Source organism: Mya arenaria, chromosome 1, assembly GCF_026914265.1.
Source record: "Mya arenaria isolate MELC-2E11 chromosome 1, ASM2691426v1".
NCBI lineage: Eukaryota > Metazoa > Mollusca > Bivalvia > Myida > Myidae > Mya > Mya arenaria.
In genome coordinates, this window is record NC_069122.1 from 15,424,789 (window position 1) to 15,496,877 (window position 72,089).

Here is a 72,089-nt window from a genome sequence, read left to right on the forward strand (position 1 = left end):
AACTTAAATATAAAAATCTGCGATCTAATTTTTTGTCAGCAGTCTTATTTAACTGGTTTCCATGCATTTTCGCTAAAATTGGCTCGCTCCAAGACAAAAAAGTTGTCAAAACGTTCAATCTGTGAGAGTGCAGCTTTAATGGGACTCAATGCAGGTTTACATTGGATAGATTCAATATTTTTGAATATGTTTGATGCATTATTATGTTAAACTTATTTGACTTGAATTACCAAATAAAAAGCATGGCATGTGTACAGATAAACATATAAGCGATATTTAGTCGCTTTTTAACGGTGAATTTTGTGGCCACATAGCTATTAATCGAAATGCTTAAATTGTTTTTGCAACTTGTTTTAAACATAAGGTATTCGATACACAAACGAGCTTGCTATTTTATCGAATCATTGGCAATAATTCTGAATTCGTATCAATGGTGACCCGATATATATATATTCTCACTTCGCTTGTAAAAACATGTTGTTTTGTTGATTTTATCATATACTGTAGTGATCACACTTTAATGTGTTGTTCTTTGATATATTCGGATATTTTTTTTACATTTTTTTTATTTTTTTTATTATAATTCAATATTATTTTATACAGTAAGCCACATACTAGTATGTAACACTCAACATGAACCCAACCAGCGAGCACCCTCCTTTAATCGTCAAAGTTTAATTTTTATTTCAAAATATGAGAAAAAAGGAAGAAAATACGCCCAAAATGCACCATTTTCTACTAGAAATGGATAATTTGTTCATGAAAGAATACCCCAAACCCTTGAAATCATAATAATGTCGGTTCTAAGGCATTAGCGTGAGTCAAAAGTGTACGCCCAATTAGTTACGCCACCTCTTACGTCAAATCCTGGATCTGCCCCTGATTTCTGGTTTAAGTTTGACTTATTTTTTCTCTACACTTTTCTCTACGCCACTCGTGAAGTATAAGTTTGTGTGCTCACTCGTTAAATATATTACGATCTTACACTGGAACAAACAATAATCCTCTATATTTTAGCAAGTGAGGGAAACGTTATATGGAAAAAAGTTCGTGAATGTTCTATACCTAAAAAGTGCGATATGCGAAAAAAATATAAACGAAGTTCAGTAAGTACTGAATTCAATATTTGAATTATCGTCCTTTTCCTAGTAAATGTGAGTGTTTTTATTTGAAATGCCGTGATATTTTACTTCAAAAGTTTGATATCTTGTCAACAGAAATCAAGTACAGTATATTTTTTCTTTTAATATCGTTCAAGAAGAATAGATTAAATGTTATAGTATCAACGCGTTTGTATATATGCTCTATCAATCCGTGAATGTTTTGCGGTATAGCACGCGGGTGATCTCGGTCATCTTGTTCTTGGTTGTTGGCGTCACCTGAGCGTCGAAATGACATTTTCAAACGTGCCAGAACGACGGAGAAAGGGCGCCGATTCGACATTATCATACATACCAGGAACATGCGTCCATGGTTAAATTGAAATTATCTTAGCATATCTTATATATCTACAGATTTGTGTAATTTTAACTATGGCCAGTATTTAAAAAGAACACTATAGGAATTCAAGGAAAAAAATCATATGAACTTGTTGCTATTTTTGACACGGACATATCAATTTAAGTTTATCGAAGTTATAGCGACTATTTATAGGGACTAGACACCTGATGGTCCCAAAATCGGGAAATACAGTATTTCCTCAGAACAAGACTAGATTTATCAAAGTTAGCTAGTATGAAAATGCATCATTTTACATGATTAAAAGAATAAACACAACAATCACGTCGCTCTCTTACCTGTTTTAAAATAGTGTAAAATGGATTCCGAGTTTAAAAAAAGGGTGGAAGGGTTTTTCGCACACCTTGCAAGACATCTGATCGTTCATATACTGTCAACAAGCGTTTTAGTAAGTCGTTGTCAATTTCAGCGGAGTAAACCTTTTTCGAAAGTTTCAATCGATCAATTTCCATTCGGAGCTCCTCGGCCATTTTTTTTCAAAAATAACCTCGGATGTATATGGACGGTTTACATACTTAAAAAGTGGTACGTTTAAGTCCGCTGCAAATAGATCGCGTAGTAATCTTATTTAGTAGTTAAAATTTATGACTTAACTCTTGGGAATCGTAATAATGTTTGCAATAATACACTTCACTGGCAATCAATTTAAACTGAGACCAATGAATACAACTCTTAAACACTACATTTAATTAATGCTTTTATTCAAAAAAATACGGACTACTTCAACAGATGTACCGGCATACATCCGAGGTTGTTTTTGAAAAAAAAAGCCGAGGAGTTCCGAATGGATCAATTTCATTACCGATGTTGATCTGTCGGTTCTATGTCGACGTTGATTTGCAGAAATCCGCTTTCTTGAAATTTCCGTTCTTCCACGGGAAGCCATGAAGTGTGTAATATTAAGCAAATTAGAGTCACGTGATTGTTACATATCAATATACCAATGCTGTTTTTAAACTAACTGGGATTTTCAGTGGTAGCCAACCTCTCGGAAAAATGCGCAAAACAGCGATAGATGCATTCGTCGTAAGCGATGTGATACATTAGTCAGATCCAATGCGTTGTACACAATCACTTTTTTATTAAGTTTTGACAATTTTTTTTTTGCTGTTGTTTCAGCTGGCGTCTAGTCTCTTTAAGAAATAAATAACCGAAATACAGTTAGCGGAGAAAGTCTGTTTTTTTCTTTAAGAATTAATTTGCCTATTTAAGCTTAAAGATAATACAGATATGGCCCAATAAAGGAAAATGTAAATTTGAACGTTTATTAAAAAATATGCAATGTCCTGCATGCAACACGGGATATATAAGCAGATCAATTAACAGCATATAAGCAATGCAAAACAACTAACTATAACTTACTAGATGCAAAAATATAAGAAAGTTTAGTTTAGTTTAGTTTGACATAATTAAGTAGCGATATTGATAGAATTTCAAATACCTTGACATGTTGAACTTTTTTCTTCAATTATTTCAGCTTAATGTAAATTTGTGACAGTATATATAATAAACTTATTAATATAAATCACAAAACGAAAATGGCATCATAAAACAAGACATAAAAAGGGTTTAGAATTGTACCATTAACAACATGTCCATGTATAACTTGCGTATATTTTTTTTATAACAGTGTTTCATAATTATTTTTCAAAAGTTCTATGGTGAATAGCTTGACACGTGTGATTTTAAATGCATGATTTACTATAGGAAAACTTCAAATACTTCAAATAACAGTAGTTATATAACGGTATATAATATGGACAATGAACTTGTCGCCAACGTGAGATCTAACAGCGAGCCGCTTTAATGGTCATCTGTCAGATTGTTACCAGTAAAACATGGCACTATCTTGATAACGAGGGGTCGCTTGTAAGGTTAAAGTCAACACAAGCGCCCTAATCTGTGGGCTTAAACAAACGAAATGAATTCATCACGAACAGTAAATGTGGTATGGCTTGGCATGGTGATAAATTTCCTCTACTGATAAAAGCGGTAACAATTTAGCAGATGTGAAGAATTGTGTACAAAGGTCATGTGCATATCAACTGTTTCAGTACTTTTACGGTGTTACTTCTATAACGTTTATACGTTTTAACTCCAATTTTAGACTGTTAATGCTGTGAAGTTATTTTCCGAACATTATTTAAAACATGTCTCAGAAACAGGGATACAGAGCTGTTAACTTAAATGACAGCGAGCTAAATGTAAGTAAACCAAACTTGTATTTTAAGAACTTTAAACCAATGAATTTTATTCTTAGAAAGATGATTGTAGATTTTAATAAATTGATTGATTGACTGTTGAATGATTGATTGATTGATCGTTTTTTATATTTGTTGGATGGTTGGTTGGTTGGTTGGATGCTTGATTGATTGACTGATTGATTGAGTTACTGAATGATTAATTGATTTATTGATTGACCTTTTATGTGTTCGTTTGTGGGATGGTAGGCAAGTTGGTTGGTTTGTTGGTTGGTTGGTTGGATGATTAATTGATTGGTTGACTGCTGATTTATTGGTTGATTTATTGATTGATCGGTTTGTAGGATGGTTGGTTGGTTGGATTATTGATTGATTGATTGACTGATTGATGGATGATTAAACCGAAATTTATGTTTGTTTTACATGTGTTTGTATTGATTTTGAATAAGAGTATCACTTTAAGAAATATGGTTGTTTCATCGGCTAGTTTGAAATATTCACGAGATAACTTGTTATGTGTTTAGAAAAATAAAACTTTCATATAATTATATGGGAAATGACACTTACTTAAATACTTAATATGACATCCTGATTAATTGCCCAAATCTATTAACCTTATTTCGTATACCACACTATGTATAAGGTGCATATAATAGCTGCAATATTATGAGTGAGTTAACGTTTAAAGCTGCGCTCTCACAGATTGAACGTTTTGAAAACTTTTTTATTTTTTGTCTTGGAACGAGCAAACTTTTGCGATAATCCATGGAAACCAGTGGTATAAGACTGCTGACAAAACATAGATCGCAGAATATGCAAATCTGCTATCTGATCTTTTTGTAGCAAACTTTTATCATTGGTTTGCAGATATTTACGCAAAAATTTGCTCTTTCCAAGACAAAAAATATAAAAAGTTGTAAAAACGATAAATCTGTGAGAGTGCAGCTTTAAGGCCAAACTATTTCTATAACCATTTCCTTTCCCTTCTACATCAGACCGCCAGGGCCCGCATTAAGTAATGGTGAAAGGTTGTTAGTTTGCATCGCATTTATAACCACTTATTCCGTGAAACCCCGTTGGCTCGAAGTCCTAGGGACCGGCTAAATAACTTCGAGCCTCGGAAATTTCGAACCAAGCGGGAATGTGTACATTCAGGAATAGAAATCGGTCCTTTACATCCAGATTACGCCAACGAGGAGTTGGAGCCAAGCGAGTTCGAGCCAACGGGGGCTCGACTGTACTAACAATCTTTTACTTTTTAGCTTTTAGGTGGTATGGAGTAAAAAGGGGACGGGCGAGGGGGGAGGGCGCAAATTACTTCTCAATTTTACATGTATTTTTTTCTTCTTTTTAGCGCATAACAGTGAATCAAAGCATGGTTATGCAATCTAAGAACTTTGGCTTTTTTTTATCTTATGTTAAGGGTTTGAAGCTGAACGGTTTTTGGTGTAAAAACGAGCTAAACTGTTTTGTTTACATTTACAACGCATTGTGAGTACACCGGATGTGGTCACTTAATCGATACGAAGTGGTTACTAGTGTTGGGAATCAGACAGAAAAATAACTATCGATAATCAGTTTATGAATCCGATCAATGATCGATTATTAATCGATTTAATCATTATTTAATTATCATTGGTCAACAGATTCAGTACATGCATCATTTTTAAGAACCAATGTTTCCTTACAATATTGTGTGTACATGTATTTGTATAAATTACATTATTTATTCAGAACGCAACTATCCTTTAAGTTTATAAGTTACTATTACAGAACATCAGATCACAGACTCTATTTTTTTGTCTTACATTTAGTATTGTATACATGTTTAAAAAAATCACAGAGAAAGATATCAATTTATTTTAAATAATTAGTCAGTTAATAATACATCAAGCAGTTAAAAATAACATTTTTTTAGAGAAAACTGAGAAAACTCAATTCTTACATGCCATTGGTAAAAAGTAAACGGTTACATGTTTAAAACTCATTTTAAACCACAAACATGAGAAGTTGTGAACCAATCCTTTTAGCAGTTAAATTACAAAGAAATTTTGTAATAGGGTACTGTATTGACCTACTGACTTGAGAAGAATTAGACTAGATCAATTAACATATTACCACCTCAACATTTAAACATTAACTAGCATTAACCAGAAACAAAACATATTTTCATTACATTTATTTTACTGGTAACAAAGTAGCGGTTACGTACCTTGTTTCTATAATCGATTGTTCAAATTTCACTATCGATTGTCGCCGACGTAGACCTTTCCGATCAGTTGTCGATTATAATCGATCATCGGTACAAGACTAGTGGTTACGTTCATTTTTTCTTATTTTTATATAAGAAATGTATATTTTTCCAAACGTTGTTTAATGTTTAGTACACATGAGGAACTTTTTCCCATATATAGTGGTATGGATCGTGAAACTCTATCAGTGCATCAGTGTTATTTCGCGTGCAAATTGGTCTGTTGACTATTAAATATAATGCCAGTCAATTGTTACCACGCCCCCCCCCCCCCCCATGTCCGGGGGTGTACCGGGGATAGCCGGGGAAAAGGGCCGTGTTTTTATTTTCCATGTGCCCGCGCAGTTAACCGTCAGTTCGGCCCTGCAGGGCGGGGCTTTTATCCGGGTTTTGCTGGACCGAAATTCAGAGTCCCGGCTATTCCCCGGACCCTGTGGGGGGCGTGGTTACAATTGACTGGTGCATAAAGGAAATTTATCTATTGGCTTCTAACCCTATTGAGGACGTAGTAGTGTGCTCGTTTCGCTTACTGTGGGGTGTTATGAAAACGATGAGTGTACTTTATACATTAATTATTTCCGTAAAAACCAGAATATTATCATCCCCTGAAAGATTCGAAGCTCCAAGCAGCTTGTTTTTACCAAAAGGCTGCTGAAATTCCCCCCCCCCACCCCCCACCCCCCATCCCCGTACATCGTCCATTTAAATCGTGCGCTTTTTGTTCAATTTAATACAATTTGAAATATAAACCATTCATATAGGAAAATCTAATATGTGTACAAAAAATAAAATTATTTGTTAAAAATAAAGATTTCTGACATTGCAAACCGTCCATATAAATCCAAGGTTGGTTTCGATAGAAAATTGTCAAAGTATTCCGAATGCGAATTGTAGGATTTGAGGCTGGTCAATATTTGCTGGTCTTATTTCTTTCGTGAAACTTGCGCACTGTGATCCGGTGTATTTCGCCTCGCTGTTTGTAGTTAAATAAATAAAGAGGGTTACCCGCTTTGCTTCAGTACACATTTAGGTTTATATAAATTGTCAGTTGGTTAGCAGTTTTTTGTGAGGAATACACTAATTGGATTATATAAAAAGATATGCAAACTATTTGTTTATAGGTATGTAAATCATGTTACCCAAACTTTACATTGTATTTGTTGGTGTCAGTCTCAAAACTAGTTGAATATTTTATCAAAATCATGCAACATGGAGTCACGAGACACAATAAATTAGTATTAAGTCACTTGCGTTAGCAATTCGTTTAATATATGGATGTTTGAAATTTATTTAAGGCAAAGCAGTTTCATTGATATTTTCATGTACTCTCCATGATATGATGATACACAGGTTTAAAATAAACAGAACATACTTCGACCACAACTGATTTGCATCATATACTAGCATTCTCCACCATAAACACAAGCGTTAAGACAAGACATAGATAATAAGCATTAAATGAGCATGAGTTGATAAATATGGCGTAACAACAACAACAACAACAAAAACAACAGCAATAACAACATCACATCAATAGCAAAAGAACATGAGTTGATAAATATGACATAACAGACATAAAATAACAGTAACAACAACAACAACAGCAACTACAACAACGACGGCAACAACAACATTATATATTGATCATGGAATGAGCATGATATGATAAAAATTACCTAACAAAACAACAAAATTATATGATATGTATCATGTCTAGAGTCTTTTTCCCAAAATGGACAGAAAAAACCCTGATGTATTAAATATGCGTAAGTAAATTACATTGAAATACAACAACATAAATATTGCATAAAACATTAAAAGCATCTTTTATATTTGTTCCAAGATTGTTAGGTAAAAACGTTTAAAATTCAGCAATTGAATCTTCATTTTTAAGCACCATTTATATAACGAACTTTTGCCCTTGGGGTATTTTTCCGTCCGAGAGCAATTGTATTCTTTTTGGATAATTTACCCCAGTGGGTATTTGCTATTATGTGCATATATTTTCCTGTTGGGTCAATCTCTTCATAAAACGGGGTAGTATTCTTGTTAATATTTCTGAAGATAAGAAATATTAAGTGCATTGTTTTGATAATATCCAAATGACCATACACCATAAATGTATAGCTCCAAAACATAACCTAGAAATACGTTTATTAAAGCTGCACTCTCACAGATTGAAGGTCTAGACAACTTTTTTTATTTTTTGTCTTGGAACGAGCAATTATTTTGCAAAAATCCATGGAAACCAGTTATATAAGACTGCTGACAAAAATTAGATCGCAGATTTATATATTAAAGTTCAAAAAATGATGTTTTATGCATTTTTTTTCTAAACCGTTAGTAACAGTTTAAGCAATAAAACATTGATTTTCGAACGGAAATATGAAAATCTACGATCTGATCTTTTTTCAGCAATCTTATATCATTGTTTTGCAGATATTTACTCAAAATGTTGCTCTTTCCAAGACAAAATATTAAAAAGTTGTCAAAATGGTAAATCTGTGAGAGTGCAGCTTTAAAATTAATTATGCTCAACAAGACATGTCTATGTATTTGACCAAGGTGTCTAAGGTTTTTCTAATGTGTGTCTATTACTTGTAATGCATTGATTGGTTCATCCGACAGTGTGTGTTTATAGAGTTTGAAGGGTATAATCCAGTATAAATAGGCATTATGACGATGTGTACACAACCAATGGTATATGTTTATGCAAATAACGTAGTCAATTGTCAGTCGATCTCAGGTGCGGTTCCAGGATTCGACGTTAGAGGGGGCGTAACTTAGGGGCCTACCATTTTTACTTGCGCCCCTCCCTCAGAAACGAAATTTATTTGGTTTAAAGTGTTAACAATTTCTAGTCCGAAATGGTGATCTTTGGGTGTATTTTATTACCTTTCTTCTCCTATATTGCAATAGAAAGTAAACCTGGACGATTTTAGGGGAGGGGGGCGGATGCGCCCCCCCCCTCCGAATCCGCTAGTGGACCTGATTATAAACTTCACAATACTAACTAGCATTTAGATTTGTTTTAAGATGCATAAAGGTAGTAGACAAGTGGTATTAAACACATCAACTCCGTTTATTGCATAAAATATATGGATGCTTTTAAATACCACATTTATCAACCGAACGACTTCCAAGTTTTATAGATATTGTTGACATAAAGCGATCGTGAAGCTTATTCGAGTTTAGATATATCGTTAGTATTTAATACAGAAGTCTTTATTGTTCGAAACTTAAGTTTGTCTCACGGGATGGCAGTATTTTCCAAAACTGTGGTCCATTGAGTTTGGTAAATCATCAGTCATCCATTATTATTGATTTAAATCTGGGGATTCGGTAAATTTAAACAGATGCTTTAGTTGACATACTTTAATGGTCAACATTATCTTTTGTCCATTGAGTAGGCAGTTTCTCAAATCAGCAGACAACCGTGATTATTGATTTAAATCCGATTATTAGGTAAATTGAAACAGAGGCTTGACAGTGGTCAAAATTAAGTGGCCAGCATTATCTTTTGTCCACTTGGAAGGCAGTTTCTTAAATCAGCAGATAGCCGTTATTGATTTTAATCAGGTGAATAAGTATATATCAACAGTGGCTGGCCCAATCAGTTGGTAGTAACAAAATGTTATATAGAACACTAAAAAACTTAAAGATTGAAAGTACATTCTTACACAAAAAATTATTATGCGATTGCATCGCATGAAATCATTCATGTTTGGAAGTAAACATACTATCAATCTCTAAGCCATTATGTAATTTCAAACACTTATTTGGTTTAAGTGACATTATTATGCATTTATCAAGTAAATGGCCAGAGCGTCTGCCACGCTTCATGACAATTACATACAGATAACCTTTGTAACCATTTCTAGTACAGAGATAATATACGACAGATAAACTAAACCATGCATAACGCCCTATTAAGAGTGCACCAGGGAGTTAAAATATCTGTTCTTTGTTACGGTCACGGCACACTTTCATACAGAAAGTTAGAAAGTCTAGACAGATGCACATAATACATAAACTAATTTTACGGCTTAGCCAAGATAAAGTGGACACTTGTGTTGCACGAAGGTCAATTTTTAAAGTGGTTCAAATCGTTAAAATTCAATATGAGTTTGCAAGCTTAATGCTTCAAGCATTATGTTCTAAAACTGTTCTTTTGTAGCAGACCTGATAAAAAAGTTACAGACTGATATATACAAGTGGCCGTGTAGGCCGACGGACTATACATATTGAAGCATAACATGTTTTGTTTGGAAAGTAGATGCAACCTTCCTACCTTCTTTTTGCTCATAAAGTACTGGTAATGTGTAAACATTAAACATTTAAGCCAAAAAATTTGATTCTGAATCAAATGAAAATATTTATATGTGTAGGATTGCAAGAACCATCAAAAGCAGAAAAGAAGTCACACTTATATTTAGGAGAATCATTTAGATAACAGCTCAATATAATCAAATTTCCTTTTAGATCAAACATATAGGTGTCTTTTGTTAGCATACAAAGTCTTGAATGACTTACACTTCTTATTTTTTTTAAAGCTTGAATCACAAATTTAGGCTACAGAGGGGCTACGGACTATACAAACACAGTAATCATTCTGGAAACATAATTATCTGTTTGCATTATACAGCAAAAGTATCATCTTTTACCAACTGATCGTCCCCAGGCCCTATCATCCCTTGAACATTTACCTCAGCAAAATATGTAATTTATGACACTTTATTCCAAAACGTGGAAAAAACCCGCGAAATAACAGTCATTTCCTGACATGAACACTATTTTAAGTGCTTGTAGCACTACGTCTCCAACTTAAAAAATTGCTATTAACAGTCAAACTTGCAGAAACAAAAGAAGATGTAAAGAAATAGTAACAGAAGTTTTTTATCTTGCATTTATACTTGATACGAAGGGGCTACGGACTATACAGGCTAGGTTCCGCATGTGCTTAATTATGTGTTTACTTAATAATCAAAAGGTTAAAAGTTGAAGTAAATTGAAACATTAAATGTTCAAAAGTGTATAAAATCATGATATAGTATATTTACCTGTTGAAACAGTGCTTTCAGGGAAATGCACAGAACTTTTTCACAAATGAGCATTTCTCAGAAAATTATCTCATAAATTGACAGAACTGAGATACATATAAGCATCAAAGATTAACCAATGTTTGATTTAATTTGTGTTAATAATATTTTCATACCAATATATACTTATTTCTTTTTACATAAATATTAACATTAAATTAAGTTGTTTATTGAATACCAATCCTGACTTTTTGGTTTGATTTGATTGGGCTATCATCTGTCATTATCTGCTTTGTATCTTTGTGCCATAACAAGTATATGTTAAAAAATCTCTCGGCATCAATATAAGTGAAGTATTCCATTTATGTGCAAATTTCAAACTAATTAAACTGGTATTTCATTTTCTCAACAATAAGAGATGCATTCTCCATATAAAGAAAGCCACTGTAAATTCATTCAAATGGGGAAGATTCATGAAGGCTTTTTTGCCCCGCAAAAGTTTCAAAAAATAAATGCCAAAATGGTGCTTGATCTATATGTTAAACTAAATATAAACCTTAATTAATGCAAAGATTATTAATATTATCTCTTTCACCAAACAATCAAGACATACTTGATGAAAAATGGGTACATATTTTAACGAAACGGCAAAGTTGCAATGTATCACAGTTATGTTTTTTCTCGGAATCTCGGAGTAACCGCATCTGTAGCGTTTCGCATGGAATTTATTTGGTTTAAATATCTTTACATGTGGGAATTTCTACCAAATTCATTTTAGTCACAAATTCATTTAGAATGACTCAAATGGAATATCGTCATTGTTCACATTTTATACCAATTAATGATCAAGTCTTTGCAAATTGTTTGGTAAAATAGAACACACTACTATTTTATGCTAAAAATTGTGTTATTCTGTGCTTTAAAATAAATTTAAAAAAGCACTAGTGACTATAGTGCTTTTTTAAATTTATTTTCAAGCGCAGAATAACACATCTTTTAGCATGAAATAATGCATGACGTATCAATACGTATTATTGGTTTCTTATAATTATGCAAATTATACACATGTGAACAGCAATAAAAAGCAAACAACACACTAAGTGATTAAACTTGCATTGTTTAATGCTCATAATTTTATCACTTTTTAAAAAAATTGTTGCGCGATTGCAAGCTGTAATTCAGCCTCTGCCTACATACCCCTTTGATTTCATGCGAAACTTCCCGGTAAAACATTAACAAGCTAGATATCACACACACAGACATTTTAACCCTTAAGTACTTTGTACATAAAACAACCAAGTGCATTTGTAGTTCACGAATAAACATCGACTGTTGATTGATATTATGTTAGTACATATACATGACACAATCAACCTAACTGATGTTGAAGGTCCACATGCACAGTATGAAGTACAAAACATGGAACAGAATGAGAACGAATACAAAAAAGTCTTCTTTTAAATACTGACATCAAGTAGATAATTATGACATAAAAACAGTTTAGTCCATAGCCCCTTTAACTATCATTTATGTGTTTATACTTATGTCAAACAGATTATAACTGAACACAATTTTTTTTGTATAATATCAATATGAGGCTATTAAACAACATTGAAATTACATTGTAACACCATAATATTGCACTGAATGAATCTTAAACACAACTGATTGTAATCTGTTCTGTATTTACGGATTCAAACCTTCATTATGTACATATATTTAAGACAAGTTCTTATTTCTATTCTCCCTTAAACTATGTTTGCTTACATTTTACATACATGATTCTGTTTTATTAAAAGCTAGCTGTAATTATGATCTGACCTTTCAATTTAAAAATAATTTTGAGGGGGGGGGGGGCTACGGACTATACAGGGCTACGGACAAAATAGTTTTGACTGTTGATTCTTCATTCAGTATGCTAGCTGCTAAATATTTTTGTGATAGCTTGCTGCCATTGCCTTGGAGTATAAAACAGATTGTCATTGTAATACATAATCATGTCACAGTTGTAGGACATGTTGAAAAGTGGGGCTACGGACTATAAAAAAACACACGTCATTTTGGCAAAGTTATGAGAAACGAGTTGAGGACCTTTAGTAAAAATGTTTGTGATTTTCATGTGTTATAATATTCTATGTATTCATAATAGGTGTTCTATTATTCAATAAACAAAGTTTAGTAGTACTTTTTCATTGTAGAATAAATAAGGGTGAAAAAAGGAAAATGTATAACAAGTGTACACATTTACAATTTTCCACATATCTTCATCAATTATTGTACAATTTTCATTCCGTAAAAAGTAGTGTAAACAAGAATGGTGTCCTTAATTGGAAAACATTATTTTAACAATGTATCCAAGATTGCCTTTATGAGCTGTATGTTTAAAAAATGGCTATTTTTTGGTGCAACAGCATAACATCCAAAATATGGCCATTTCTGGGCCTTTCAAACGGTATATTTGGAAAACCATTGAGAAAACATATATAAAACTATATATTGCTGGAAAGGTCTTATCGAGTACTATCAAAATACACTAAAGTGTCAAAGATCTTATGTAAATGAAAGCCAAAACCAGCATATAACATTGGAAAAGTTAAATGTCCACTTTGTCTTGGCTAAGCCGTTTAATGCACCATTGTGTTGAACTGGTCTGACTTTGATTTAAACAAAAGAGCTTATGTTTTGTGCACTGGTGAAACAAATATGTTTTTTATTAATCGCTACCTGGCCACAAATTCCACAACATTTCGCTATTACTTTTTATATGTACACAAATCATATGCTTTTTGAGTTTCTATCATAAAAGCTGCAACCTCACGGATTGACCGTTTTGACATTTTCTTTCAAATCTGAGGATTTTTTATGCCATGAACATGTCTTACCTAAGGGATATTGAAAAAATTCCCTATTTTTATACTCGATGGATGGGATCAAAAAATAAGTTGTGCAGTTTGTGTAAATGTCCCGTGGGTCCCCACATCACCCCCACACCCACACTCCCACCCCCAAAGTGGGGCAAGCAATTGATGCATCAAACGTAACACAAAACTGAAAGTGTGGCAACTAGTCAGTCATTTTGAAATCTCACTGCCCATAGGCATTCAGACATATGGCAGAGAAAGCTTCATTTTTTCCGAAACACTTAATAACAATATTGAAAACTGAACGGTGTTGGGCTTGAATATTACCGAACATTTACTCGAATGAGAGGCGTTTATCCAATCAGTGTACTAAAAGGCTAACGCTGTACATATGATAAAAATAATAAGAGAATGCCAGCATGGAATGTTTTAGAGTATGTTTGAGGTATTTATTGTCATGCAATGATCTAGCATTTAAGCGCTGTCAACATTCTGACATGGCATTTAGTGTGGATGATATCTGGAGGTGTCCCTGAACAAGAACATTCATATAGTGGATGATTTCTGTCATTTAATGTTCAAGGACATTCCTATGGACGATTATTTCTGCAATTGTGTTGGCGTTTTTTGCTGGTTAATACACGAAAACCGAAACGCGAAAACACGACTGAATTGCAATTTGGCGCGTTTTCGCGTGGCAGGTTTTTGTGTTTTCGCGTGGCAGGTTTTCGTGTTTTCGCGTGGTAGGTTTTCGTGTTTTTGCATGGCAGGTTTTCGTGTCTTTACGCGGCACGTTTTCGTGGTTTCACGCAGTAGGTTATTGTTTTTTGCGTATCAGGTTTTTGTGGGTGTTTTTTGCGTTTTAGGGTTCTTGGTTTTGCGTGACAGATTTTAGTATTTACGCCTGCCAGGTTTACGTGTTTTCACGCGGTAGGTTTTCGTGTTTTCGCGCGGCTGGTTTTCGTGTTTTCACGCGGTAGGTTTTCGTGTTTTCACGCGGTAGGTTTTCGTGTTTTCACGCGGTAGGTTTACGTGTTTTCGCGCGGTAGGTTATCGTGTTTTCGCGCGGTAGGTTTTCGTGTTTTCACGCGGCAGGTTTACGTGTTTTCACGCAGTAGGTTTTCGTGCTTTCACGCGGTAGGTTTTCGTGTTTTCACGCGGCAGGTTTACGTGTTTGCTCATGGTAGGTTTTCGTGTTTTTGCGTACTAGATTTTTGTGTTTTCGCGTGGCAGGTTTTCGTGTTTTTGCGTATCAGGTTTTCGTGTTTTCGCGTGACAGGTTTTAGTTTCTTCGCGTGGCCGCTTTTTGTGTAACAGTTTTTAGTATGGTCGCGTGTCAGATTTTCGTGTGTTTTTGCGTATCAGGTTTTCGTGTCGTTTTTTTCGTACCAGGTTTTTGTGTTTATAAGGTGTTCGCCTTTTCGCAACGAATTCCAACCAACTCGCTCCTCACCAAGGCGACCCGGGTTCGATTCCCAGCCTGGCCGCATGTGAGTTTGTTAAGTGGTCACCAAACCGGACACGTGGTTTTTTTACCGGGTACTTCGGTATCACCCACAACACAATGCCACACTCTCGCGCAACATCGTGCCAACGAGAGTGACTTAGTTTAAGTTATCATAGTTTTATTCGCAATCGTTGTCAAATATATAATATAAACTAACAATCGATTCAAGTTATTCATTCAGTTATTTTCTTATGATTATTTAACCCTCTTTGTCGCCAATTGTTATTTTCATCATTTAAGGAGGAACTGTTTCCGTTTTATAAAGATATGATCCAGATATAAGCATGTAGTACGGTGAAAGGCGGAACTAATACTAGAAATGTATCCATTGTTCATATGTTCAAGAACCAGGCAATATATCATACAGCCTTTACATACAACATTTAAATATGCGCTATTATATGTGACAACATATCAGGCCAACAGCAAGTTCAGATCAAAATGCTTCAAGAACCAGATTTTTACCGTGTTTTTAGTGTTTCCTTTGTCTTCGTCTACACAGTAACTCCATTATCGGAACGGTAACAAGTGGGCGGAGCTGAACTGTTCAATAACTATCATGTGGATAAATAGCATCGCTAAATTCACTAATACGAAACAGAATTCAAACTCCACGTAAAGAACTCGTAAGTTACATTAAGATAAGCTTGAATGGCTTTAATCAATTACGGAAATTCAAATGGAAATAATCTAAAAGATATTCACTGACATAATTTTATTCATTGCCTTAATACTTATCATAATGTCAATAAAGTAAACTCTACCGAAACAGTGCTAAGTTGAACTTAAACAGTGCTTACTTATACTTGAACATTGCAAACTTGTACTGGAACAGTGTAATCTTCTACTTGAACAGTGCTAACCACTATTCGAACAGTGTTAACTTCTACTTGAACAGTGCTTACTTCTACTGGAACAGTGCTTACTTCTACTTGAACAGTGCTAGCTTCTACTGGAACAGTGCTAACCTAAACTGGAACAGTGCTAACTTCTACTGAAACACAGCTAACATCTACTGGAACAGAGCTAGCTTCTACTGGAACAGTGCTAACTTCTACTGGAACACAGCTAACATCTACTTGAACAGTGGTAACTTCTACTTGAACAGAGCTCACTACTACTGGAACACAGCTAGCATCTACTTGAACAGAGCTAGCTTCTACTGGAACAGTGCTAGCTTCTACTGGAACAGAGCCTGCTTTTAAGGAACAGTGCTAGCTTTTAAGAAAAAGTGCTAACTTCTACTGGAACACAGCTAACATCTACTGGAACAGTGCTTACTTCTACTTGAACAGAGCCCACACCTACTGGAACATAGCTAACTTCTACTTGAACAGAGCTGACATCTACTGGAACAAGGCTAGCTTCTACTGGAACAGTGCTAGCCTAAACTGGAACAGCGCTAACTTCTACTGAAACACAGCTTACATCTACTGGAGCAGAGCTAGCTTCTACTGGATCAGTGCTAACTTCTATTGGAACACAGCTAACATCTACTTGAACAGTGCTAACCTCTACTACTTGAACAGAGCTCACTTCTACTGGAACACAGCTAGCATCTACTTGAACAGAGCTAGCTTCTACTGGAACAGTGCTAGCTTCTACTGGAACAGAGCTAGCTTTTAAGGAACAGTGCTAAGTTTTACTGGAACAGTGCTAACTTCTACTGGAACACAGTTAACATCTACTGGAACAGTGCTTACTTCTACTTGAACAGAGCTTACATCTACTGGAACATAGCTAACTTCTACTTGAACAGAGCTGACATCTACTGGAACAGTGCTAGCTTCTACTGGAACAGAGCTTACTTCTACTGGAACAGAGCTAGCTTCGACTGGAACCGAGATAACATTTACTGGAACAGTGCTCACATCAACTAGAACATAGCTAACTTCTACTACTTGAACAGTGCTAACTTCAACTGGAACACAGCTGACTTTTACTGGAACAGTGCTAGCTTCTACAGGAACAAAGCTAACTTCTACTGGAACACAGCTAACATCTACTGAAATAGACTTAGCTTCTACTGGAACACAGCAAACTTCTATTAAAACAGTGCTAGCTTCTACTGGAATAGAGCTTACTTCTACTGGAACAGTGCTAGCTTCTACTAGAACAGAGCTTACTTCTACTCGGACAGAGCTAACTTCTACTGAAACAGTGCTGACTTCTACTGAAACATAGCTAACTTCTACTGGGACAGAGCTAATTTCAGCTGGAAAAGTACTGATTTCTACTTGAACAGTGCTAACTTCTACTGGAACAGTACTAGTTTCTAATTGAACTGTGTTAGCTTTTACTGGAACATTGCTAGCTTCTACTTGAACAGTGCTAGGGGTTCTACTTGAACATTGCTAGCTTTTACTGGAACAGTGCTGACTTGTACTTGAACAGTGCTAGCTTCTACTGGATTAGTGCTTACTTGTACTTGAACAGTGCTAGCTTCTACTTGAACAGTGCTGACTTCTACTGGAACAGTGCTAGCTTCTACTTGAACAGTACTAGCTTCTACTTGATCAGTGCTAACTTGTACTTGAACAGTGCTAGTTTCTACTGGAACAGAGCTAGCTTCTATTGGAACAGAGCTTGCTTCTACAGGAACAGTGCTAGCTTCTACAGGAACAGTGCTGACTTCTACTTGAACAGTGCTGACTTCTATTGGAACAGTGCTAGCTTCTACTGGAACAGTGCTGACTTCTATTGGAACAGTGCTGACTTCTACTGGAACAGTGCTGATTTCTCCTTGAACAGTGCTAACGTCTACTTGCACATTGATTATATCTAACATCTCCTAGAAATGTGCTTAAGATAAGTTGGGTCAATTATATAAGGTAAAACTATTTGAACTCAATTTCCTTGACTCAATGAGTTTGCCATTTCAAGTTGTGCAGGGGCTAATTCATTAAATGACATTGAGCTCCAATCATAAACCAAAACATAAGTATATGACTGTCGTATTCCACTTGACAATTTAGACGGAAGTAAACAATTATTGGTATGAAACTATAAAACCGGAGCAGGTTTGGTGGTATAAAGGGGCGTAGGCGCATAATCCCTGTTCGAATGTAGTCCTAGTCAGCCTGCTATTGAACTATGCACATAAGGTACGTTAAAAAAGCACCGTAACACGACATTTTAGCATGATGATTGCAATTATATTCCCGAACAAGCAAATCACGTCGAAATCGATAATAGTTTTCGAGGGGATGGGGTGAGGCTTCGTGTTTTCAAATTGTCGTATATTTTGCCCAGGATACGCACTTGTTTTATGTTAAAAGCCCGGATGAGATTAAAACTAAATCAACCGGTACTTAAGTATCGTTTACTATAATTGCACTAGATACATACTCATGAAATGAAGTGATATATACTATCAACGTAATATGTAAGTCGTGCTTAAGTACCTTTAAGGGTCTTCCACAGTGCAAAATTAGTAGTTAAGGCAAAATATTCAAACGCTTCAAAAGTTTATGTATTATTTAGAATTGAGAAACAATCATTTTCAAGAGTAAAACATACATCATTTGCAACATGATTTGGTGTTAAAAGAGGCTGAACAAGGTTTTATCAGATTTGTGACTCATACATCATATGTTTTTCTTTCCGGAAAAGTCTGTAGACAACAAAAATTATGTGTTTGTATAAAACTATCCTGACTATCTAATCTGGATTGAAATCAAGGCAATCACCAATCTAGAGCTGCAACGATTCACTGAAAACTCGATTCGATTCGATTCCGATATCAAACATGTCGATTCGATTGATTACGATTCGATTCATGTTTGACTTATTGCTGCTATTAAATATTAAGTTGTATGTTTAGACGTTGTTTGATCATTCAACTTATGAAAAAAACAGATCAACAAGGACAGTGTTTCATCGAGTTTGTTTTGAATTGACATATTTTTATGTTTACAAAGTTAAATAACAACAATAAAACATCACATACTTATAATGAAACTATCTGCTGATACAATTTAAATGAATAACAAAACATGACATGGTTTTGTCATTCATTCATTTTTTATTAACTGATGTGCCAACTCTCTTGATTTTAGCTTTCAAGCACACTTTAACTATTAACCAATCGCTCGCCGCGTAACAAAGTCGACATGTTTAGAATTCGGATACAACCGGTACGGGTCATTTTGTGGCTGGCATGCTTAATACTAGTATGCGGATCGAATCCAATTTTGAGTTTTAAGTATCGAATCGAATCGGTGATTCTAAACTGGTTTTTCGATGCATCGGAGCGAATCGTTGCACCTCTTATCATCACAAAGAAAAAACATATGTTGATTAGCTAGTTTTGAAAATTTTAACAAAAAACATATCCAATTTGCAGAAATACTTTTCCGAAAAATGCGAATACATACACTGTCTGAGGCAAAATCTGACAATTTTTTTTTTGTGTAATATTTGATCAAATACTAATTACACCTACATTTTTGTAAATAATTCATGTATTATGCTATATATGCTAAATAGTGAATATGTACCAATTGTTAAAACATCTTAAGTTCCATATAACAGGATTAAGCTAAGCTCATTTTTTTTATTTATTAATAATTTGCATAATATTTACTTGTTTAAGATTTTTCATTTTCAAGATAGGAATTATCGTTATGATAATCACAATAAATCATATTTCATTCATTAAAAATTCAAATAAATTATGTATTTTGGCGAATTAAAATAAGCTACTTAAGCCTGTTAAGCTTAAGAAGTTTCGAGAAATTCGGGCTAGCAAATGTGCTAAGTATTGAACTCCAAAGCTAAATTAAAAGTAGTGATCCCTCAAACAAACGTTTGTAGTGTGGACTGCCCTTAACTTTGTAGTGTGGACTGCCCTTAACTTGATAACATAAATTCAATCAATTTCCCCCAGCATGCTATGCACGAGCACAGCCAGGAAGTCGAGCGCTGTAGTAAGATTGGTTGATAAAGTGAATTTATTGAAATTTACTTTATGACTGGGGCGAACAGCAATCAATTCAAACAAAGTAAACACTGCCTTGAGTGGATACTCTTTGTGATAATAAAACTAAACTTGAACATTGTCGATGTTTTGAAATTAACATACTGTGAAATTGAACAAACTAGTTGAACTCGGGAATATTGTGTTAAATGTAAGTATTGTCTATAAGGTAAAATGACAATATATTTATCTGTTTACAATTTATGATATTTTCTTTAGGCCATGTAAAATTTATTTGATGTTCAGACATAATTATAAGGAATGAATTGACGACATTTTTATGTGTGTTCGCAATATATAATATCCTCCTTAGGTCGTGTAAAACTGATTCGACGTTTAGACAAATAAGGTATAGATAGGCGACATTTTTATGTGTGTTTGTAATATTTCATATCCTTCTTAAGCCTTGTAAAAAATATATGTTAAGATTTACCGCGCGTTTAAGGATGACATGAACCCTATGGAGCAAACTTTCCCCAAGTCTCGAGGTGGGGTAAATTTACCTCCGTGGGTGTTGTATTCCATAGAGACGAAATTCCTGGATCCCCCGGCCTACATAACAATGCATGCATGCTATCAACTCTCAAATTACATTTTATTTAACCCTTTTATACGCACTCCAATTTTAGCTGATAACTTCAAATAATAAACTTTAAACGCATACGTAATTCTCCTTTTTGTATTGATTGAAATCATGAAACCTTAACTCGTACATTTAAATGTTTTTCTGACTATCTTGCATTATTTGTTCGGATTATCTGATTATAATATATATATATAAACTCGCCTTCAATAAGTTCCACGCTTTATCATTAAAGCTGCACTCTCACAGATTGAACGTTTTGACAACTTTTTTTATTTTTTGTATTGGAACGAGCCAAGTTTTGTAAAAATCCATGGAAACCAGTTATACAAGACTGCTGACAAAAAATTTGATCGCAGATTTTTATATTATTTTCAAAAATTGATGTTTTAAGCATTTTTCTTAAACCGTTATTAACGGTTTAAGCCATAAAACATTTTCGAACGGAAATATGAAAATCTACGATCTGATTTTTTGTCAGCAATCTTATAACATTGGTTTACAGATATCTACGCAAAAATTGCTCTTTCCAAGACAAAAAATAAAAAGTTGTAAAAATGGTATATCTGTGAGAGTGCAGCTTTAAAGTGACACTCTTATTCCATATCAATGCATACACATATACGAGTATAACAAACATATATTTTGACTGATACACCTTTAACTACAAAATGTACTTTCTTATTCATGCATTTATGGAAAACATTTATTACTGATAACAAGATTGTAAGGGTGTATTTAATAGCCGAAACCGCAAAAAATATTGATTGATGGCTATGATCTCAAATGGTAGAAATACTGTGTTTTATGTACATTTCTTTCAAATTAAAATAGGTATTAGAGCCATTGTTTTCGCCATTTATTCATCCCTTTGGGAATAATTAAACAATACACTTAATTGTGGTAAGTCTTATGTGGGAGTAAAAGTGCAGATTTCAGATTTGGAGTTTAACATATCTCATTAATATTTTCCCGAATTTAATGCAACGTAATATCGCTTATATGTTCGTATATTTCTATCACATGTTATAGTAATATGTTCCTCATAATGCTTAATACACTTTTCAACACAAACTATTGGCATTGTATTCATAAAATCTTATTTTGCTCATCTGCCATATAAACTTGTCCAACCCCTGCCCCCTATGCACGTGGTTATACTTGCCCAACGAAACAAACTTATAATAATTATGTTGGGCTACATGCAGTGGCGGACCCAGCAAAGTGGGGGGCAATTTAAGATGATTACCCGTTTGTTTGGATTTGCTCATTGAAATTGTACCAGTGAAATAACGATGTCGTTAAAGACGTTGTTTACTCTGAACGCAGCTGTGAACAATATATCCATTGTTAACAGTTGATGGCAAAGAGTGTAAAAAAATAAGTACGCTCCATCGTATTGTCAGTTAAAGTTATTCCGACGAATTACAATGTACCAAATTAAAACCACTTCGATTACGGGATTTCTGATAAAATGCAGCATTCATCTTATTTCCAGACGTACTTTATTAAAGAACATTACAAATAAATGCAAATAACTTACCAGTTCCGACAAGATATAAAGCACATATCATTGATTGTCTGGCGTTTGTAGAGACAATCTATAAAGTAATGGCCGTTTCGCAAAATGTTTTATCCTAGAAGTACGTCACTTCCGGTAAGGGACGCAACTCTTCTGGGCCAATAAGTCTATTAATTGAAAGAGTGTTTAGCTAGGTTTTTTTTGGTTGTAGCAGACTTTTATGCGTTTTAGATTTCATTATAACCAAACCATTGTTTAACTATTTCAGAGTAACGGTGAAAAGATGACAATACCAGACGACATACCTGTGGACTCCAATACCGTCCCGCAAAACCGGAAGTCAGTATACTTAGATGACGCTCCACCTGTTGTCATGGCTACCAGCGCACCTGCTTCAACTTCCGGTGTGATTTATGGAGTAGGCGACACTCCGCCTTGGTACTTGTGCATATTGCTTGGATTTCAGGTAAATGGATTATAGACTGTTAGTTCGATTATTTGAACTTCGAAAAAAAGAAGAAAAAAACCTCGCTTTTTCATGGGCAATTTTAAGAGGCGAGGAACGAAGTCGCGATGGCCCTAATATCAAAACACATAAGCCAGACTTTTAATGGCCTAGTTTAATTCTTCTATAAGTGACCCTCCTAGGATGAACTTTATGAAGATTTAAAGATAAATGAAAACTATTTTTCAGCTAATGTACGCAAACAGAAATTTAACACGGATTTAATAACTTATGATTATGGTCGAAAGCTAGTTGACTTTTTACAACTTATCAATATCTTCATTTTGAATGGCCGTACGATTGGTGATTTCAAAGGCAAAACAACTTGCAAAGGTGTAAGCACGGTTGATTATTTTATTTGTACGCCTGATCTTTTTGCTAATGTTATTCAATTAAGCATAGATGAATTTTCTAACATTTTTTCAGATGTTCATAATCCTGTACATATGTTGTTAAAATTTCAGTGTAAATCTAGTTTTAAACATTCTTGTGATGATAAAGTTGCTGCAAAACTGTGGAATGCTAGCAAAAAAGATGATTTTATTAATAATATCAATTCAAATAAGATTGAGGATATACTTAAAGAGTGAAAATGAAAACGATACAAGTATAGATGCTGTGAACCATGTTGTTTCGAGTATTGGTCAAGTTTTTCTAGATTCTGCAATAAAACAAACGGATGTGAATCACGATTAAATAACTCTGATAAAAAGACAAACAATAAATCACGTTGTTGGTTTAATGCTGAATGTAAAACTGCAAGACGGAAATTTCATACAGCTAGGTTTATGTTTAAATTGAAGAAAAATGATGCAAATAAAGAAAATTTGAATGTACAAGGAAAACATTATAAGAAAGTTTTATTAGCAATTTTAACATTTATAGACGAGAAAAGGCTATTAGACTGAAGCAAATGAGTAAGGCTAAGCCAAAAGAATTTTGGAAAGTTTTGAAATCTAAACAGTCCAGTAATGTCAATGCATATTTAGAAGATATGTATAGTTATTTCAAAAATATTAACTCCAGACGTTAATTCTGATAATATTGATCTGAACGATGATAATATGGAGAATAATGATATTGACGAAAATAAGTTAAATATACCAATTACATATGATGAAATTGAAAAAGCGGTTGAACAATTAAAGAACAATAAGGCTTGTGATGAAGATAATATTTTAAATGAACATATCAAATATTCTTATTGTTGTTTCAAAGAAGTTTATATTAAACTATTTAACATAATTTTGATAAAGGTCTCGTACCACAAAACTGGACCGTTAATATTATACATCCAATTTATATAAATAAGGTGATACATCTGATCCTGTAAATTATAGACCAATCACTTTACTTAGTTGTTTTGGTAAATTGTTTACCTTAATACTGAATAACAGATTTTAAAAAATTGTCAAGAATCTTGATTTGTTAAGCGAATATCAATCAGGTTTTAGACAAGGATATCCAACAGTGGACAATGTGTTTGTCATAAATATGTTAATAGACCTTCTTCATAATTCAAAGAAGAAGTTATTTTGTGCATTTATAAATCTTAAAGGAGCATTTGATACCATACATAGAAGCTACTTGTGGCTTAAATTAGAAAAAAATGTGTATAGCAGGGAAATTTAAACAAATTGTAAAACATGTATGAACATGCTAAAAGTTGTGTACGTGTTAATGGTGTAAAATCAAACTATTTCCCTTGTACTATAGGTGTAAGGCAGGGCGAGAGCCTTTCTCCGTTGTTATTTTCTATGTTTGTGAACGAAATACATAGCTTCTTTGCAAATAGTGATATTGTAAATGGTACAATTGTGTATAAACATGATGATGATGTTCGTTTGATAGATTTTTTAAAAGTTATTTGTATTGCTCTATGCAGATGACACAGTCATATTGGCAGAATCATATACAGATCTGCAAAATGCTCTAAACATATATGAAAATTATTGTAAAAGATGGCAACTTACTGTTAACACCACTAAAACAAAAGTGCTTATTTTTTTCGAAGGGAAGACGTGTTGAACACGAATTCCTTCTATGCGATGATAAATGAGAAATAGTAAACGAATATAAATATTTAGGTGTGTTATTTAGTAGAAGTGGTTCGGTTTTCAAAGCAAAATAATATATCGCAAAGCAAGCCACTAAAGCTATGTTTGTTTTGTTGAAGAAAGCTAGATATCATTGTCTTCCAATTGAATTGCAAATTGATTTATTTCACAAAGTTGTCAAACCTATTTTGTTATATGGATGTGAATGTTGGGGTTATGGTAATATTACTATTCTCGAGAAAGTGCAACTGAAGTATTTGAAATATGTGTTAGGTGTCAAGAGCAGTGCACCAAACTGTATTGTATATGGCGAAACTGGTGTTAAATATTGACATTAATACTCGTTTGATTGACTTTTGGTCAAAATTAATTACCCCGCCGTTACCTAAACTTACTGTATCTTTATATAACATTGTCCTAAGTAGATTTATGTTTTCCGAAAATCCACGACAGTTCCATTTCCAGTGGATTCGTAATATTATGGAAATATTGATTAAATGCGGGCATATTAACATTTGGCAGAGTCTTGACTTTTTAAACAGATCATGGTTAAAGAAAACTGTTTATCAAAAATTGTCCGATCTCTTTATTAATGAATGGTTTTCTACTATTAATACTTCTAGAAAATGTATAAATTATAGATTGTATAAAGAAAAGTTTGAATTTGAAAATTATCTTGTCAGGCACATTACAAAATTTTGCATTATATGATCAAATTTAGAACGAGAAATAACAAATTACCTGTGGAAATTGGAAGCTGGAATAATGTAGAATACAACGATAGAAAATGTTTATTTTGTAACGATAATAGCATAGGAGATGAATTTATTTATTTACATTATTTCCTGGAATGTCAATAATTTGTTGGTAAAAGAAAACGTTGTCTTGATAATATATATATTAGACATCCAAATACTATCAAATTTAAACAAGTAATGCAAATAAGACCTGGTTCAGGTATACATTTTGAAAAATTCTGTAAGCTTATTAAAGAGATAATGGTTAGATTCTCATAATGATACATACATTGGTGCATTTTGTTTCCCTTTAAATGCCTCCTCAATTATAAAGGTATACTGTTAATATTGGATGACGCTGATTGAATTTATTGATTCTTATAGATTATGTCTTAAAATGTTGAGACTTTTCTCGTTCTTTACATAGTTGTATATATATAATTATATATATATATTTCAATACTCTTTTTTCATGTTTTGTGACATGAGTTATACGGAATACATTTGGAAACTTGGAAACTTGTACACAACCTCTGTAAATTGATTTTAATCTAATTGCCTAATTTTCCTATCAGATCTCTGATCTGAATATCCTGCTGTGCAGTTTAAATGATTTTATTTATAGAAATGGACCCTAAATGGCCCTTGGCCAATAAATAAATAAACAGGAAATTGGCACCTATTGTGATACCAGTGCAATTAGCAGGAGATGCACAGCAGGGGATTGTCATGCCAAACATTCCTTAAACTTGACCTTTAAGTATTCAAATATAAAAAAATGAAATACTTAGTGTTTTTATGTACAAAGTTTAGAAATATGTGCAATACTAAAAGTAAGAACAAATCGGTGCACCTCAGCGATATCCGTTCGAAAAAAAATATGGATGTATATAGACGGTTTGTAACGTCAGCAATCCTTACATTTAACTACGCTGCAAGTTGATCGCGCCGTACTTATATCAACAACACAATACTGACTCTGCTTTGTTTTACATGAAAGTATGGGCAGATTCGTAGGTGTTGTCTTTGTAGGCGTTGCTGCCATTTTTATTGTACGAACTACATTTACTTGTGCACCGGCATGCATTCTAGGCTCGTCGTATGGCGGAAATAGCCGAAGTGTTCCGATTGTTGGTTGGTCCAGTATATAGGTCAGAGTAAGCGCATTTCTGGGACGCATCTTCCAAATGCGGTCCACCAGGAACCATGTAATTTGGGGTTTAAATGTGGTAGGGAGTCAGTAGATGTCGATGAAAGAAAAGTTAAATGACTGTAGTCTAAATGTATGCATAATTGTGTAAGGAATGACTGTTGCAACATATATACATAATCTGCAAATATTTATACATTTAGTTGCCCTGCTCACATTAACATAACGTTGCTATGGTGATAAAACTAGCGTTTTATTTTTTATTCTGTAATTTTGCTTCTCAAAATAAATAAATGTATATAGAGCTATGCATGTTTAAGGAATTGTGTACAAATATTAAACAATAAGAATGTGTCGGTACCTGTCCCGAAACTTTCCGAACACCCCTCGTACATACAATAATTCGGACAACTTATTGTGAGAGGGAAGGGGTGGTTGTGGTTGCGCCTCATGTATCCGCTAGTGTGTATATGCAGTGTGTGTATACCACGTGTTAAATTACGTCATATATGCTACATCTAAAGGCAACATTTAGTCTTCGAAAATCAAAGATAACTTTTCTTTTACAACACCATTTTAAATTAAACAAAGGGCAGTCTATGGCGCTTAAAGAGACCCGCATTCGATTCACTACCGGAGTTTGATAAGGTGATTAGTTTCATCAAACACTTCGACAAACCTGTTTCCAAAAAAATATTTTGACAGTGCTCCATCAGACGCCATATTGTGAAAAGGTTTGTCGAAGTGTTTTAAGAAACTAAACTCACAATCAAACTGGTAAAAGACCGAAGGTGGGGCTCCGTGAGCGGCGTAGACTGCGGTATGTTTCATTTTCAGTGGTGAAACAATAGGAAAGTTATCTTTGTTTAAAGTCTTCATTCGAAGAAAAATATTGCCATCCGACATAGCATTTATGACGCAATTTATCACGTGGTATACAAACAATGATATGGTAGTATTACTTTATTAAAGCAAAGTTCTTTTCCAGCATTACCTGACTGCCTTCGGTTCAACAATCACAGTCCCTCTGGTCATAGCGCCGGCATTATGTGTGGACGAGGACACGGTCGGGCTCAGCGAGATCATCAGCACAATATTCTTTGTATCCGGTCTCGCGACGATCCTACAGACTACCCTTGGCACAAGGTAGCTTCCAAAAGAAGGATTTTCATATATGCTATATGTATGGGCTAAGATATATTACGTTATTTTAAAGCCGGACTATCATCGCATCTTATACACTAATTCATACTAACCCTGGTGTTAGGTTACACTCCGAAAATAGCGTTGTCATCTGTAATATATGTGGCCTAAGATCCAACATATTGCCACCATAATTCAGATTTACCTGGCAACATAAAAACATTAACATCTTGCTACAAATTATCAGACTTGTCCTTGTACAAGGCAACACTCCAAAATCAGCGTCATCATCCGAAATATGAGTGACCTCAGATTCAACATCAGACTTACCCTGGTAATAAGTAACACATAAATAATAGCGTTATCGTCTGCAATATATGTGATCTAAGATGCGGCATCATGATACACTAATTCAGACGTAACCCTGGTGCAAGATAACTCTTCAAAATAAGCGTGATCAGCTGCCATATATGTAACCTAAGATGCAGCATCTTGCTACTAAAGTTCAGACATAGCCTGGTACAAGACAACATTCCAAAACTTGCGTTATCGTTTGCCATATTTATGACCAACGATTGAGCATTGTGCTCCATCTATTCAGACTGTCCTGGTTCAAGGCAACACTCCAGAATAAGCGTTATCGTCTGCCATAATTTTGACTGTAGATCCAAAATCTTGCTACAATAATTAAATAACTTACAAAGAACTTACAAAGGTACAAGGTAGCACTCAAAAATTAGCGTTATCGTCTGCCATATATGTGACGTTAGATACAGCATCTTGCTACAATAGTTCAGACTTACCCTGGTTCAAGGCAACACTCCAAAATTAGCGTTATCGTCTGTCATATATGTGACGTAAGATACAGCATCTTGCTACAATAGTTCAGACTTACCCTGGTACAAGGTAGCACTCCAAAATTAGCGTTATCGTCTGTCATATATGTGACGTAAGATGCAGCTAGCTACACTAGTTCAGATTTACCCTAGTACAAGGTAGCACTCCAAAATTAGCGTTATCGTCTGTCATATATGTGACGTAAGATGCAGCTAGCTACACTAGTTCAGATTTACCCTAGTACAAGGTAGCACTCAAAAATTAGCGTTATCGTCTGCAATATATGTGACGTAAGATAGAGCATCTTGCTACAATAGTTCAGACTTATCCTGGTACAAGGTAGCACTCCAAAATTAGCGCTAACGTCTGCCATATATTTGACGTAAGATACAGCATCTTGCTACAATAGTTCAGACTTACCCTGGTCCAAGGCAACACTCCAAAATTAGCGTTATCGTCTGTCATATATGTGACGTAAGATACAGCATCTTGCTACAATAGTTCAGACTTACCCTGGTACAAGGTAGCACTCCAAAATTAGCGTTATCGTCTGTCATATATGTGACGTAAGATGCAGCTAGCTACACTAGTTCAGATTTACCCTAGTACAAGGTAGCACTCCAAAATTAGCGTTATCGTCTGCAATATATGTGACGTAAGATAGAGCATCTTGCTACAATAGTTCAGACTTACCCTGGTACAAGGTAGCACTCCAAAATTAGCGCTAACGTCTGCCATATATTTGACGTAAGATGCAGCATCTTGCTACAATAGTTCAGACTTACCCTGGTACAAGGTGGCACTCCAAAATTAGCGTTATCGTCTGCCATATATGTGACGTAAGATGCAGCATTTTGCTTCTATAGTTCAGACTTACCCTGGTACAAGGTAGCACTCCAAGATAAGCTTTATCGTCTACCATATATGTGACGTAAGATGCAGCTAGCTAAAATAGTTCAGACTTACCCTGGTACAAGGTAGCACTCCAAAATTAGCGTTATCGTCTACCATATATGTGACGTAAGATGCAGCTAGCTAAAATAGTTCAGACTTACCCTGGTACAAGGTAGCACTCCAAAATTAGCGTTATCGTCTGTCATATATGTGACGTAAGATGCAGCTAGCTACACTAGTTCAGATTTACCCTAGTACAAGGTAGCACTCAAAAATTAGCGTTATCGTCTGCCATATATGTGACGTAAGATAGAGCATCTTGCTACAATAGTTCAGATTTACCCTGGTACAAGGTAGCACTCCAAGATAAGCTTTATCGTCTACCATATATGTGACGTAAGATGCAGCTAGCTAAAATAGTTCAGACTTACCCTGGTACAAGGTAGCACTCCAAAATTAGCGTTATCGTCTGTCATATATGTGACGTAAGATGCAGCTAGCTACACTAGTTCAGATTTACCCTAGTACAAGGTAGCACTCAAAAATTAGCGTTATCGTCTGCCATATATGTGACGTAAGATAGAGCATCTTGCTACAATAGTTCAGACTTACCCTGGTACAAGGTAGCACTCCAAGATAAGCTTTATCGTCTACCATATATGTGACGTAAGATGCAGCTAGCTAAAATAGTTCAGACTTACCCTGGTACAAGGTAGCACTTCAAAATTAGCGTTATCGTCTGCCATATATGTGACCCAAGCAAGATAGATAGAGCATCTTGCTACAATTATTCACACTCATCTAAGTATAAGGCAAAATAGCATTTTCAACTGCCATATATGTGACCCAAGGTGCAGTATCTTGCTACAAAAATTCCGACTTGCCCTAGTACAAGGCAACACTCCAGAGAAAACGTTATCATATGCCTTATTAGAGCTGCTATTTGTGGGCTTAGATACAGTACGTAGTATGTTATATTTGGCATTGAAACACTTATTCAGACAGAGCTAAGGGAGATTATCAAGCATCTGTTATATCCGTTCCTGCAACAATTATTTAGACTAAACCTGTGTCAAGGTAATACTTCGCAATATCATGCTGTAAGTATTAGTCCTTCCCTATGTTTATATGAAGAAAAACTCGGACCAAGAGAGATAATCACATCGTCAGTTACCTTAGACTGACCCATTTCGTTACACCCCGTTCATCATGATAAAAAGGATAATAATTTGGATAAATCAAGAGAAGTGGATCAAGTATTGGTGGGGAAATGTCAGGGATTATGCCGCACCCCCACTTTGCCGCACCCCCACTATGCCGCACCCCCACGCTGTCCCAGTCCAAGTGATTTCCTCATGTCAGTTTTATAGTATATTTATGCATAAATTAAACCCACGGCATCATTTTAGACTAAACCTTTTTCTTTGGCCGGAGCATCACCTCCCGCCACTCCCCTTGACTTGTTTAGAGTATATTTGTTGGGTTCCTATGGAAAGAGGCGTGCTGGGACGCAGGCCCAAATTTTTGTCCCTGAAGTGCGCCCTGGTTTCGTCAGACCTTTGATATTCCCTTGTAGAATGGGTCGCAATTGCTTATCCGACGATGGATGATCAGAGCAATACATTTCATATAAATCTGGTCTCGCGGCGGTTCTTTAAACCACTTCCGACACACAGTTATACTGCACACTATTCATCAAACGATTCCTACACCTGCCTTACACGTCGACGACAATAACGGAGGGACCGACGGATATGCTTTGTTTTTTACAAAACGCCGTTTGAAATGTCAAGACTGCACAAAAGACCTCCTGATCTGTGCAAATATGCAAAGTGCACATTTTTGACTGTGACAAGCGCTTTTTGCTCAGTTTGTTTGCAAACAATAGTAGCCGCAGAATATATATCAGGTAATTGGCACAAACATCACGATATTAAAATGTGCTTACCCGCACAATTTTACTCTCAAGGTAATAGACACGTTTTATGCATAAGCTCAAACTAAGTTATTTCCAAAGACATGTGATAGAGTGCAGTGACACAATTCATCCTAAAACTCACACTTTGTTGCTAATGAAGGAATGATCGACTTGCGTGATTTATGTCATAATCGGGGTATGAACGCAGTTGGGCTAGTTAGATTGTGTCGAGTTCGAATTTTCCTATCATCTTACTATAAAATGTTTATTCATTTAGTAGAACCTTGAGGTCTAGACATAATTATGCGCGTACACGGAATGATTCAGACTATATGTTTTAATATATTTAAACTTTAAAATTTTAAACATATGCATTTGCACAAACGTTTGAAAACAAAGATACCGCTCCATAGTACCTACATTTGTGAGTGGTATAAGGTGTCGATGAAGAACGCTAAGAAGCGTTCCAGAGAAACCTTCACCCATTGAACGTCGGAAATGGCACATAAATCGCTGCTGGCGCCAGAAACAAAGAATAACGAATCGACAAACGACGGGCCACTGGGTACCAAAGTCAGCTTTTGTGCCGAACTGGAGAAGAATCCACTACCAAGAATCGATCTTTTTTACGGCGTTGAGGACAAGCCTCCGTTGGCTCTAACGCTGCTACTGGGATTACAACACGTGCTCACGGCTCTTGGCGGTACCATCTCCCTCCCGCTCCTTCTTGCAGGGCCGCTCTGTTTGGAGGGAGATGACCTAGGGCATTCGTGGATTATAGGAACTTTCTTCGTCGTCGGGGGTGTGGCGACGTTTATTCAAAGTACCTTTGGCGTAAGGTAACGTGTGTTAGCAACCTTCAATTATTGTGTTTGGCATTTGATCCTAAGATCAATTTAATCCAATCTCCCTTGACGAGAATATAGCCGGAGTTCAACAATTCAGTTTTCGGTGAGTTCCATTCACGTAGAGCTGTATTTAAAATGATCATCATCACTTGTTTCATATAACCGCAGTGATAACTATAAACAAAGGGAAGAAGCCGTTGGATGGAGTATGAACCCTCTTTCGGCATACGGATCTGATCAAGATACCATTCTATTTTGTTTGTTGTCTTGTAGCGTTATGTGTCTCGAAATTGGAGTTAGTTTGTCCTTGATCTTTTTCCGTTAAATTAAAAGTCGAAACTCGTTATGTCGAAGTCGTCAGGATCGCGGGAAAAAGTTCGTGATAACGAACATTCGATATATCTGAAATAAAAAGCACCAAGCCCAACACATTGAAGTTTGAATTCTGTACTCACGGAATTATGTTCCGTTCTTGTCAAGCTCAGTCGTATATTACACTTATGTTTGAAAATAATATTTGAATTGTTTTGTGTCAACTTTATATAATCACGGTTATTCATTACACTAACACAAAAAGAAATCAAGCATATACATGGTATAATACACAGTACATGTTCATAATTTTTATAACAGGTCATTCTTTCTGTGCTCATTTTGGGATTGTGAGTATGACTTATATTTTATTCGATAATTTTATTAAACGGACAAATTTCAAAAATCGGAGAATTTGATGCCGTGTAAGAACACTTTTACTGCAGGTTGGCTACGATCTGTCCGTTTAATAAAATTATTGTTTAAAATAGAATTCGTACTCGTATATCGTGTGAAGAGGTAAACATAAGGCACAGCTTCACCACGGAAGTTTCGACAGCTCAATTTCTTTGCACCACCGTTAAATGGTGGAACTGGCGTTTAGTGGTCGTTGTACTGAAGGTAGCGTGCATTTCAATGTACCATACATACTTCAAATGACATGCTTGCGTTTTTCAGGCTACCGATCATCCAAGGAGCGACGTTCGCCTTCCTGACGCCGACATTCTCCATACTGAGCTTAAAACGATGGGAATGCCCGTATACTGTTGAAAGGGAAAGTAAGTATTTTATCAAGCAAGTTCGGGTACAGCATTCTATAAATACTGCATCCATTGAGGGTAGTCCAAATAATTGTACGTTGACGGATTTTTTGATACGGCAAATCCTTCGTTGGAGATTAGAAGAATCCCGTATAGCACATCTATTAGTTTAGACTACCAGTATATTTTGTCAACCCGACGCAACTCGGCTAAAGCCTCTGTCGACAGTGTTTGCCAAAAGTGTACAAGATGCACTGATTCCCTCGGAGGGTAGGTTTTAAAGCCTCGACATCAGGTAAGATGTCCCCATAAACGGGAACGTCTATACCAACACATAAACAAAGCGCCTTAACGTCACAGATGATAATTTGTAAACCCCGTATCGCATCGTACTATGACGTCAGCGGGTAACAGTGTTGGGTAACAATATACAGTTATTTCGTGGTTATAGGTAACAGTACTGCTGTCCCGAGGTGGAGGGGATGATATCTGATGATATGTTCAGTTTGTCATCACCCACACCAAGGGACAATAGTCAAAGGGATAACAGTTGACTGTTGCCTAAATAACCGTGAAATAACTGTGTTACTTCTTGATCAAAAGATTATCTGAAAAAAAGAGAAAAAAACTGTTTTATTTCGTATTTAAACGAAGTGTTAAAAACATTAAAAAAACATTTATACAATGCCGTTTAGAAATAAAATCTGGAAATTTCAATGACCAGTAATCACTCGTTCATTTTAAGCGGATCCATCCCTCCTCAACAGCACACTGCCCGAGCCCGGATCAGACGAACACAGGGAGATGTGGCAACTGAGGCTTAGAGAGGTAGGCGATGTTTGTTTGCATAAGGCCTAAACATGTTTGTTTAGAATAAAATCCCCAAAACTATTCGGTTAGGTAGGTAGGGATTTTTTTGACTTTCTTTTTCCCAAATACTTTGTCAATATAATATCCTTGCAAATAGCACTAATGTTTGGCAAATGTCACTCATATATTGCTGTTGTTATGGAGCTTTATTCTCTACCCAAAATAAAGGCAGTTCATGTTTAAACAAACTTGTGTTTATGGCGGGAGGACCATTTTTTACTTTTTTAATTTTTAAATAAAAATACTATGTTCGGCGGCTTTTATAACGTAGGGTCCGGTCACCCGAAACAAACATATTTTGTTTGGCCTAATGTAATTGCCACGCATTGTATAGGGATATTTATCTATTTGAATTTTCTCTAATACATAATGGTTTAATTTGATTCATACATTGTTTTGAGGTTAATTGTATCTCTTATTATTGTCATCATTGTTTGTAACTACTGATCGACATGTTCCAGAAGCAAGATGAACTCGTGATGTTGCAAAATAGTCTCTAAACCAGGGTAGTTTCCCTTGTGTTAAAGCTAGTATATGGCGCTGTAACTATATCATATGTAAATTCGTCCTTTTATTTTAAATCAGTCTTGATTTTTGAAATAGACAGTATTACGTTGGTAAATATACAGTACCATAAATGACGTCATCACTTTCGCGAAATAACGTCAGTATACAATTTACATACATTTGTTTTTATAAAGTGTGTAAATACTGTGTAAATACGTAAAACGTGCCGTCATAATCAATATGTGCTTGCGACGTTTTATGTATGTATCTTTGTGTGTTTATTGTATAAATAGAAGATTGCATTTGAGGTCATTCAGTAAGAACTTCATAAACTCGTTTACTCGCCAACACTCGATTAAATCGACATGTTATATATTTCATGTTCATTCAAGAGTTTATGTAATATTTAGATGACACGAAGTAAAATCTTAATGATTAAGAAAAAGGGGAGTCACATAGCTTACGAACCCTTCTTAACCATTCAGATATTACTTCATTTCATCTAACTGACTTATAATACAACCTCATTGTCAACGCAAAATCTTACACAGGGAGTGTTTATCGGATGAGTTACAGTAGGCGAACCATTAAACATCCACGAAAGTTGAAATTCTCAGTGAATTAGTACTATGACTTAATGATTGCCTATCTGCAATTTCATTGGCTGAACATGTAGGTTGTATTCTAATTTCTATTACAGATTCAAGGAGCGATTATGGTAGCGTCCATTTTCCAAGTGGTGATCGGCTTCACCGGCTTAATGGGCCTCGTATTGAGGTTTATCGGTCCCCTGGCCATTACGCCCACCATCGCCCTCATTGGTATAGCGCTGTTCGAGGCAGCTGCGGATAAGGCATCAGCCCAGTGGTACATTGCTTTCATGTAAGACACTGTTTATCGTCCTCCGGTTTATCAATCTCCTACGCAGTGATATTTCCTGACAACCTGAACTGGGGCGGTATACATATAACTGCTTAAGTCATTTTCTACTTAAGTCTTTTCTTATTTTTTTCAAAATAAAAAAAGTGTTTTTAAACATTGGAAATGTTTTATTCAATAAGGTCAATAGAAATAAGGCATTTGGGAATTTCCTTTTTTATTTTATTTCATATGACTAAAGAGATAATAAAATGAGAAAAGTGACTTAAGTTAGGAAATGACAGAAGAAGTCATCGCCCCAGATCTTTGCCACCTTGAACGAGTATAGCTGGAATTCAGCTGAATAAATTAACTTTTTTTAACTTCTTTTTTTTCTCACTTTTTTTTTGGATATTTTTTGTTTATCAATTTCAATTATTCAAGGTGCTTTGAGGATAAAATACAAGAAATATTAAAAAAATATATGTACAATATTTACCGTGCGCATATATGGTCACTTGATTTGCATGGTGGCAGTGATTACTGTACTGTAAGGGAAGTAACCCTGCGTGGAGTTTGCCGGATTATGAGCGAGATGCGCCTCCAATTGAGCTATATTTGAGACTTGATGATCTTATCGCAATATACAGTTCTTAAGCTTTACCTTGCTATTTAAATAATCGATTTCAAAATAAATGAGTATCTTAACGTTTTGCGATTTCAACAACAATGAACTACTACTGAGAATCAGTTACCGTTAAGCATTATGGGACTTTTTTCATCAACAATTGAATTGACGATCGAATTTTCGAATCAATCAGTAGTTGTTGACTTCTTTGCATTGGCCATGTTTCGTTTCAGGACCATGTTCCTGATCGCGCTATTTTCCCAGTACATGCGAAACATCAAGATTCCCTGCTGTACGTCAGAGCGAGGCAAAGGGTGCACAACGACAAGAATGCCAATATTTAGTTTATTTCCGGTAAGGACATACGCAATACGTTTGAGATCTACCTAATCATTGGGAATGATCAGATACACGAGGATGTTCAAATGATACGCGTAAAGGAGCTCTCATTTCGTTAAACATAAGCAAACGCACTAAGAATTTATGTGTAACGAACTGAAACTATAAGCCAAACGCTTTGAAACGGTAAGCGAAACGCATTGAAACTGTAAGCGAAGCGCACTTGAAATGTAAGCGAAGCTCAATGAAACTGTAAGTGAAACGCACTGACACTGTCAGCGAAACGCATTGAAATTGTAAGCGAAACGCATTGAAACTGTAAGCGAATCTTAATTAAACTGCAAGCGTAATGCGTTAAAACTAGAAGCGAAACGCATTGAAAATGTAAGCGAAGCGCACTCGAACTGTAAGCGAAGATCAACTAAACTGTAAGCGAAACGCTTTAAAACTAGAAGCAAATCGCTTTAAATCTACAAGCGAAACGCATTTAAAATGAAAGCGAAGCGCACTAGAAATGTAAGCGAAGATCAATGAAACCGTAAGCGAAACTCAATGAAATTGTAAGCGAATACACTGCAGCTGTAGTCGAAACGCACTTGAACTGTAAGCTTAACGCACTGTAACTGTAATCGAAACACACTAAAACTAATCGAAACGCACTGAAACTGTAAGCGAAACGCACTGAAACCGTAAGCGAAACGCACTGAAACTGTAAGCGAAACGCACTGAAACTGTAAGCGAAACGCACTGAAACTGTAAGCGAAACGCACTGAAACTGTAAGCGAAACGCACTGAAACCGTAAGCGAAACGCTCTGGAACTGTGAGCAAAGTGCATTGCAGCTCTAAGCGAAACGCATTGAAAATGTAAGCGAAATGCCATGAGACAGTAAGCGAAACTCACTGAAATTGTAAGAGAAATGCATGGACACTGTAAGCGAAGTGCAATGAAACTGTTAGCGTAGCATATTGAAACTGTAAGCGAAACGTATTGAAATAGTAAATGAAACACCTTGAAACTGTGAGCGATTCGCACTGGAACTGTAAGCAAAACGCACTGGAACTGTAAGCGAAATGCAATGGAACTCCATGTCAATATCGGAGAAAAAGTAATGAAATACGCTCAAAATGCACCATTTCGCATTTGAAATTGTTACAAAATAAACCCAAACCCCTAAGCCATATTAAATTCAGTTCAGAAGGAGGAGCGCATGTCAAAATGTTGCGTCCCTTAGTAACGACCCCTTTTTCGGCAATTCCTGACCGCCGCTGCACTCCTTTCGATAAATTATAATAACATAAGTGGTCTCACGTGGCTAAAATACGAAAATGGCAAACATTTTCGTATTTGTGTTGGACACGTGTCTCACTAAACTCATTTCATACGCTTTACACGAGAACTCTGTTGGCCCTAACTCCCAGGGACCGGCGAAAATACATTGAATCTCGGGAAATTCGAGCAAAGCGGGAATGCTTACCCTCAGTTTAAAGAAATCGGTCCTTTTATCTAGTTCGAACCAAAGAGAAAATCGAGGCAAGCGAGTTCAATGCCAATAGGGTCCGACTGTACTACTTTATCATTGTTTTTACCAGGTGCTGTTAGCGATGGTTCTGTCTTGGGTGATCTGCGTGATTTTGACGGCAGCGGGCGCCTTTCCTGAAGACAAGAAGGCCTGGGGCTATTATGCTCGGACGGACATAAAGACGGACGTCCTATACAAATCAGAATGGTTCAGGTTCCCCTACCCAGGTATATATACAGTTGAACTCCGTTGGCTCGAACTCCCGCGGGCCAAGCGAAAAAAAACCCTCGAAATTTCGAGCCAAGCGGGATTTTTTACCCTCAGTTTAAAGGTATCGGTCGTTTATATCTTGTTCGAGCCATCGAGGATTTCGACCCAAAAGAGTTCGACCCAACAGATTCAACTGTGCAACTTAGTACATATAGGCGTCTGCGTATGACGACCGATAACTCTGGCTTTAGGACTGGTTGAGTTATGCTCATGAAATGCAGTTTTCTACACAAACAACCCTGGGATGTATATGGCTGATACTTTGCCGGAGCGGAAAATTGCCCGCTCCTCACCGCTCGCAATATTTTGTGCAGGTCAAAACTTTCGGAGCGGTAGGAGGGACCATAAGCGGTGGCCGAGCGTATACGGCGTTGTCTTAACGGGGGCCAACTTCTGGTGAACGGTAACGAGCGGTAATGATTTTATTCACCGCTCCAGGAACGCTCCTTAAAGGCCCGGTCACACCGCAAGAACTTTGCTGGAGCGTTCCTGGACAACATTCAAAACAATACGAATTACATACGGACATTATTTCCCTCCACACAGGTCAGTGGGGTATGCCTACAGTCAGCACAGCAGCTGTGTTTGGTATGCTGGCTGGTGTACTCTCCTCAATGATCGAGTCGGTAGGGGACTACTTCGCATGCGCGAGATTGGCAGGTGCACCACCCCCTCCCGTTCACGCGGTAAACAGAGGTAATAGCAACCAAAATGCAATTTCCAATAAACGCAATATAAAAATGCTTGTTAATTTGTCGAAATATTCATATATATGGGCAAAAGTGGGTGGGGAAGGCATAAAAATAAAATGTTACAAAAAGTCATGATATTTTTTTTTTGAGGATCGATCTTTTCCTTGAGTAAAACATAAAGAATGCAAACATTTGTCTATAATTATATTAGTAGTGTTGACTATTTTTACTCAAAAACATATTCATTTGGTATGAAGACATTTCTGAAAAGAACCCAAATGCTTTTTGATTGAAACTCGTATAAAATCTTCTTTCGTAAAATTTGCTCAACTCATTATAACACCTACACATGTTGCAAAAAGGTTGTTTGTATTATGCTTGCTAAATATTGAACCTAAGAACTAAATAAAAATGATTTTTTTAACATTCATGTTTAGGTCCTTCAAACATATTGAGTCATTTCTTTACTTATGCCAATCTCCTAATTATGGATTTTCACTGGATTTATAATTTGAAATTTTATAAAATAATTTCTGAATTACTTTATTTTCATTTACTTTATTGAAAATAATACTTTTATGTTAAAAACACTCCTACCTATCTTTAAATTTGACTATGAACATTTGAGGAATTTTTACTTTAGTTAGGAACTCGATTTAAGTCAGGAAATTAACTTACAGGCCTAGTTATAGCCTTCTATAAGTGAACCCCTCCATCCCGCCCCCCCCCCCAAAAAAAAAAAAAACAACACAAAAAAACAACAACAACAAACAAAACAAAACAAAACAAACCAAAACAACAACAACAACAACAAAACAACACAAAAAACTTTGTATAGTACACAACCTCTGTTTATTGATCTTAATCTACTTGCCTTGATCCCTCTTATCAGATCTCCGATCTGAGTATCCTGCTTGGCAGTTTTGAAAGTTTTATTAAAGAAATGGACCCTGAATGGCTCTGAGCCAAAAAACGAATACACAGGAAATTGGCCCCTACTGTGGCACCAGTGCAATAAGTAGGAGATACACAGCAGGCCCCAATTTCTCGAAACTTCTTAAACTTAACAGGCTTAAGTCGCTTATTTCAATTAGCCTAAAACCATACTAAAAATGGATTTTGATAAATGAGAAATATATTATTGTTATTATTATTTAGAATATTCCTACATAATTTCTAAAAACTCCTTAAAAAGTAAATAATACGCATTTTATAGAGCAACAAAAATAGTGAGATTAGCTTAATTCTGGTATAAGAGACTTAAGAAGTTTCGAGAAATTGGGGCCAGGGGATTATCATGCCAAACATTACTTAAACTAGGCCTTTAAGCCAGAAAATTAACTAAGTTAGGAAATTGACGTAAGTTAGGAAATAACTAAGGAGGTTGTATGAATACATACCCAGTAGTAGATTTTATGCTCTTTTCATGTTTTTCTTTATCTTTCGGAAGCAATTATATATTAAAAGCAGGTGTTTTATTATTTATGATTGTGAAATTGCTTGTAAGTCACTGTGGTGAAATCGGCGGTTAACATTATTTTATCAAGTTGAGTGGCATATTGACTGTATTGTTTTATGTTTCTTGCATGTCTGTTGTAACTTAATGTTGCCGTGACTAAAAGGAATCCTGCGTGCCTGCGTGTATGTGTGTGTGTGACAATATTTTCTTGGAATTGAAACCATAATGTTAAACGGAAAAAGGTTAAATAATTATTTTTATTCTGAAATGGTACAAATCTAATTTTTACAAGACAAACAGAAACGATCTCACATGACAACAATACAAAAAGGATTGATGAAGTAAAAAAAATAATTTTACTTCGTTTTGCTCTGTAATGTTTAACCGACTGACGAAAAAGGTAAATGTTAATTGAACTCTCTCCGATCGTGGGCATTTTTTGGCATAATTTCAAACCGATAGTGTCATGATATATGTTTTGTTTGAAACCTAATACCTACTAGAAGAAATGTAAGAAGACCTTTGGATTTCTGGTATGGTTTGATCTTGATGAGTAATATTAAAACCTGTTTAGTGTGTCGTAACTTAAAAACATGCATTAATATATGCTAACCAAGTCATGATTTGATAATTATTCATGACGCTTTGGTATTCATAGTCAGTGTAATAACACACGTAATGCGATAGAAAATTACTTAAAGAGATGTGCGGTAACATAAATTAAATCATCATTTTTGTTACTTTTGTTATTATTATAATGTATTCCACCTTTCTAAATATGCGTTCCATAGTAATATAGGATTGTTTATGCGTTTTAACCAACTCTAAGATAAAATGCCTTTTGTCGTCCATTTTGTCCGCAATTTCACAATAAAGTCGTTACACATAACAATGTTGTTACAGGTATCGGTGTTGAGGGAATCTGCTGTATCCTAGCCGGAGCCTGGGGGTCGGGCAATGGCACCACCTCTTACAGCGAGAATGTGGGCGCAATCGGCATTACAAAGGTAGTTTCACCATGCAGTTCTATTCAGTATTTAATATATATCTTGCGGTGGTAAGGGTTTATTTATTTATTTTTAAATTTAAGCCCGCTTACAGCTCCAAATCAAACGTCAGGGCGCACAGGGCTTGGACACAATTTTACCGACTTCCATTTCCGAAACGAAGTCACAATCGCATGCATAAAAACTATAATAAGATGTCATTTTATATCCTTTTTCGGCCAAAAAAAATCAAAACAAAAATCGTGAACTCCCAAAGTAAATAGTTCATTCGAGGCTACGCCATTCGTGCAATACAGTTGTTCTTTCGGTGAAATATATTACGATCTTTCACTGAAACATAAAATCATCCTTTATATTCCATGCTTGTTCACTCTGTATTTCTAACTCTGTCGGAGCCACCTCCTACTGTAGAAGTGTTTGGGTAGTGCAAACCTCTATGGTATAACAATGTGAAATATCAAACCTCGCGTAAATGAATAAGACCATAAAAAGAAGCAGGAAAAAACTCGCGACTTCAGTTTAAACTTTATTTATTTGAAAACGATTGTGAAAGTTACATAACTTACATTTAGTCATTCTCGTTGGCACGATGTTTCGCGAGAGTGTGGTCTTGTGTTGTTGGGAAAACCGGAGTATCCGGAGAAAAACCACTAGTTCGACTTGTTGACCACCAACAACGCACTCGCGACATTCAATCTATAGAAGGCCGTAAACTATTAATGTTATTCATATTATTAATTAATTTAGGTAGGAAGCCGTCGTGTTGTTCAGGTGGGTGGGGTAATCATGATCGTTCTTGGATGTTTGGGGAAATTCGGCGCCCTCTTCGTCACCATTCCTGACCCCGTCGTCGGCGGCATGTTTATGATCATGTTTGGTAAGTATCAACATTCATTGCGCTGTTCATCTTGCATGTCATGAAAAGTTGTACAAGGAATTCATAAATTGGTTTAGGCATTATCTATTTTTTAGGTATCTAGAGACACAGTTATAGGATCAAGGACACCCCATATATGCATCCACAGTTGATTACCCTTTTTGCCAAGCAGGTTTCCAAATTCTGAGTATTGTTTAATGCACGCAATGCTCTGGTTGAGCTTATTCCATCGTCCACTGTATGTCGTCCGTCAACAATTGCTTCAAACAAAATATACGCCTAATCCGCCTGGCCAATTAATATGAAAATCACTGGGATGTTCCTTGTATGGTGATTTGTCAAACTGTTTCAAACTGCAAAGAAATGAATACCATGTGGGATTATGGTTTACCATGGCAACCGAAAGGAAACGCTTTAAAATATTCTTAACAGAATCCATGAGGTATAGAGGTTCGATATTTGGTGTGTTACATTTCTAGTGTTCTTCTACCAAGCTCAAATTATGCCTTTTGGGTAAAAAAGACCCCGCCCAGGGGGTCACAACCTTTTTACATACTGGGAAATCTTTGAAAAATATTCTTGTTTGAAACCGCTAGCCCAAGACCCGTTCAAATTATGCCCCTTGGGTCAAAGCTGGTCCCACTTTTATTGACTAACTTTCTTAATTTTGAAGTCACAGCAATGTAATTTGGACCATGTGAACAGTTTTGAAAACAAATATCAATGTTTTTTATGTTTTAGAGTATGGCCAGTTATGGTTGCATTCGAAGAGAAAGTATATACACTTAGATTTTGCTTTGATTAGATAAGGGTCTCTATAGTAGGAGCCAATTAACTGCCAGTACAATACCTCGGATGTTTTGTGGGAGGTGGAAGTGGTTGGTCACTTCTAGAAGTTTTAACTAGGCCTTAAAGCTGCACTCTCACAGATATACCATTTTTACAACTTTCTTTTTTGTCTTGGAAAGAGCAAATTTTGTGTAAATATCTGCAAACCAATGTAATAAGATTTCTGACAAAACATCAGATTGTAGACTTTCATATTTCCGTTCGAAAATTAATGTTTTATGGCTAAAACCGTTACTAGCGGTTTAAGAAAAATGCATAAAACATCAGTTTTTGAACTAAAATATTAAGATCCGCGATCCATTTTTGTCAGCAGTCTTATATCACTGGTTTCCATGATTTTTCGCAAACATTGGCTCATTCTAAGACAAAAAAAGTTGTCAAAACAGTCAATCTATGAGAGGGCAGCTTTAAATATCTCTTTGTGTTCATCTTCTCAGGCATGATAACAGCTGTGGGTATCTCCAATCTCCAACACGTTGACCTCAACTCATCTCGCAACATCTTCATCCTCGGCGTCGCCATGTTCTTCGGCCTTTCATTTCCAAAGTGGATCGGCGCGAATCCAGGATCAATAAATACGGGTATAAAACATTGCATCTGTTCTGTGTTTTTTTATTAATTATAATCAAGTTGTGAAGGACCCAAATGACACACGTCGATCCATTCATGTGTTGTTTTCAGCTATACAAACGCAGCAAATGTGAAGCTTATTAACCATTAGGCTGCTGATGGCGATTTTAAAGGCTTTGCAAACAGCTTGGAACCAGACTCGGCGCCTGGTCAGGTTCCAAGCTGTTTGCCACTCAGTCAATATATGCCCAAAGTGTTAAGAAAATTGAAAGATATTTAGAATAAACCAGACGACATTTTTGAGCAGACGACAATTTACCCAGCATGCAAAGGGTTAAAATGAATTCACATGGTTTGTAGTATTCAATACACTGTGGAATTCAAAACACCTTCGTTATTGTTCATATTTTCAGTAGGTCTCTCTTATTTATAAACGATCGTATCGTATGATCGTTTCTTTTAACTAGTCAATTAACATTAACAATATTATTTATTTCCATAGAAACTGTGTGTTCTTTGTCACGTATGAAAAATCTTGTTTAAATATGGAAATAAGACTCTCAATTCATTTAGAGACCGTAACGCAATCAAAAACCAGTTTTATGTTGTGCGATATTTGGTCGTAAGATCGTTGGTAAGACTGCCCTGGCCCCAACATCACAAACTATTTATGTCAACTTTCAGTGTCAACTCATTTGACCTCATACATCAAACGTTTTTCAGAATCATTTATGTGTTTGTTCTTTTTAAAGGTGCATTCTCTCATTGAATATGTCGAGTTAAAACTTTGGTCAAGATTTTAAAGTAAAAAATCGAGAGCAAGAAACTGTGAAAAGAAGGAACTTTTAATAATTATTCACTTGCGTTTTTTCTCTAGAATTAGCTTTTTTTCAAGTATTGAGGAGGGGGTTTATCACACATATTCTATGAGAAATACGTTACCAAAGTATTAAAAACATACACAATTTTGAATTACACCTTGCTTATATGTGATAGAATGAGTTGAAAATTATATCGAGATTTGACTTGAATATTTTTATAATATAAGGGCCTGGTGTCTCCTCCTCCAAAATAATCGTTTAGTATGACTCGAATGTGATGTTGGTATTAGTCTTATTTCCTTTAATGATTATACATTGCAGGAAGTGAAATAGCTGACCAGATTATATCCGTGCTGCTCGGTACCAGCATGTTTGTCGGAGGGATGACTGGATTTATTCTTGACAACACCATTCCGGGTCAGCATCTCTTTAACATAAAGGCATCAAGCACAACGTTCGATAGCAGAAACAATGTGTTTATACCACATGATAAATACCGTCATAAATGCTGCATCGGAAAGCACCACTTTGCTTGAATGAAGACTGTAAATAAAGATAACTTCCATATTTATTCACCATTTTAATGTGGGGCGTAGACTGCCGTTTGTTTCATTTAAAATGGTGAAGAAAAAGTTATCTTTGTTTTAAGTCTTCATTAGAGGCAAAATATTGACCTCCGACGTAGCATTTATGATGTAATCTATCACGTGGTATACACACACTGAGAAAAGTAATGTCGTTAAGATGTTCACATCAAAAATGATTGAACCAGAACGTTTGATCTAAGACATGGCATGTCATTCAAATTTCTAAGTAAGAGGCACATACCAACACGTTCGGTAACAGAAACATAATTTCAGCAACACATTCAAATCTTAGAGAGATCCCCGGATATACAATGACGTTCAACACCAGACACGTTATGCTAGTAACATGTTGGTATCATTGAGGTCTATACCATAACAATGTAACGCCTCAAACATAAATGACGCAACGCCATAAGTCCAGGTTTGTCACGCTGTGACCTCATATTTTTCCATATTGGGTCACCAAATTTTTATATCGTACCTAAATGGGGTCTATTTTTCGATTCCGATGAATATTCCGATGAATAAATGAAACATTTAAACATGTTAACAGGTTGTCGATGTGACATATACGTTACGGGGTTAGTAGGTAACCCAATATAGGATATACGGGGCGCTCTCACCCGATATGGTCTCCTTTGCCCCGTATATCCCACATCAGGTCACATACTAACCCCAAAACTTGTAACAATACCATTCAAGAAATGCCAGTAATATCTTCATATTATTGAGGAATATATCAAACATTTCGTTAGCAGATAACTTTCTCTGAGTAACAAGTTCACATCAAAGAGGGATATACCACAACGTGCGATACCAGAAACGTTATGCGCAATCTTTTCTCGAAATATTTCCGAGAAAAAAATTAATCGAAACTTATATATATACTAATGTAACTAGTTTGTATACGGTTGGGTAGGCATCTAGTGCCTACAGATTCAATTTAGAAGAGACATTCTTGTTTTTATTAGCAAACTGATCATCATATGTTCATAAGGGACTTGTCACACGTTGTTTTCATAGTATACATGCTAAAAGTTGCATTTGTAAAACTTACAGCTTTTGACATTGTTAAACAGTTCAGCGTGTAAAACACTTTACATCTAAATAGAGTTTAAACGTACAGTATTTTACATTGCTAGGAATGACGTCACCATTACGTCATATGTACTTCCGTTGTGTGGAAAATTCTCAATAAAAAAAGAATGTTCTTATGATTGATAGACATGTTTTCACATGCTCAATACAGTGTAAATCATAACTATCATTATTCCTGAAACTTTTATACCTTAAGTATCTATTCTTGCTTGATTTATCATTTAGAGTAGAGATTAAAGCATAAACCGCTGCCCTATAGTTGAAAGGTCATTTTGGAAGATCTGTCATGGCGGACGGTGCAATTTTTAGAGTTTGTTTTTCTAGTGGAGTGATTTTTCTTAGGAATACCTTGACCCCCCTTTTTATTGGCTTAAAAGGTAATTTAAAGCTTGTACTTTAAGAATATATGCGGTTATTATAGCCTGCATTCGCTCGAAACGCCTTTAAATGTTGTCTGAAAATTATAATTTTACATTGAATTATAAAGGGAATAACAATGGTGGTGTGTAACCTGCTAACAGAACAGCGTTTGAAGAACCTTTAAATACCAGCAATTTAACGTTGAAGTAATTCGAATTACGTTTCATTTAACGTTTAAAGAACTTCATATCAATTATTTTATAGGTACGGACGATGAAAGAGGGTTGACAAAATGGCGACAACATGGCGACGGAACCGGAAACCAGGAAGCGGACATGAGCATATACGATCTTCCTCTGATACAGCCTTACCTGGACAAAATACCGCTCTTCCGCTATTTACCGTTCTGTCCGAGATTTACGCTGTCATGTGGTCATGGCGGAAGTGAGGAACGGCCTGACGCTTACAACGTCAATGACGTTGAATCTCAAGAAAACTTTCACGATAATAAAATTGAAACTGATCGATTGTAGTAAAGAGAATATTGCGAGGGGATAATCTAGAAGATATTATAATTCTCAGGGACATGGTAATGCAATTACTGTAGTTCGCAGTTAAGTGTCCGTTTGAAACAAATAATGCAAATTTTACTATATTATCCAATTAGAGGGTATCAGCCACTAAAATGAAAGGATTAAACTCCAAACTTTTTAAACAATTTTCGATATGTTTTGTTTGACGAATTTTGATTTATGATGGGCGTATGTGTGCTGTTTCAGTATGTGTATAGTGTGTTTGTTACATTCCCGTCCTGAATTGTTTAACTTCTACCTACCTGTATTGAAGGAAGATATTTGCTGGACCAAGTAGTCTCGATGTTCTGATTATGTCGAACTTTTTTTTCCATTTTTTTCCGGTTGAGTAGTTTATTTTGATTATTTTAAATGTTCGTTATCTCGAAGTATTTACCGAAGTAGCGAACAGCTTCGACATAGCGAGTTTTGGCTGTATTATAAATACCGCTACTCAATTATGTACAGTTTTGTCAAAGATTTACGCCTTCCTGTGATCAGCTCAGGAACTTAGTGTCACTAATACTCAGACATCATTATTAAAGGCGCACACTATAGATTTATACCATATTTTTTCTCAATTTTAAAGGGACTGTACAGCAGATTGACACATAAAAAAGTTTTTTTCTGTAACGAATCTCAGGACAATTATTTAATAAAATGTTTTACTCTTTGATATCATAATTGTAAAATAACATCCCAAAATGTAAAAAAAAATTGAACCGGATACCGAGTTCGAACCGGTGTTGCCAAAATTGCAGTTCAGTTCTGTATTCACTGTGCTACGAAGTCTTACTCTAACCAGTTGGAATATTAAAGCTATATACCTTACATGGTCATATCACGTGATAACATCGACTAGCCAATCACGCATAAGGAATGAAAACTACTAGGTAGACATACCTAGTAATAATTTTTAATGTAAAAATACGAAAAAACTGCGAAAATATATTAATTGTAAACTATGTGGTACTTCAGTTAGTAAGTTCCAATGCATTGTACATATCGATACCAAGTTTGTCAGTTTTAGACAATTTTCCTTATTTACGCTGGTTTATTACACGGAGTACAGTCCCTTTAATGAATTTTATTGTTTAACTCATACATGATAATGCATTAATATTAAAATAGAATATGCATTTTTGTTTGCATCAACCTGTTTTGTGCGCCTTTGAAGTGTATCTGTCAATCAAATACTGTCAATCATTACTAGATGCATTTGGAGAGTTAATCATAAACGAGAATTTTCTTAACTATCTTTTGCCGGTGAGCATATTTTGTTTGACGAATTTGTATTGATGATGATTGTTAGCATGTCTTGCAGTAATTGTATAGTGTTTATCCCATTTATGAATTCGTGGTGCTATCGGTGTTTTGTTAAAGGCCTACTGAGTCGTATTGTTTAATTGTCCCCCTTTGTCTTGAAAACATGTTTTCTGGCTCAAACTTATATTGTTTCAGATGGATGTGATGTTTTAAGTTTATTTTTTATACAATGTAGTTTTATATACCCCTAATCCGCTTTTTTTTATTCAATGTAGTTTTAAATACCCCTAATCCGCTATATTCCGTTATTTCCAATATTTACACCAACGTATTTTTGTATACAGAACAGAACAGAACAGAACAGAACAGAACAGAACAGACGTTTATTAAAGGCTCACAATATAGGTTCATGCATTTGTTTTCATTTTAAGGCATTATCGTGTTTAACTCATTTGATTTTAATGATAAAAATGCATATGATTTAGATACAGATAAAAAAACATAAGCGATGTTTTGACGCTTTTTTAAGTGGGAAATTTGTGGCCACGTAGCAATTAATTAAAAAAAACTATTTTAAAGACTAATATGCTGTTTTTTATCTTTACCTAAATCATGTTTTTTTTTGTGTTTTTGACACCATTAAAGTCAAAAGAGTTGAACATTACAAAACATTAAAATTTAAAAAAAAATCATCTACCTATATTGTGCTCTTTGAAGACCAATGCATATTAAGTATATTGTCTTTACATATGCAGTTATATACATCTATCATATGAACATATGACAGTCTCCCATAAAACGTCCAAAATGTTTAATCCCAACACCATCATCTCATAAATAAAGTGGACATGAACCCCTTTAGTGAAGATATGTTGAGTCGATAGTACCATATCTGATGAAGCAAAACTCCGGATAAATCCAGTAAGCGATTGTCTGTGTCAACCACATACTGTAAATAATACTTCATTACTTTGAAGACGATTTATTTGAAATAAAAAGTAATACAAATATTAGTGTTTGTATTGTATGAGCCAACCGAAATATATTTCATAGACTGTGCTCTGGTCCATTGTTACCAAATTGTTTCCCTTGGTATGAAACTTGAAGCATCAATAGACGCATTCGGAACTCCTCGGCCATTTTCCATCGAAAACAACCTCGGATGTATGCCGTCATTTCAGAAGAAGTAGTTCGTAAAATTTTAAATACTATGATTAATTAAGATGTACTGTTTTAACGGGTAATTTGTATATCTAAGTTTTAAATGATTGCCAATGAAGTATATTATTGCATCAATAATTAATATTCCCAAGAATAAAGTCATTAAGATTAACTGCTAAATTGAAGTTACTACGCGATCTATGTGCAGCGTAGTTAAATGTAAAGATTATTGACAGAGTAAACCGTCAATATACATCCTAGGTTCTGTTAAATGGAAAATGGCCGAGGTGGTCCGAATGATTCAAAACTGTATTTTCCTAAAATTACCTCCCTTTATATCTATTATGCCTTTGTTTTAAAATTACTTCAATTGACGTACAGGGTACTTTTACATTTTATGTAGCCAACCTGATAGAATTTCGGACATTTTTTTTCAGCCGGACGTAAGTGATTTTCACTTATCATTATTTTGCAAAAAATATCAATGCTTAGAATCTATTGGCGCATGATAAGGTTTGTGCAAACGAAGACTTACAAGCAAATGTGAAAAAAAAATATTTGTCGCGTATTAACACTCTATATACTAGATAGCTTTTAGTAAGGATGTGCCAACACGCATTATATTAATGCAATTTTCCTGCTTTTTCGATAAAATGAACACTTTTGGGGAAATAAATAAGATTGTGTTTACATATTATGTTAAAACAAACCTGTTTTTTATATGGTGTAAATGTTCACTGGAATTTTCTCTGGGATATTAGAATCCTTATATGTTTATGCCAAAATTGCAAATTATGTCAAACACTTTTCCTGCGTCAAATGTGAAGTTTAAGACGCTTAATAGATATTTTCCAAGTGCAGTGTTAGGGGGAACAACGCATGCTACTTTAAAAAATTGACATGTATTAAAACGTCAGTATTGAAAAAAGCAACATTTTTTCTTATATTAATTTAAATACATCGAATAAAAACAATTAGCCCGCGTTTTACCCACCTAATTCAACGGACAACATTCACACAAAAACAAGAACTGTTTATTGCAACAACGTACTTTCTGTCAGCCATTAACGATATTGTTGTTCTCACTGGATAGTACGGATTGCTAAGTTCAAATCTAATTTATAGTCACCATGCATGGAAAATGCAATTCAAATTATACGTCGGAGACCGAACACCACAGATATATCGAGGATATAACACTTGTTTCTGCCCAAGAGAGAAGTTAATCCACTGTGTCTCGCCGTCTGGCAGCCTGGATCCAACTAATGCCACATTATTATTGCAACGTGTTATCGTAATTGTGATTCAGTGAGACGAATGACGGTCTTGTTAAAATATACGAATGACGTTTCTACAAGTTGGAAGGTTCTTACAGTATTTCGATGCCACCATTTTTTATTGCAAGAGTACCAACTGTTGATCACACATACTGGCTAAGGTCACAAATCCGAACACTTTTTGAGGTTTTTCACAATTATCTTGGAGAGTTTTTGTTGTAGTAAGTTAAAACTGCGTATGAAACATCTTTGGTTAATGTGACAAAATCTGTCAAAGTACAGATTCACGATCTCATCAATTTTATGTCGAGAATCGTTCAGTTATGGACAGTAAATCACCCTTAAATTAATGCAATGGAGGGCACAAACACCGAACACTTGCAGAGCGAAAATACATGGTCATACAATTATAATTTATAAGTATGGTATATTAAATAAACACTTAGCTGTAAAGTTATTTATTGTTGCCGATGTTTTTCAAAACATGCAATTCAAATGTAAAGCGTGATTTCTATTTATAAATATCTTGAATGTGGGTCAACATAACTGCAAAACCTAAAGATGCGCGTGCGCCCTCTGACGTGATTCCCACATGTGCTACATTTTGATCTTTAAGCGTAAACACTTTGAATGGCATTTTTTAGAAAAATACTTAACAAAACAAGATGAAACTTCGCAAGTGTGACCAAGGCAAGCCTCTGTATTGATCTAGATCATTGAATAATCGATCACGGTAAACAAACGCGTGTTTTAGCCGGTGTTCGGGATTCGTGTCCTGTTCGGAAATGTACCGTCAACCAGTACGGTCAAACCAAAAGGACGTCGTTTAATAAAAACATGTATTTCAATTGAAATACAACAGAAACATATTTTTGATCTTGAAAGAAACGTTATGAAAATGAATTTTAAACAATATTGCATACATACGTGTAAAGTAACTATTTTTTATAAACAAAATCTTCGAACGCGCTAATAGACAACAAAATCTCTGCTCTTCAAGGAAAATCACTATGTATGAAATTGTCTCAAAGTATGTAGAGACCCTACACATGTTAAATCAAAGCGCGAATGCGCTGAAAGACCATCTGCGGGCAAATATGTGAGAGTTGCAAATTTTATTTGAACAAGTGGGAATGGGTGAAGGGCACATAGATAAAAGTGCAAACTGTGCCGAGGGCCAAGAGTGCAATGGGCGAGGAAACAAACATGTATATATGTATTTTATGGCGTCTGGTGTCATTTGTTTATGTAAAATTCACTTCTATCGTCGTAATCCTCTATCCCCATGTATTTAAGATTACAATGCATGCCCCTTTCAATCGTTTTTAAAGAATTTTCATTGCTTTGATTAGATATCATACGATAGGAAAGTATAACACATCAAATATATCATTTCCTTTTATAAACATACACGTTTTGTATAAGGAAAATCATTTTTGTTTTTAAAAAAACAACTTCAGCAATAATTCCTTTCAAAATGCATAGCTTATCACTTCAGTCGACGTATCCCCCATCCCCATGTATTTAAGGCTATAATGCATGCCCCTTTCAATCACTTCTAAAGGTTTTTCTGATTAGTTATCATACGAAAGGCAAGTGTTATGAACATACACGTTTTAATTGTTTAAGGAAAATAATTTTATTTTAGGAACAATTTTAGCAATAATTCCTTTCAAAATACAGTAAATGTTTGTAGAAACTATTCTTAGGTTATCGGAAATTGTCTGTTCTAAGAATGAGAATATGATTGTTCTTTTTCAAGTTTTATTGATAAATTTATGTTTTTTATGTTTTATGTAAGTATCTTTGTAGAAATAGTACTTGTGCTGTTATGAATGCTTCGCACTCTTTGGATGTTTTACAGATTTAATCCGAACTACTTTGCTTGACCAAACGTATGCATAGCTCACTGTCGTATCAGGGCATCTGTGCTAATGTAAATTGAAAGCCTAATGTCTAAAACTATGACAAGAATACACCGGAACGAAGCTTTTATGCAAAAAAATGAAAACATTAGAAACGTATTCGAAGCATTAGCAACGCGAAACCTGAGATGCAACTATTTTGACATTCAGACAACCATTTTGTTTCTTATCTCATAAAAGTAATACCGAAAATACACCATTACAAATAAGCGTGCTTCAGGTTCACGCCAGGTTAAGACGTAGTTCTTCGGTATTTGCGGTCTTAAGACTAACTGCGCGCATGCGCAGATAGTCTAAAAACCTTGAGAGTGGGAAAACCCGTAGCTATTGAGCAACAGTGTTTGTTTACTAGTGTTAGATTATTAACACTATTTACGAATATTCTCATCAGGTGCGAGTCTCATCTTATCTACAGTTGAACTTGAAATTGTCTTATTTTTGTCTTTATTGTCTTGTTTTTATTAATAATACATTCTGAGTACGAAATAGTGCACCTTGAAAGCAATTATTAATACATGGATTTTCATTATTCTATAATACATTGATAATCGTCGGGTTTTGAAGCTAAACCAGTATTTTGATTTTTTTTGCAAACCATTGCACTCACATTTCATTCGAAGCAATGTTACAAATATAATACATATCTTAGCAATTAGCTTACTATAAAATGAACCACCGGAATACATATCGCTCGTTCATACGATTAAGTTTGAACTCCATTTAACATAAAATAGATATAATTCAAAGGTTTAATCCTGATTAGTTTCAGAATTGCAAGGAAACCGGTTTGCTGTGGTCTCAGGATAATAAAGGATGTGCCCACCTTGCCTAACACCTAGTTATCTTAAGAAAATAATTGTAAAAATATGCATTGTTGGTGAACTGTTCGATCCTCAGAGATATAATCTCTGCAGTGAATCCTGTTTCTTGTGGTATCAAGATGATGAAGAACGCGCTCGTCTTGCGTCAGTAATGCTCAGTTATCGTCTGAGCGGATGCTTTCTGCAGAGTAGTCTGCTGTGGTTTTATGATGATTGACTATCGCATATTTGTTCCTGCAGAGAAGTCAGTTGGCCACTTGGTATGTCCCTTTAGTTTCCATTTGATAATGAAGAACGTACTCTCCTTGTTTTTGTTTAAGTGGTACTAAGTGTATAATCATAAACAAGTTGACCCCCCCCATTCTCTTCAGTGAACTCCTGATTCCCTGGCCATTCCAATGTACAGTATGTCTGTGTCTTTGGACCTTGAGTGTCCTTGTTAAGTGTCTGGTTGATCTAAACCTTATGTTTTTAAACAGGGCCTTTGTTAATTGTTGGCAACTAAACGTGTCCCTGTAACTTCCATTTAAATATTAAAACAATTTAAACACGGTATGTCTATCTCCATTAAGCCCTAAATAGGTATTTAGTACTGAGTAGTAATGTATTTTCCGTCCCCAGTAAACATAGTTTCATGATATACAATTCAGTAGACTTACTAGTAACCTATTTAATACTGCAGTAAAACAATTACGCTTTATGATCTGAATACAGGGGGTATGCCCCCCTCCCCCCCCCCCCCCCGATGGATTTAGGTGGGTTTGGAGGTATGCAGCCTCCCCCCCCAGATTTCTTTCTAAATTAGAAGCTACGGCACTGGTATATGTTGTAAACATTCCCGACTTTTGCAAAGTTTTTATGTGACACCTAAGACAGTCGTAAAATGTCTGAAACCTTGCAATCCACATTAAGTCACACCAGTTTCTAATAATTTTCGACAGACGCTGTAAACATAATAGTTGACAGGCGGCACTTAAGAAGAAATCATAGCAACTTCCATATATCTTCAGTCTACAGAAATAATTCCGTTAGCTGTATTCATGTCCATATTTTTATATGACAAACGTCTTCTCTTCGGAAGAGACTTTTGAATAAACAAGCATTTAATAACGTGTTTTTCCAGGGAGTTACAAACAGGGAGACATAACAATACATTAAAAAAAATACAGTGACAATTCCAGTAGCCGAAAACGTACGTTGATAGTGTTTTACAATGACACATGTAACGGTAAAGCAATTTTGATGAGGTTTGTTTGTATTTGTGTGTTTTGTTAAAGTTTTGTTTTTGTATCTGTGTTTGTGATGTTAATATGTGTCAATGCCTGTAAAAAGGGATACAAAGGTGCAAAAATGACATTTGCTCTTTTTGGTAGTTATTTATAGAGTACATCATTAGAAACAATTTGGCGAAAATGTGAGGTGTTGACTACTGGGCTTGTCAGAGTATTTTCATTGTATTATTATGCACCAGTCAATTGTAACGAACTAAACGATTACCAAGAACACAGTTTTCGAAAAGTATACTTGTTTAATGTTATTTTATTAGTTGAACACAATACGATCTTATCAATAATACAAAGAAATTTACCGAGAAAAGCAAATACGTCGAACATTCTAAACTAAACCCTGTTTAGAGGCACCTCGGTGCTAGTTATCACTCGGTATGGGAATCAACAAGAGGGCTATACATGTGAAATTGGGAATTATAAACTAAAATCAATTAATTAGGATGAATATAGATATAAATAACGTTTATTATCCCGTTGCTGGAATAACAAGTTCTTAAGGAGTCTGTTGCATGTCTGTTGCTCAAGGCCGGGAACGTCCTAGTACTTGGCGTCCCGGTGGTTGCGTTGTTGCGTTGCATTGCGTTGCGTTGCCATGAGATTGCGGAGATATATTGCGGATGTTGCATTGGCTGTTGGCAATGGTGGATTGCATAGTTGCTGGGTTGTAGCATTTTGCCAAACAGTATATTCCAGCACGGGCATATCAATTGACACTATAGTATTTATAGAGTACACTTTGAATATACATTTAATACAACGGCACAGCCTAGCCTCTCTCGGCTTGCGTGGTTCTTTTCCATTCGGACTTCCAGGCGTGTGTCACTATGACCTATCATGGAGTCCGTTCGTTTTCACGGCCATATTTTGCCAATCCTTTAATTTTTGTTTGTTAAGCTGTTGTACCAATTACAGTTATTATATAGCAAGGCTATTATACGTTTATAATATTTATTATGCAGAAGTAAAACTTAGGAAATGTCAATGTTGTTTATTTGGTTTCTATTCAACGAACTGGTAAAATAATGGATTCTTATTGCCAATACATACACGATGAATAATAATGTTTAACAAGTATTAACATAAAGCTTACTTAATTAATCGTGTATTTCTTAAAATTGTCATTAATTTTATACAAAATCCTATCCTCATATTGTTGATACAGAAACGAAATTGGCATTTGAACTTTAAAAGCAAAACAGCAGCCATTTAAATCTTTAGATTTGTTCTCAAATATATATACAACAAATGTTATCTTTTTTAGTTTTTTTTTATATATTTATATATATGTATTTACTCCCGAATGGTCTCGTTATAATAAAATGTATACACGTCTGCAGAGTAGGTAGGCTTGTCTTTCTTGATCATTGACTTTATCTTTAATGTTCCTTTAAGATAAAACACCGTTCAAGTCAGTTCTATGAAGCACTTTTACTTGGTGTTCGCACATACTTGTTGGTCAATGAAAACGAGGATGTACCCAATTTACCATATCTCCATAGCATATAGAGCAGATCTACGGTGAAGGCAAACATTATTTTCATGCAGAGTATTTTGTCGGTCTACGTGACTTGGTACAGTCGTCTATTTTCCATAGTTCGCTGTTCTGTCTGCACATGCGTAAAGTAACTATAATTGACAGCTTAGAGTGTTGTTGTCTGGAGAAAGTTAAAGCTTCCGCAATATTGGCGTGTTTTTGACACCGGTAAAGTAAGTGCTATGAAGCACTCTTACTGATTACATTAAGTAAATGTTAAAGTTTAGTTTAAACTTTACATATTTTACAACAATTATGGAGAAAGTTATAAAACGTTTACTATGTCGCTCTCTTTTGCACGATGTTGCGCGGGAGTTTGGTCTTGTGTTGTTAGAAAAACCGGCGTACCCAGAGTAAACCCACTTTTCCGGCTTGGTGATTACGCCCAGGAAATTCAAATGGGCCAAGGAAAGTCACACGCGGCCGGGAAAGTTCATTTTTGGCGAACTACAGAAAATAAAGTGGGCATTCCTCGGCAATGAAGTCAGTTTGCTGTGGTCTCAGCATCATCGATGGCGTCCTCGTCTTGCCAAAGTAATGCTGAGTTATCTTGACGCAATCAATCATTGTAAAATATGAATGGATGATGTACTTTCTAATTCTCAGAGATAGCACTCTGTACCGAAGCCGGTTTGCTGCAGTCCCGAGGTCATAAAGCATGCCTTGTTTTTGTAATATCAACTTAATAATTGTAAAGATGTGTGTTCATGTACAATCTGAATGGCCTGCTCGTTTTCTGTATATTTGGTATGTGTTGGTGCAATCGTCAGAACCGATCTGCGAATAACAATTTATGAACAGAAATACTAAAAATTCTTTATTATTATTGGACAACACAAACCTGCTGACACCAATTATATGTTACCTTTGACTGCTGACTCTAGCAAGTAAGCCTTGGTGGAAAATAGATTGACTGAAATTTAGTCTATGATGATATGTTTTGAATTTATTAAAAAATCGGTCAACGTCAAATTAATTAACAGAACAAAAAAATAATACTCAGAAGTCGGTATGTTGAAGTCCTTTGCAAGTAGATCGCGTAGTAATTTAATTTAGCAGTTAAACTTAATGACTTAACTCTTGGATATCGTAAATGTGTTTGCAATAATACACTTCACTGGCAATCAATTTTAACTAAGATCAATAATTACATGCTAAAACACTACATTCAATTAATGAATATTTCATTTTTTTACGAACTACTTTACTGATGTACCGGCATACATCCGAGGCTGTTTTCGATACAAATGGCCGAGGAACTCCGAATGTCCTGTCATATGCAAGGTCACCAATATTGATTTCGGCATAACAACAGCAGTGAAAATCTTTTTACGTAGAAAAGCAAGTTTATTTACTGTAATAACGGAAGACACCACTTTAAGATGATGAAGCATTCACGTTAACGAAAATAAAATACATGCTTGAATGTTTAATTATTATCATGTTCTATCTTTCCTGAATTAAGTTGTATTGTCACACTTCCTTCGAATGATCTTTTCTGCCTAGATTAACGATTTCTTAAATTAGGAAAATTCAAAAACATTATTGAATTAAGTTTCGCAACGCGTGAACAATACCAACTTTACTAGAAAGGAAATCATTTCATGAAAACTTTTAATGTCGTATCCGAACTCCTAACAAAAGTGTCCCTGAGGAATTAATGACGCATGAAACTGAATTATAGCCTTTCTTTGAATTTGATTTAGTCCTTTAGTATATTGTTAACGTCTTTCACAGAATTAAAATAATCCTGATGATTGCATGATTACATTCTGAAAATTCATTCGTGAATTAAAATAATGAGACTGCCATTTATACGCCATTAACTTGTCCATTAAGAATCTTTTGTATTCTTATTAACAGTTAATCCTTGGTTTTGTTCCCTTAATCATACTAATGGAAATCATTCATTCACTGCTGGTTTTTCGGCCTTTTCTTGTTTGTCGCTAATTACGACCAAAAACGCAACAAAAATGAAAAAAACAGCAACACGTGTCGTATAGTTCAACAAACGCCCGCTCCGTGTAAACAACTTTATTAATATTCCAACAGCGTCACGCTTCCAGCCGGATCATAACACAGGGAGATACTAGCGCCCTCCTTGCTCAAAGCCCCCTGCCCAAATGCTTTCCTGCCCAAAGGCTCTCTCTGACTAGCAGTAAAACCGACCTATATATACCACACCGCACTAGACAGGTTATGCAAGTACAAGGCAGGTAATGCAATCTAAGAACATACACCTTTCCCTGGGGTGTGGTATTAGTAACACTATGTAATCTGTCTGTAATCACAAGCTTAAAACAACAACCAATTGTATGTACGCGTACTAACATATTTACAAAAGTGTTTTTAATAAAAAAAGTAATCTGAAAAAATGAAAAACTCAGAATAAAGAATAATGGCTCAAAGTTAAAAAAGTATCTTCACTAACCCTGTTAGTTTTGAATAATCAAAGTAATATATCCGATACACTTTATCAGAGCTATTTAAATCCAACATCACAAAAAGTCATCAGAATTTTTCTCACAAAAGGTTTAAACGCAATCCTAACAGAATAACTTTTAGAAATGTTCAAGCACGTGTGAAACGTTTATAACGATTTTTTAACTTTGAAAATATAATTTTACCAAGACATCGAAGATCATCGTTTGCCCTTATATACCAAATGAAAATATTACCCCAATTTCCCGACCAATCTTCAATCCCTTATAACAGAATCAAGCCCTGCACACTATGTTTGAATTGGTTTTAAATTGCGTAATAATCTCTTTTTAAAGAGCTTTTAGGCCTTTTAAGTGAATATTATTTGAGATAAAAAAAGATAATCCTTTTTGTCTATTAAATCATATAAAAATTATTGAGTTAGCTAAATTGAATAAGATATTTAAGTGAGTAAGACTCTTTGAGAAATTGGGGCCAGTACAGACTACAATAATCCTCAAGAACTTTCTCTCAAATTTGATAAATATCTTGTTGTTTTATTACTATTTTTTTATAAATAAAATTAGTAGATAATTCTGGAACATTCTAAACATTTGTTGACACATACATGCTAATAGTATCCTACCAGTAAACATAGTTTATTTTAATGAGCTAGATCACCATACAGTTCAAACTTAATTATAAAACAAGAAACATTAACAAAACTGTGCCACGGATTCGTTATGAAAAGCTTGTTCTTATTAAAGATTAAAACGATATATTAAATAAGTGGCATCATATATGTTGACAGTTCAATGCCAGTTTGCCCTTTAAGGTAAAGTGCCACTTAATACATTGTCAGTTTGGCCCATGAGGTAAAAAGCCGCCTAATTTCAGTGCCAGTGTATCCTTTAAGGTTAAGTACTGCCTCGTTCAGTGCCAGTGTATCCTTTAAAGTTAAGTACTGCCTCGTTCAGTGCCAGTGTATCCTTTAAGGCTAAGTACTGCCTCGTTCAGTGCCAGTGTATCCTTTAAGGTTAAGTACTGCCTTGTTCAGTGCCAGTGTATCCTTTAAGGTTAAGTACTGCCTTGTTCAGTGCCAGTGTATCCTTTAAGGTTAAGTACTGCCTTGTTCAGTGCCAGTGTATCCTTTAAGGTTAAGTACTGCCTCGTTCAGTGCCAGTGTATCCTTTAAGGTTAAGTACTGCCTCGTTCAGTGCCAGAGTATCCTTTAAGGTTAAGTACTGCCTCGTTCAGTGCCAGTCTATCCTTTAAGGTTAAGGACTGCCTCGTTCAGTGCCAGTGTATCCTTTAAGGTTAAGGACTGCCTCGTTCAGTGCCAGTGTATCCTTTAAGGTTAAGTACTGCCTCGTTCGTTCAGTGCCAGTGTATCCTTTAAGGTTAAGTACTGCCTCGTTCAGTGCCAGTGTATCCTTTAAGGTTAAGTACTGCCTTGTTCAGTGCCAGTGTATACTTTAAGGTTAAGTACGGCCTCGTTCAGTGCCATTGTATCCTTTAAGGTTAAGTACTGCCTTGTTCAGTGCCAGTGTATCCTTTAAGGTTAAGTACTGCCTCGTTCGTTCAGTGCCAGTGTATCCTTTAAGGTTAAGTACTGCCTCGTTCAGTGCCAGTGTATCCTTTAAGGTTAAGTACTGCCTCGTTTAGTGCCAGTATATCCTTTAAGGTTAAGCATGCCTCGTTCAGTACGAGTTTGTCAGTAAAGTGCTTCTTCGTTCAGTCCAAGTTGGACAGGAGAAGTGTTGCCTCGTTTACTTACATCTGACCTTTCAGGTAGTACTACCTCGTTCAGTGTCATATTGACAATTAAGGTAAATTGTTGTCTGGTTCGATGATGATGGTGATGATTGCAGTACAGTACATGGTCGCGATAGTTCGTGGTTCCTCGTACATGTTAATACATAAAGTAGAATAACGAGATTGTCTTTCAATGGTTCCATCAAACATGCATATGTTTGCAACTTTGGAAACAGCGTAAGCGATTAAACTTGCTATTTGTTTTAATAAACTAGATGGGAAAAACGTACTTGATGTATGTAAACTGCCTTCAGACAGGTCCCAGGCCACTAAAGAGCAAGTTGCGTGCGCATCGCAGATGTTGTTATTGTCATAGTGTGTGTTTCACTAGATAATTACCCAAAGTGGTATCGTTTATTGTCAAATTTTAAAAAGACATCATTTAAATTAATTGCAAATAGCAGAACATTCTTGCGAAAGTGCTTGCATCCAATTTCAGTGTAACGGGATAATGTCCATAAAACATGCACATTTTTTTTCAGTAACTGTGTCATTGATTTACGTCGCCACTTGTCCTTATTTGTCTCAATTAAACTTACAAGCTGATGGCCTTCTGTGTATTCCATGACGAAGAATGCTATAAACTGACAGCTGAAAATTCATATGAAAGGTAATTTTGAGGTAAAACATCAGTTCGTCTGACCTCTTTTGTATCACACCGTAACTTAATCTGATTTCCATGTCCATCTCTAGCTTCAATTTATTGTCGGATTCTTTTTCTGAAACAAAATTCGATTTCCTACCACACATCATTTTACTTATGCAAGCTGCGGAAGAAAAAAACAATTTGTTTTCTTGGTTCACGCGTGTTTGCTACTAACTGCTTTTGAAGTTGAACAAAAAAACCTTTTATTTTTTTAACCATGTATTCAGATGTTAGAGCCTTGTATTCTACTTTCAACAGTCATGAGACGTTACTTTAAAGGTTCACAATATAGATTGATGCACATATTTGTTATAAATGCATTTTTATAAAAGAAATATAAGTCTTGATACATGTTTTCAATTAATAGCCTCGCGGCAAACGAATTCCCCAGTAAAATCCGCCACAAAATCGCACATTAATTCTTATCTATAAACAAATTGTGTTCTGTTTTGTTTATAGTGCGTGTATCCAATTTCAATTTAACGGAATGGTGTTTACAAAACATGCACATTCATTGTAACTAAGTAACTGTGTCATTGGTTTTCGTCGCCAATTGTCCTTATTTGTCACAATAAAACTTACAAGCTGAAGGCTTCTGTGTATTCCATAACGAAGAAAGGCTACAGACTGACAGCTGAAAATTCGTATGAAAAATAATTTTCAGGTAAATGCATATATACACATCGTCAATACAAACTGCTCATAGTTTAAAAATAAAACCAACAATTATAATATTTATCTTTATTTAATAAATGTTTTCAAGTATGATACAGTCTCAATTGAAAGTTTAACTTTACGATGATGACGAGGATATAAGGTTTAAAAAAGTCATAAAGAGTGTCAAAAAGTTAATACATTGAACATAGAAAGCTCCCGATGATAATATCTGCCTTAATACATCTTTGCATCCTAATTATGAATGGCTTACATTAAGATACTATCTTACCAAGTTCTCATGTATTTTTAAAGGTCATCACACAAGAGTTCCCTAGGAGTTTACGACATACAGACTGACAGACACAAACAGAATAATATAAATTGACTGGTATGAAGGATATCATCAAAACAAACTATATCTAGTTCTTATTAAATACAAATTTCTAATACAACGTAACTATAATAATGTTATGTATTTCAAATAGATATAGTGTATCAAAATAATACAGACTTTTATGAAAAGTTAAATTTAACACTGATAATGAGGACATAATGTTTAAAATATGCATAAATCGTGTCAAAAAGTAAATGATATGTACTACAGATTCATTTAATAAGACAATTTAGTTTCAAGCTTAACCGCATACATAACAAAATCGTAAACTCATTAATACATATACAACACATTAAATTGATAACAATAACACCTCAGTACAGTATCGCAAATGAATATATATCAGTGGTAGTCATCCCCGAATACCGGTAAATACCGGTAACCGGACTTTACTTAGGCACGGTTTATTAAGTTTAGGAGGACCCAATCTCATATCTGTCCAAAGAATTTTCACATTTACTTAGGCCCATACGGTTTAAATCTACCATTGCACTGCACACACCGCCGTGATTGGTATACGGACAATGTAAAATGTTATACACATCCTCATTATGATTTTTTTCAAACACAATTTACAATTCGTGTTGCCATGAAACGGTTTTTTTTCTTATCACTTTTGGACGAGTGAAATATGATGTATAACATGTATTCATCCATATATAGCACGAATGATACTGTAAAATGTGTTTGATTCATTACATTTAGATACTAAAATCTTAATCTGATTCAATTAGTAAATTACATGCTACGTTATTTCTAACATGTACTACATTTTGTTTATTATTGCCTTTGTAGTTGCTACCCTATTTTATTATCTGACAATTTAACCCATCACCCCGCCCTCTTTTGTATCACATCGTAAAATAATCTAATTTCCATGTCCATTTCTAGGTAGCGGATAAATATACGATATGTTACATAACACAACTTGATTCATGTGTTTGCATTAGCGCTGCTTTTCAGCTTTAATAAAAATAGGTTGCTTCTTTATTGTTGTGTATAGCCGTATAGCTCCGGATTTCACATCTTGTTCATAATACCATCTCTGTTGTGTAGGTAATCAGATATAACATGTTTGACCTCGAACTACTGTTAAAAAGTGTTCTTTATTCAGCTCTTTTAGTTTGCATTTTTATTGATGACGTTACAACCTCTAATTTTAGAAAAAAGGCAACAGTTATTAAAGGGAATTAAACGAAACATTAGGCATATTTCTTGCCAAGGAATTTATTGCAAGGAATTAAGTGTTTTTTTCTAAATTATCAGGACTGTCTCACATGCAATTTCTAAATTAAGTCACTTATATTTATGTAATAAAACGCAACTGGCAATATAAGTATTGCGTGTCACGCATTTGCAAGTTGTCATGTATTGTGCAGTTCATCCTTTGTGTTAAAGAATATAATTTCTATTTGATAATATCTAAGAGACTGTGAATGCCATTGCTGTATTGGTTATTTATACGGATTGCTAGACGTTATGTTTTCAATAAACATCAAAGAAATTGGCGCTGTTCTACTATGACATGAAGAAGTAGAATTTTTGTTGAAATCTCTGTGTAAAAACAATAGAAGTTGTGACCACATTAGATACTATTTTCTTTTGCTGCTCCCCCACTCGATAACACATTTCTTTCTGTAATCTGTATGCATCACTTTTGATCACTAACTGGAATAAATTTCGATCTTACACAGAATTTCAACAAATATCCTCTGAATGTTTGTTGATGTAGTTAAAAATAAAATCTAAAGCTTTAATATTTCTTGGTTTATCACACCTTATATGATTATCAAACATATATTTACTATTTGTACATGGTTACTAAAAGTATTTTCGTTGATGTTGTTAAATCTGAAATTGGCACAGATATCTCAACAAAAACTTTCCATTGCCGGATTGTGTGAATCAGGATTAACTTTGGCGAAGCACTGCACTGTGTACAATACGGCAACAGGCCTAATGTGCAAATTCCCCATATATTCAATACATACGAGAAGATATTTTCGATGATGCCTTTTAGTGGGCAATAAGACTAAATGTCCTATAAAGACTTTCCATTGCCGGATTGATCAAATCGTGATTTATTAATTGAAGCACTGCAGTTTGAGATGCGGCATCAGGCGGTATCGGCGAGGGAACTACAGCTTGACGTCATCAACCGTTTCCGTATGTGGAAATTGATACCGAGAACCACTTTCTGTTACAGAAATAGGCACACATCATGATGTAGGGTATTTTATTATTTAAAATGGAGATATTATATTCAATTCATTTTTGGTAGGACATTGTTTCAAACAGATACAAAATTCCTTTGTTGAGTCTGTTTCATGAAATCTCTGTTACCATTTCAAAGATAATTAAATCTAAAACATTTCTTTTTTCGATCAATATTCATCAATAAAACGAAATATTTCAGGGTTTGGGGTTTCATATTTATTGTTATACATTATTCAATCGTAAGAGAGAATCTCCACCTTTTAGGCTTCTACATTCATACCATAACTACACGGTGGACGCGGTTAGGTAAAGCCAATGTGGAGCTAAAAGGCGCGGGTAGACCTTTGTTAAGTCTGGACTTGGCTTTTAAAGCATTTGCTCTTTTCGGATTGTCCATGTCCATTTCGTTTGCCATAGGCTGTATTGTGATTAAGTTTAAAAGTACAATGTCCAGATCATGTGTGTGTTTATGTTTTTGTTTATTAAATGAGTTAAACATAATAATACACAATCATTGATACGTTTCCCTTGTGCATCTATCCATATTCTGTACCTTAAAAACCTGAAATATGGCACTCGCAATTTTTCGCAGATTTAGGACGTCAGAATATATCTATTTGTTTCAGCGAGATTGTGGTTACAGATTCGATGCATAGTTCATATTTTGTTTAACGGCTTCTTTAAATTGCTGAACTTTGAATATTTAAGACTTGACATGTTGCTATGAGTAACTTTGCATAATACTGAAATAATGCATGCATTACATCTACAGAAAAATCTATATCAAGAGAAAAATATCAGAGCAGAAGTGTCGACAATAAATCAGAAAGGAGAAATCCAATATATCACCAAAGAACTTTCATTTAAGATAAACCTATTGTCTATTGTTATTGAAATAGAATAAATATCATAGAATATAAAAACGATAAAATATATATCAGAGAAAGATAGATGTTTTATTGTATCTTGCTATGATCAGTTAGAATTAAGGCATTGCAAAAGATTTGTACATAATTGACAGTTAACCGGAAGTGGTTATTCTGAGTCTGAGAACATATGGTTACTACACTTATTTAAAATCACATTCTAGCTCATCAAAAATACAACACAATCCATCTCAAGATACAAGTACAGCAAGTTTAATAGCCTTATGAAGTATGAATGTTTGACGTCATATGAAATATGTTGCTCATTTCACTGAATTGAGCTTAATTGCTGAAACTATATTAGGAAATTATCTGATTCTCGAAACATCGTCATGGCGTGATCTGTTACTTTCACAAACCTCATAGCCAGACGAGAATAATTGCTTCCGACGCAAATACTGATTGTTATTTTGGTGTAAATAGAATACCGCGTAATTCAGCGTTAGAAGGATATGAAGATTGAGGGTATTTGGGTAGCGTTGAGCGCGTTACTGGTCATTCCTATGAATCAAACCAAAATATCATTGTACATCAGACATTTTCTTTCTTCCATGGACAATTCGAAATGAATAAGATAATGTCCATAAGTAAAGTTGACAAGGAAACAAGTTTTGAAGTATTTTGATAACAAACAAAGTTTCATAAACATTCGTGCATTATCATCTTATGTATTTAGATAAATTGAAGACATTCCAAATGACGGAAGAACCGTACAAGGGCGTCACAGCGCGAACACAAACGTCATTTCGTTTCTTCGGTCGATTAAACGAAATAACAAGGCTTTTAAAAATATTTGAATATATCGGCCTTTTATGCCTTACGATGAGCCTCGGCTGTATGCCGCAGCAATAGTTAAACTGGTTTGTAAAATTAATAATAATACTTATACTTAATTGTAGGGTTTAATGTGTATTTTTTATTGTTCAAGTTGATTCCAAGTGAAGTGTATGAGTACAGTACTTTACTGCTAAAGTGAAATTATTACACCAGCTACTTTCAGCTTAGTTTAATGTAAACACTAGTTACTTTGTAAGCCATTGTAAATCATCCATATACATCAGAGGTCGTTATGTAGGAGTTATGAACGCCGGTTATTAAGATCAACCGGACTGCCTTGGCTATTTTCAAACAGATATGACCTCTGAAATAATAATGTTCTTTATAAAAGTCCATCATGGCGGCACCCATATTGAAACTAGGAATCAAGCTGAAAACGCATGTTTTTAATGGATTGATGTGTGTTAAAAGAATTACTAAGATGTACTTTTGTTTCACAAGGTAGAAATACTGTGTTTTCTAAACCCTAGGTTCAAATTATACTCGGTATCCTTCATAAAAACATTGTTTTTTTGACATTGGTTTATCCCTTTTTGTATACTAGTATTAAAGCAATTGTATAAACAAATTGTGGTAAATCTTATTGGGAAGAAAGAGTGCATCTTTAATGCCTTTGACCACAAGAATACACAAATATTATGGCGTTTCGTAACCGACTTTCAAAATTCCCACGACCAGAAAGTTTACTTAACCTCTCCGGGTTGTCATTTTGTTTCTTTCATTTTTCAAAACGGAATTGAGGGGTTTGGACGTAAAACACCCGAAAAGGAACACCTACTTACCTTCCTACACTTATCAATGTCAACAGGAAAACGCTTAACAAACTTATTTAGTTATTGAGGCCCAATACCATTTTTATAAGCATCATTTAGACCTGTAACAAATTTAACCTCTGTAAGACATTTAGATTTGACAGTATTTAACTGATACAGATTACTATGCAAATTGTCGACATATCTTAAAAGCTCCCTCTCTCTCTCTCTCTCTCTCTCTCTCTCTCTCTCTTTCCCTCTCTTTCTCTCTCTTACATTTGCGACAGTCTACACGCATTGCGTAGGTGGTTATCGAGAACAGTAATATACTCGACACAGAGGGCTTCCGGAATATCATTTAAATTGGCAATGGCCATTTGTGACAAATCTTTTGATATTTTTTATCGATTAGCACCATGCAACTCCTAGGGAAAAACACCCCCGGATGAAATTCCCCATCAATTTTTGCATAGGCGTTAAGAATTTGTCCTGTATGGTATTCCGTATCTGATTACTAGTAATACGAAATCGCAGTGTGTACGTGTGATGCTGATTCACCATCCGTTTAAACATATCGAAGTCTGGTAAGGATGACAGTTGCAATACTCAGAATCAATGTGTTTCTAGTAGGAATAGTAGTATAACAGAATGTCACCGAATTGAGTCCCAGAACAATTTGACAAAACTTTTTGATACAAAAGCCTTTTACCCCGGCGTATAAGAGACTGCGAATTCACACATTGATCGACATTCTTAAAGTGTCTGTAATTTAGCATCAGTGTCGCTGGCCCTCACATATGCTTATGCATACAATAGTAGTGTTTTTCAAAGGAATTGGACCTTTGAAACGACAATGTTAGTGGTCTTGAGCCATGTTTACCCGCACTTAAAAGCAGTTTTTTGACAGCGTTCACGCATTGCGTAGGATGACATTGATTATAGTGATAGGGTAAATTCTTAACAAAGAGGGCTTTTGTGAATGGCATTCATTTGGCATTTGCCCACGTTTTTTAAAACAAATATAAATTCCTTAATATATCACTCAGAAACCAATCATAGTGTACTACTTTTTCCCTTAGCCTGCGTCATGTTTTATAAATATTGATTTGGAAATAACACACATCGATTTTCCTATATGTCGTGTAATGTAATTTGGTTGTGACGGCACAAACCAAGTGATATTTCCACAATTGACTAGATATATGAAGTTTGTTAATATTAAAATCATTAAATAACAAAATAGCAATACAATCCATATTATTTTGTTATCTTTCAGTTGAAATGAAGACTGTTTAAAGGCGGAATCCTTGACTTGGAAGAAGACACTGTAGAACTCCGTAAGGACCGCTAGGTCAATTGAAAATAACCATAAAGTGTACGTTTAGTACATTGAACTCACGCGTTTTCAATTCTAGCCAAATATATTTTGATGTGACACCTTGAGAAATTGATTCCTTATAACTTATGAAGAAATAGTCTAGACCATGATATTATTTGGGAACAATTCGCCTTGCCAGTGATTGTTATTTGTTTTTAATATAACGTTTAATCAACAAATTTAATTGAGTGAGGAGAGTAATCAGCCGATGCAAACACGTATCTGGTACAAATAATCTGATTTGATTCTTACTATTTAAAACTATTATTATAATATAAGTAGTACATGCAGTCTCGTGAGTCCAGCTATGGTTATGTAATATGGATAAAATGCCTTGCTGTAAACCTCGAGGACACGAGTTTTATATTTGATGACATTAAACAAACATTAATGTCGCTTTAGGAGATATGATATTTTCTAGGCTATTGCCATCAGTGCAGAGGGACGGGATATATGTTTATTGCTTCTCTGTAAATATTAGAAGCTGACATAATGCGAAAGATGCAAAGATGCTACAATACAGTTTATCAAAATATCAGGGTCGAACATAATATTTAAGTCTGTAAGGGCCAAATCTTAAAACACGACTAAGATAGATACGTTTATTCTTTCACAATACACAAAATTGAAACATCAATTATTTGACCCTACAAAACATGCCGAAAACCGAATCTTAAAAGAGTATTTATTTGTCTGGCTGCTGACGTCTTATTTTCATCTGCTAAATAGTAACATATTCGATGCAGTATGTACCTTTTCCATGGTTAAACACTACTTTGACATAACTCGATCAGGTTTGTTTTCGTCATTTGCCTGGTAAAACTAAACACATTTAGGTTAACACTTGGACAACGTTGCCATTTTGAATCTCTGCTTGAGTCATAATTATGAAAGTACACCGCACAATAAAGGTATTTAAGTATTTAACTATCCATGCAGTTTTAGAAGCAATTATGATTTAAGATTATTTAAATAAGATGCAATGATAGAGTAAAAAGTAAGATTAAAGGTCACGATATACAAAGCTCTTAACAAAATCTTATTTTGTGATCAGTTCAAAACACAGACGAATTGTTCAATGATTACCAAATTTGCAAATTGTGTTCCACAGAAGCATTTTTGTATTTTCGCTTTGTCATAAATTATGACATAATTGCAATCATTTGGTCTAGACAATTGGACCTCCCAATCCAACAGAGAATCTTTCTTGAAAATTATGGTATTAAGGCCTTTTATTTATATCTTTATGGCATTAAATTGGAAATAATAGCTGTAGGGTTGGTTTAAACGACGTCTGTCTGTTATTATTGCTTACAATTTTCTTCATGATTTACACATAAATAGAACAAAGAGATAAGAATAGAACAAAGAGATAATAATTGTAGCTATACTTCATAATACAACACAGCAGTACTTTGTATAATTGAACGTTTATTGCTGCGGCATTTCTGATTCGGTTCCAACCGTTGTAAGTTCTTTGTAAAAGTATATGTCGTAAAGATCCATCAATTATAATATTAATTAAAAAGTAAAATGTTGCCTCGCCAATTATTTTCAATTGAAAACGAAAATATACTACCATTTTTCACTTGAAAGAAACAAAACCTTGTTTTGGAAATAAGACTGAGGAACACCAAAAAGCGTTGCATAGTTAAAATGCTTGAACACTACAGCCATTATGCAGAGTTTTGTCTCCACAATTGTTATTTCCTAACCTTGATCCTTGTGCAAATAAAGAGGACATTGGTTTATTGTAAGGCCATTTGCTTGTACCTGTGGTTTAGACTGTGTCTAATCTTGGAGGCTAAATCTAATATGTTGGCAACTGCTCATGTCTCTGTAGTTACGGTGGTATATTGAATGGACAATTTTGCGAATAACCAAATAATTGAAGTACGTGTATATGTTATAAAGACCCACTTCTATATATCATATATGTATTTGTTTTGTTTATTAGGTGTGTGCTGTATTGTCACATGGATTTTCTTTTGTCAAATGTCAGAATGACGATGAATACAGATTCCTTTTACAAATGTTTTCCCGGTCACAGCTAAATGAAGTATGACTACGTATGTGGTGACTCATATAATACGAGTAAGGTATCGTATTATCAGAATAACTAGTATTCAAAGTTGCAAATACGTGATCAAAGAAAGGTTATTCTACTTTTTACCACCGGAGTGATTATCTTTGTTACAATATTCCGCTATAAGATATGCACTTGCATATCAGGTAAGTTCGTGAAATAATTAGTAGTGAAGATATATGAGCAAATGTAAATAAATAAAATTGATGCAAGCACCCGATTTCATTTTACATTCGGATATAATGCGTAATCTAGATAGACCTGTTGAAGTCAATGCGTGTTTAAGTGGCTTCTTATCTCTTTGACTTAATAATTAACTGGCAACTACAGGTAGAAGCCCAGAAGCAGCACGTGTAACTTTGAACGTCTTTAAACGCACAAGCACACTATTAGACACCCAACAAAGACTTGTTGTAGAGAAAAGTCGTCTGTCTATGTGTTGGTCATTTCTGTTGTATCACGGATTGTCGGAAGTAGGAAACCTTCTTTTTTGAAAATATTAATTTCGCACTAAGTTCCGCCTAAAGCAAAAATGATATTACCTCATATGTACTTTTTCAATTTTTTTTAATTAACCATTATTTGGATGCCATACACCATCGTAAATGCGTCCTGAATCCAGATCAAGCAATATTCAAGTGTGTAAAACAATCTCATCACCTTGCGCCTGGCTAGTTTTTGACATTTCATTTCAATATTCGGTTTGATAATTCAAAAGAAGAACAATACTTTGTTTTGGTACACACATGAATGCAGGAACTTATGGATGCTTTGTTTTCATTCGGTAAGGGTTAAAGTAGGTAAATAATATACCTTAGTTTCTTAGCTGGGAGTTATTTCTTTTACAACGATTGTTGAATAAGTTATTACACCATTAATTGTATAACATTTATCCGAGAGAGTGGTCTTGTGTTGTGTTGTTGGGGTGACCAGAACCAACTAATACGGCTTGTTGACTACAGACTTAACTCACATGCGCACATGCCGGGAATGGAATCCTGGAAGCCTTGGCTAGGAGCGATTGCGAGTGAACTTACCGGAGAACTACATGCCATTTAAGGCAGTTGGCTAGGTATTATTTAAGACTTTTTAAAGACTTTATGGCCTTGTATTAGTACAGTAACAAACTATAATCAAATCCAATAATCGAATTGTAATTATATTTATTAATAACACATGG

At 35.1% G+C, this 72,089-nt stretch overlaps 1 protein-coding gene across 5 annotated transcripts; it reads left to right on the plus strand.

Moving 5' to 3' along the window:
- Window positions 1-3,651: 3,651 nt before the first annotated feature.
- On the plus strand, window positions 3,652-49,775 carry LOC128238749 (solute carrier family 23 member 1-like). Of its 5 annotated transcripts, none has more exons than XM_052954984.1 (14): window positions 3,652-3,722; window positions 22,729-22,926; window positions 27,898-28,055; window positions 33,540-33,640; window positions 34,368-34,450; window positions 35,700-35,881; window positions 36,719-36,839; window positions 38,416-38,572; window positions 39,162-39,311; window positions 41,670-41,773; window positions 42,521-42,650; window positions 43,937-44,080; window positions 45,212-45,307; window positions 47,200-49,775. In XM_052954984.1, the coding sequence occupies exons 1-14, from the start codon at window positions 3,669-3,671 to the stop codon at window positions 47,466-47,468; spliced, it is 1,947 nt and encodes a 648-aa protein (XP_052810944.1). In that variant the 5' UTR covers window positions 3,652-3,668; the 3' UTR covers window positions 47,469-49,775. The 5 variants fall into 5 exon arrangements, with proteins under 5 accessions (XP_052810944.1, XP_052810960.1, XP_052810974.1 ...); XM_052955000.1 differs by lacking the exon at window positions 3,652-3,722 and adding an exon at window positions 6,979-7,091; XM_052955014.1 differs by lacking the exon at window positions 3,652-3,722 and adding an exon at window positions 15,786-16,003.
- Window positions 49,776-72,089: the final 22,314 nt, after the last annotated feature.

Excerpts from the sequence above, each read along its gene's own strand:
- LOC128238749 (XM_052954984.1), top strand. The coding sequence starts at position 3,669 with ATGTCTCAGAAACAGGGATACAGAGCTGTTAACTTAAATGACAGCGAG. Across the intron at positions 22,927-27,897 it reads GCATATTGCTTGGATTTCAG|CATTACCTGACTGCCTTCGG; the intron begins GTAAATGGATTA and ends GTTCTTTTCCAG. Across the intron at positions 39,312-41,669 it reads CGTTCACGCGGTAAACAGAG|GTATCGGTGTTGAGGGAATC; the intron begins GTAATAGCAACC and ends ATGTTGTTACAG.